Source organism: Ammospiza nelsoni, chromosome 13 (assembly GCF_027579445.1).
Source record: "Ammospiza nelsoni isolate bAmmNel1 chromosome 13, bAmmNel1.pri, whole genome shotgun sequence".
Lineage (NCBI taxonomy): Eukaryota > Metazoa > Chordata > Aves > Passeriformes > Passerellidae > Ammospiza > Ammospiza nelsoni.
The window spans coordinates 8006367-8076131 of NC_080645.1; the positions used below are offsets into that span (position 1 = coordinate 8006367).

Consider the following 69765-nt stretch of genomic DNA (forward strand, 5'->3'; position numbering starts at 1 on the left):
GGAAGGGAACACAGTGGCCCACCTCCCTGCTGCGGCAGGGCCATCCCAGAGCACATGGCACAGAGTTGGGTCCAGGATTGTTGTGGAATGTCCCCAGTGAGGAAGACCCCACACCCTCCGTGAGCAGCCTGTTCAGTGCTCGGTCACTGCACAGGAAAGTTCTTCCTCGTCAGTTCCTGTCTGTTTCTCTTTTTCCATTGCTGAGAGCATAGTCCGTGCTCTGACACCTCCCTTTGGACACTGACAGGGATGAGGTCACTCCTCTAGACTGAGCAGGCCCGATTCCCTCAGCCTTTCCTTCTAAGAGAGATGTTCCAGTTCCTAAATAGAGAATACAGTGAGATTATCGACAGGATCGGATGTGCAGCAGAACTGCCTTGAGCTGCTCTCACTCCACAGCTCCTATAATTAAAAAGCACACGAACGTCTGTCCCGGAGCAAAGCTGTCCCTGCATGTGCTCAGGAGGCCGTTCCCGAGGGGCAGAGCTGCGGCTTCCCCGGATCCGTGAGAGGAGCTGCGGGCTCTGCCGAGCTGCGGCTGCCGCCAGATGGAGCCGCCGGGCAGCGGGACCGGGGCACGGAGAGCCCGAACCAGCGGCGGGATCCAGCCCGAGCCCGCCGAGCGAGAGCTGGGCTGACACACGGGCATGGGTGAGTGCTCACCCAGGGGAGGAACAGGCTGACTCCATCGGATCCTGGCTGGGAACGGCGGACACAATCGTACCTTAACCCAGAGGATGCAAGAACCAGACTCCCGTTAACCAGATTCCTGTAAAGAACCAGATTCCCATTAACCAGATTTCCTCAAAGAACCAGATTCCTGGTAACCAGATTGCCGTTAACCAGATTCCCTCAGTAACCAGATTCCCATAAAGAACCAGGTTCCCGTTAACCAGATACCCATGAAGAACCAGATTCCCGTTAACCAGATTCCCTCAAATAACCAAAGTCTCTCAATCAGAATGCAGGGTCCCAGTTGCTGGCAGCTTTAGTTTTGGAGAAATCCAGCAAGGTTTGCAAATTTCTCGCCTGGCACTCCACTGTGTACCAGGGCAGGTAGCGGCAAACAGAGGCCATTTTTCATGGGAAAAAGAAGGCATTTCTTCAGGGTCTGGGTATCAGCACAGATGTGGTGTTTGGGGCTCTAAGGATGTGCAGGGTCCTACTTGCTGGCAGCTTTCAGTTTCGGAGAAATCCAGCAAAGAAATTGGAGAAATCCAAGCAAATTTCTTGCTTGGCACCACACGGTCTGCCAGTGTAAGTGGCTGCAAACAGAGGTAATTTTCCATAGTAAAAAGAAGTCATTTCCCCAGGGTTAACCGCATTCCTGTAAAGAACCAGATTTCCTCAAATAACCAGATTCCCATTAACCAGATTCCCTCAAAGAACCAGATTCCTGCTGACTGCAGCTGAGTCAGCGATTGCATAAGGCTGTAGTACGATTACAGCAGCATGTACAGCATTAAAAGATACGTAGCTACACAGTTACCTTACATCTTGATTTTAGTAATTTCCACCATACTAAAAACCAGACCTAGTAAATAACCACTGATGTAGCCCTAATGACCTGTGTGTATTTTTAACTGGAGTAGTGAAGTAATGATTCCGTTTGGCATAGTGATAAAAATTCCCTCCTTTGAGGGTTGGCAGACTTCATTGCTTTTAATTTTCCCCCTTGGAAAGTGGCTTGCAGCTGGAATTTGGGGTATAACTTTTTAAAATGTACATGGCATTTAGGTTCTTTGCTCATTTTAGGAATTACATTTGTGTTTTACGTCCAAATCATAAAAATCAAGAGCATCAGTAGACCTGTAACATTTTGAGTTGTTACACAGAGAGTTATTTTATGTGATCATATAAAGCATGGGGAGGTTAAGAAGTCCCCAGTGAAGCTGCAGGAAAGGGACAAAAATTGTGAGTTATATTTCTCCTTCATTTTCTCATGCTGCTGATTTCTGAATAAGGAACTGAGGGGAGATGGTTTATCTTAAATCAGAAATGAAATCATAATGAAGGCTTAGTTTACAAAGCCAAAAACCTCTGTTATTAAACCATTCTTGAGGAAATGGCAGCATTTTTAACATTTGGCAGTAACTTTTCCAAGACTGTACTGGTATTAGGAGCCAGTGTGGTATTTCAGGAGCCTTATGTGACACAGCTGTTTTCATGCTTGTTTGATTGCTCCTGGTGCTCTATCAGACTGGCACACTGCATTTTACTGAGCTGGTGGCTGAGATAAACCTGGATGACAAGCATGCAAAAACATTCTGAGACTAAATTCTCAGAGTAGGGCCAGACAGAGTTCTGTGGCAGGCAGCCCCTTTCCTCTTCCTTTATCTCAGCTCAGATGGGACTGGGATGTTTTGTTCCACAAGCATGTTCGTACAATCATAGCATCATAGAATGGTTTGGCTTAGAAGGAGACCTTGAGGAATATCTTGTTCCACCGCCCTGCCAGGGCAGGGACACCTTCCACACTCCCAGACTGCTCCAACCCCATCCAGGCTGGCCTTGGACGCTTCCAGGATGGGGCAACCACAATGCCTGTCCTTCCCTATTCCAATGCCTCACCACAACCCAAGAATTTTTCCTAATGAAAGCACTGAGAGGGAGGTGTCTTTACAAACAAACTGTGGTGTGGGCCTGCTGGTAGATTAAGCCAGATACTGATAGGTGAAAGAAGCAATGAGGGGAACCAAAAATTCCAGAACTCCACTAATTGATACAGACTGCTGCTCACCCAAGACCATGCTAAATTCTGGGACTTACAGAGAAAGAGCAGGATACACACTAGAAGAGGCTCTGTGTTAGGTGATTTGGGAAGTCTGTACCTCTCAAGTACTTCAGCCAGTGGGGACAGAGAGGAGGAAATGGGGCTGAGAAATCAGGATAAAAAGAAGGCTGCATACTCTAGCAATTTGAGAGACCCCATGGGAAATGCTCCATGGCCTCTCCCTTTATTCAAATAAAGCTACAGAGCTTTACTTACTCTTCTGTCTCCTTTTTGGACATAAGCCTTTGGCACCATGAATTAATTTCCTGGCACTAATCTCTATCAGTGTGAATCCACTCCCCCTTGTCCTGTCACTACAGGCTCTACTGAACAGCCTTGCCGTAGTTCCCTGGAGGCCCTGGAAGGCCGCAGTGCGGTCACCCCAAAGCTCCTCTTCCCCAGGCTGAACAACCCCAGCTCTCCCAGCCTTCCCTCGCAGGCGGGCGCTCCATCGCTCTGACCGCCCTGCTGCCTGCTCCGGGCCCGGCACGGCGAGTGGTGCCCCGCACACAGCCCGTGGCCGGCCGGGCCGCGCTCCCAGCCCGGGGCGGGCGGAGGCGGCGGAGCAGGCGGGGAGGGCCCGAGGCCGCGGCGGAGCGCGCGGGAGCTGCTGCCCAGGCCCGGCGTTCCGCGGGCGGCAGAGCTGAGCGCAGGGCCGGGCCGGACCCGGCGTTCCGCGGGCGGCAGAGCTGAGCGCAGGGCCGGGCCGGACCCGGCGTTCCGCGGGCGGCAGAGCTGAGCGCAGGGCCGGGCCGGACCCGGCGTTCCGCGGCCGGCAGAGCTGAGCGCAGGGCCGGGCCGGACCCGGCGTTCCGCGGGCGGCAGAGCTGAGGGCAGGGCCGGGCCAGGCCGGGCGCTCCGCGGGCGGCAGAGCTGAGACTGGGCCGAGCCGGACACGGGGCTCCGCGGCCGGCAGAGCTGAGGGCAGAGCGGGGGCTCCGCGGCCCGCAGCGCTGAGGGTGGGCCGGGCCGGGCGCTCCGCGGGGCCCCTCCTCCGGCGCCACCGCTGTTTCCCGGCCGGCCGGCGGAGAGCCGGGCGCCGCCGGCGCAGGTAGGCGGGGGAGAGAGGGGAGGCGGGAGGGAAGGAAGGATGCAAGCAAGGAGTGGCGTGGCGTGGCGTGGCGGAGCGCGGCGCTGGCTCTGTCCGTGAGGGCCCCGTGCCCTGGGCAGCGCCATCGGCCCGCGGGGTTCGCAGGTGCGGCCGCCGGGGCCGCGCTGCCCGGGGAGGGAACGCCGGGGGAGCCGCCCCAGCGCCTGCGGCCGGGCCCGGAGCTGGACCTGGACCTGGGGCCATGGTTCGGTGCGGCGCTAATGCCCCCAAAGACCTTCAGGCCCCACTGAAGTCCCCTTGCGCTGCACAGAATCCCCGAGTCATTATGGTGGGAAGGGAGCTCTGAGATCAGCCAGCCCAAGCAGGGCCGCCCCGAGCAGGTGACACAGGAACGCGTCTAGGTGGGTTTTGAATGAACATGTCATTCCTCATTTCTCCAAGTCACATTGCGGCTGGAGCAATGCTTCAGCCACAGTAAACCTGAAACTGACAGGGAAATAAAGAAATAGCTATAGTGTAATTAAATTTTGGTTATTTCAAAGGATTTATAATTACATTTTATGCTCAGCCTATTTGAGTCATAACATTTTTAATAAATTTTAAAGCATTCAGAACATGTTGATTAATTTTAATGAGATGAAGTTCTATGTTTTTGCAGTGAGTCAGGGAAAACATCTTTAATTTTCAGGCTTCATTCAGATTTTGAAGATATCACTGCTGTGTGCTGTGCTAAATACCTCTATGGTGTAACAGCTCTATTATTTCTGTTTCTGAGTGTCAGCTCTTTCCTCTTTCTTAACTGAAAGTCACATTATTGGCTTCAGTATCAGCTGGCTGATGAAAGCAACCTGTAACTTTTTTGAGTACAGCCTTCAAAATGGAGAAACTGGCTAGGAAATGTGGGGAAAGAATAGCTCTTAGTTTATTAATTAGAAGGGCAATGAATGAGGTCTACAAAAATTCAAGGTCAGAAGGAGTTATGGCCATTCTTTCACAGAGGCTTTGTAATTCAGCAGACTAGGTAAGCTGGGTATTCTAAGTGCCTAGACAGGTTAGGTGCCAAATTTCCTTTTATCTCAGAGGAATGAGATCATTCCCACTGAATACTTAGCTGCATTTTTAGGCATCTAAGAACCTTGTAAAATCAGCTTCTAGGTCCCTACAAGTAGTTTGCTCATCTAATGAGTGAATTTGTTACCTCTTGTGTTAAATAAACCTGTTAAGTGCTTTGATTATATTACATGCTTTGATAAATACACAGGAGGAAAGCAATGTTCTTAAGGCCTCAGTTCTTACAAAAATATATTAAAATGCTCTTTTGTGCATTCCAATTGAATTCAGGTTGTCTAGCAAATACAAGAGTTTCTTACCATCTCCTCATATAATTGAAACTAAAAGAAATCTGAGTAAATATATAAATCTGAGTCAGTAACATACTATTACAGTAAATATTTGTAGATATAGTGAATCCTTGCGGTTGGGAAAGAAGAGCACCAAGTGCTGAGGTGAGAATGGCAGTAAGCATATTTTAACTGTTATGCCACCAAGCAGGAGTAAACCTGTTCTTAGCAAAATAAAATTGTAAATGCAGAGCAGGTTCAAAATGGGTATATTTACTGGCTGCTCATGACAGTCAGTCATGATTTCTATCAGACAGGCCACCTGCTTTGCAGATTCCAAGTGCTAGACCAGGCTGTAAAGGCAGGATTTTCAGAAAGTGATGGTTTAGCAGCCAGGTGCTGCTCGTGCTCACAGGATGTGTGTGGAACAGTGATGAGATTGTCCTCCTTGGCAGATGGACTCAGTGTCTTGAGTCCCTGTCTGTCCACCAGCTCTTATTGAAATTATTGATGGACTTCTGGCCTGTTCAGTCAATCAGGTGATGTTCCTGCACCCTGAAGTTGTGTTATTTAGTCTGTCTCAGTGTCTGAGTACCTTGTGTTTGGATTTTCTCTAGTGCTGTTCTCATATTTGTTATGAAACATTGCAGTTCATAGAGAGCTGTTGCTGTACAGTTGAGACAGAAGGAATTGTCACCTCACATTCTTGTTCATCACCATCTGGTGTCCACCATGATGCAGACAGGCACAGGTAAGAGCACTCATCTCTGGATCTTCCCAGTGGGTTTGGGATGTGCTGTGTGGGTGGGATTTGTGCTGTGTACATGGCAGAGATGTTCCCTCAGCTCCCTCCATGAGAAGCTGCAAGGAGCAGTGAGCACAGCTCCATGGTGGGGCAGGCTGGGTGCTGCTGGGAATGTCTGCTCTGTGGGCATTTGGGGAGAGGCTCATTTTTCTCTCAGTGCAGGGACAGAAGGGCTTCTGCTTGTCTGAAGTTATCATTTGGTGAAGGGGGAAGTGGGCTGATGAGATGGGAATGTTAGCCTGGGAGCAGCTGAAATGAGGTTCACACCACTGGGTTCACTGGGAACCCTCTTCAATTCTTTGTGTTAGCAGCACTTTCAGTGAGTTGGGGATGATGTTGTTGTTTCAATTCTTTCTGTGGCAATTTACTTCTCAAGAAAACCTGCTGGCTGTAGGTTCAAAGTTGAGATGTTGGAACATGATCTCTTTGGACAGGGAGAGCAGGAGCATTGCTCACTTTGTTCTCCTGAGTGAGCAAGGGAGCATCAAGTGAAGTACAGAATCTAAAACTGGGGAGGAGTGTTTGGGGAGAACACAAAGACACAAGGAGAGCAGCCATCAAGCTGCAGTAGAACAAAAACATTGCACAACAGAGGTTGGTTTGTCAGCAATTTCATGTTCTTGAACTCTTGGGTTTGTTTTTTTCTTGAGGTGCTGAAGATTCTCAGTTCCACGTGATGTCAGTAGGAGCTGTGGGGACTTGGCACGTCTGAAAGCTGCACACAGTTTTGTGGATGTTGACATTTCTATCCCTTCATTAGACCAAAGCCAGTGGTTTACAATCCTGGTGTTTGCTAATGTCAGGGTGAATTCAGTAGGGAACAATTGGTTGCTAGAAACAAATTGCACATTAGGTTACTTCTCAGTTACACCACCAGAGTTTGTCAATGTTTTTGGCTATCATGTGATTGTACCTCTAACACACAAAGTGTACAGCTCCTTCTGTGCTGTTCTGGGGTAGGATCCTTGCTCCTTTGTGGCACCAGAGGCATTCTGCACCATGCCTATCTTCCTCTCCTGCTTGGTTGTGATTCTGATCTTTGCAAGATGCAACTTTGAGCTCCACATTCTTGCAGGTGGCTTCTCACAGATGTCACCACTGTGTGAGGTGTTAGAGGTTTGTAGCTGCAGAGCTTTGTAAGCCTTTTGTTTGATTTCCTAAACGAGCTGGCTAGCTGCTGACAGTTATTGAAATTGGTTTTTGGTAGGGGCTGCTTATCCTAATAGCAGGTTAAACACTTTTGTGGTGCCTCTGTGATGCAACTTGTTAGTGTATTGTCAAAATATCCTTTAATGGCTGGGGTGTGTGGTGGAATAAATACCTGCTCACTGAAAATTGCCTGATTGATCATCTTGATTCTTAATTGAATTTTTTCAAAGAATTCATAATTCTGTGTGCCAAATGTAGGAATCTGGGATTACTTTACATGTTAGGACATGGATTATGTTTCAGTGGCTCCCACTAGTGCTTTGTATGTACAGTTAAAAGAAAAGTCCTTTTATGTGCTGTACCTCAGGTACTGTGTTCACTAGTGTTCTCTGCAGGACTTAAGTTATAGTGAATATGACAAGGGATCATAGAAACACTTGTAAGATTTTGGAGAAAATGAGTTGTCCTTGTGAAGTCATTGAGAGTTTTGAGTGTGATGCTCACATCCAGAATTAAGCAGGACCCACTCTGCTATGCCAAGGACCTTGTTCAGTCAAGCCAAAAGAGCCCAAATAAATGTTAATTTTGTGAGGGAAAATTGCCTGTTGGAGAGTTGTGATGGGACTGAAATGATCAGTAATTTAGTATGGGAAACCTACTTTCAGTTTCTAGAGTGCCAGTAAGTTTCCACTTTATAATTGAGGGTGATGGATGAGTTCCAAATTTGCCTTGCCACAAATTCATAGACCATAGGCAGCAGTGTGATGACCACTTGCCTTATGGCCTGGCTATGTTTTAACTTTAGATCAACTCCTCTTTAAGATAGTTATTAAGGAGTGTTTTATTTATCCAGAGAAATGAAGGGTAGCTGGTCACCTTTGCCATGTCACTGTGAGGACACCTTGCAGTATTGTCCTGTGAAGGATGGCAGTGCAGTGACTTTGGGCAGCAGCTTCAACCCAGTGATGGAACCTGGTGCTTCAGCTGTGGGCATGTCTGCTCACAAAACATCACTGCACATCTGGTACAATCAGATTGCTTTGGGAAATTGTAGCACTCCCTCAGTTTGAGGGGGCAAAGCTGATTATCTTAGCATCAGGGAGAGCCCTGGGTTCTCAACTCTCCAAGGTGTGTTGTCCCAGCTGTGCTGCAGAGCCTTCATCCTGGAGGGCTTTGTGTGAGACATGGACTGAATTTAGGCCAGAGAGGAGATGCAAATTGTTTTCAGCACTTTGGGTTAGTCTGGGACATGGCACAGAGGTGAAGCACAAGCACAAATCAGTGTCTGAGAGGAGGGAGTGAATCCTGCAGCACTTCAGCTTGCTGGGGGCTGCTGTGAATGGCACTCTGAGTGGAAAGGTGCTCACCTTTGGTTAGAAAGGTGAAAACAAAGACTTAAATGTCTCTCTTTCCAGGCCTGGCAGTGGCTGCTGTTCCAGTAGTGTATTTTGGGGATTTTCCCCACTTTGTTAGGACAGACAGAGTAGCCATTTGTTCATTCCTCGGAGCTTGAGCCCTATGGAATGAGATAATCTGTAACTCTGGGGGCAGAGCGTGTGGCTCTGCTGTCACTGCCCAGCACACTCTGCCACTCTGACCACTGCTGGGTCAGCAGCCTGCCAAGAACCCAAAAGCAGCAGTGGTGAAATGATGAACTTGGATGTTTCCTTGAGACTGGCATAGAGATGAATGAAGCTGTGAGAGAATTCAAGTGTTTGATGAATTTCCTGCTGTGCCTCTTTGCAGCTATGGAGCACGTGTGGTCCCTTCCCAAAAGCCAGACCTTTCTTCAGGGTCAGCAGTGCCTGGATCCTGCAGTGCCATGGATGATTTGCACTCAGCCATTTTAGTGCAGAAGAAAGCTTTCTCTGTTGCAGCAGCTGTTTTTTAATATGAAAAATTATATGATACCACTGTACATTAACTTTGCACTGAGGAGATGTGTTCAGGGAAGACTCTGAAACAGGTTGGCCTGGGCTGAGAAAGTATTGCACACACACTGGGATAAGAGGTCTTCTAGTTTCTGAAAAAACCCCAAATGTTCATCTGTTCTGTAGTGCTGACATTACATGTACAAGGAGAAATCTGCAACTTGTGTAGATATAATTTTATTTTTAATCCCACAGAATGCATTTTTGTTTACTTTTAATTATCCCTGGAAGCCCTTTCCTCAGCTGGTGTGCAGAGTGGGACGGATTTCTGAAGTGAGCAGCAGCAGCAGCAAGTGACTGAGGGGGAGAAGTTCTGGTCTCAGAGTGCTTGTTCTCAGGGACAGGTCTCTGTGCCTTGCTGAGGACATGGGACAGCATTTCACAAGCTGGGGCCCTGTGTCTCTGCTTGCTCCTTTGTGAGACACTGCTGGCATCTGTGCTCTGAGTCCTGACTGCCTTCTCCATCCAGCCCTGCCTTTCTGCTGGCCTGGCTCCAGAGCAGCTGAGCACTTCATGTCCCAGCACCAGGTCTGTCCTCCAGCACTTCTCAGGCACTTCTTGGTTGCTACAGACAGTCTCCTGCCTTCAGAAATCAGCATGCAAGTGTTTAAACACGTAACCAAACAGGCAGAAGAACTGATACGTGAAAATAATTGACAGATTTGTGGTAAAAATTAGGATAATGAGAAGATACCTGACAGATGAGTCAGTTATAATCTGCTAGTTGTGGTAGAGTGAAGCTTTGTCTTTTCCCAGAGCTATGTGTGATGCTGAACACACATGGGAATTGCTCAGGGCAGCAGCAATGTACTGAAGAATTAGATTCTGGAGAATCTCTCAATTTCTTATAAACCCATTTGTTTTCTGATCTAACATGAGATCTCGTTGGCATTTTCGGTAACCTTCAGCACGTGCTGCACGGGTTGCTTTTCTGAGAATCAATAGAGAAAGCAATTAGTATTTCCTGTGTTTGTCTTTGACCTAGGGGCTTATCTTCCCCCAAGTTCATCTAGCAGCCAGGTTTAGTCTCAGCTGCAGTGACCAACAGGTAACACCAACATCTCTTGCAGGGTTTGGGGACGCCGGGATGCCGCTGCGCGTGGATGATGTGATGGCGCTGCTCAGCCACGTTGCCACGGTGAAGGGCATGAAAGCTGCAGTGGCCAACTCTGGCCGGGGAGCCATGCTCACTGGGGCATCTGCCTTTGTGGGGGGCATGCTGGGAGGCCCTCCTGGAATTGCTGTGGGTGAGTGTGCTTTTCTTAGGAACAAGAGTGTGGTTAAATCTTAGACATCAATGTCCTAGTGGCTTTTGCATTAAGTGCCCCTAAATCAGTTATTGATGTTCCCATAAAACTCCCTTGAAGATGAATTCAGCCATTGGAGGCTTTCAAGTATTTCTGTGCTATCATGGGAGAAATTGCTAACTGAGTAAAAGCTGCAAATTCAGAGCTTTTGTCTAATGAAAAGCTGCATCCCTGTGAGTGCCTAGATGACGTTTTAGGAACAGTCTCTGGGGTGGCAGTTTTTGTGGCAGGGTCAGTTCTGCCGCCTCTCCATTGGGAGGGTTGTCTCTCTCCCTCTCTCTGTCCTTCCTGCCTTCATTCCATCTGTCTATCCTTCCCAGGCTGTGTGTGCTCCAGGCAGTGCTGCCCTGTGGATTGCTGTGCTGCACTCACACTGCTGCAGGAGGGGAGCCCTGCAGGGCTGCTGGGCTGCTTTCTCAGCAGCCACAGGCATCATCCATCCCTCTGCAGTTATCCTGATAGCCTGGGACCTTCCACTTACCCCAGCATGTCTTGTCCACATGGTAGATGAAAGCCTGGATGTGTCTGGTGGGCCTGGTCTCTGAGCACCTGCAGGGGTGGGTTTCAGGTGTGTTGGACACTGCAGTGTGTGACTCTTAAAGACCCAGAAAGCTCTGACCACTCTGGGAGTATCTAGTAAGAGACTCTGACACTGCTGAGGAGTTGTTGCTCTGGTGTTTTCCTTGGGCAGGGTTTTATTGTGCACTGGAGCTTACCCTAGGAGAGTGTCCCAGGGAGTGCTTTGATTATGGTTTCTAAGCTTGAAGCTATCAGTGTTGATTCTATAAAGGGTTTCTTTATGGTTGCTGTGGATGTAAAGAGCTTTTAAAATCCTTTTTGATGCTTTGAAAACTGTGTATAAACTTGGTTAAAGCAGACACAGATAACTTTATCTTGATTTCTAATCGTGGTGGGAGCATTGTTGGTGAAGGCTGAGGATGGAATTGCAGGCTTTCACATTAACTGCTAAAGACTGATGATTCACTGTGTTTCCTAGGAGGAGCACTGGGTGGATTGCTTGGATGGATGACTTCTGGACAGTTCAAGTCAGTCCCTCAGGTTTTAATGGAATTGCCTGCTGCTGAGAAGCAGAAGCTCTGTGCTGAAGCCATGGCTGTTGTCAGGAACTTAGACTGGACTGATGCTGCTCAGCTGATTGCTCTTGTAATGTCAAATTCTGCTCTCACAGAAAAGGTATTAGGAGTGCTGACCACTTACCTTGCCCATGAGTTAAAAGCACAAATAACATATGCAGAATAATCCTCTCCAGAGCAGGATTTTTATGCTGGAATGTATTTTACTCCCATAGCTGTGAATCTTCAACAATTGCTAGTTATCAGTACTTATTATAAATATATGCTGATCTAAGTTTGGGATGTTAGGTTTTGGTGTTTGGAGGTTTTTAAATTTTTATCATTATTGTTATAATTTCTGATTTGTATGGATTTGTAAGGATAGTATTAGATTACTGCATTATCTTGACACAGACTTGCTATGTAATTTTGGATTGCTCTGCACCAGGACTAATTCAAATTGCTGAAGGGAATCATGCTGCTCTTAGGCTAATGTGTCACTTGTGAAAATTTTCAAAGTCAGTTTGTTTTATTTAGGAGACTTGATTCTGTTTAAGTGCTTTAATTTTTTTCCCTGTGAATGACACACAAGGTGCCAAAGTAGCTGGGGCACTGAAGAATTTTACCTGTTGTTTGTTTCAGCCCTGCAAAGGAAAGTTTTATAAGGAAGTACATTACTGTGAATTCAAAAGACTCAGTCCATATTTTGTCACGTTTTTATTGTAATTCTTGAGTTATGCTTTATGTAAGAAATGAAATAAATACTTAAACAAGATTTCAAGTAACAGGAAAACAATCTGTGAACACTTTCAATTCAGTTTTCGCCAGGCTCCTGTGCCCTGGAATGGGAGGGGGGACATGAAAAAAATGGGGAGCTGAATCTGCCAGTTTTGTATGAGCCCCAGGATGAAGGTTGTTGTTTGAGCATTGGTTTCTGGACTGAGTCTGTACAGCTGGTCCTCTGTTTTCATTAAAATCTTAATAAGAAACCTCCTAGTGGTCTGTGTGCTGCTTTAGATGAGAGGAACCCTTGAGGAGCTCGGGCAGGCCTGCAGTGGGCAGCTGGCAGAGGCAGTGCTGCTGGGCTGGGCTGCTGTGCCAGCTGCACTGTCACTGTGAGCACCAAGTGCTGTGCTGCTGAGTGTCCCAGCCAGCTGGTCACTCTGGGTTTCAAGGCACTCATAAGTCAAGTTTGTAGACAGGGAAATGTGCAGGTGTGCCTTCTTTGTATGTAAAGATGTGTGAAACTGTTCTGCCAAGTTCATTTTTTGCCTAAAATAAAGATCTAACTCTGTGTGTGTGTGTGTGATGAGGTTTTCATAAGTTAAGGTTTAAACGGTGAAGCTTTAAACTCAAAGCTGCTGTTGTATGTATCTGATTAATTTACTCCTGCAGGTTCCATTTGCCTTTGATAAATTCAGTGGCATGCAGGGCAGTGATCGTTCTCAGCATTTGATAACACTTTTTCAGTGATGTGAGAAGGAGGTTGAAAAGAATGGTAAGTGGGCACTCCTAACCTTGTCTGAGTTTCTTAACGCCGCGCCTGAAATCAGTGGAGTTTCAGTTTCATTGGCAGATTACACACAGTGCAACTTTTAAAAGATTTTACAAACTATATCCATTTAAAAATACTATTTTTTTATGAACCCAGTTGTTTTACTTGCAATTCTTTGGTTATTTCACAAATTAAATTCACTCTTTCAAAAATGACACACTGCTAGCAGTGTCAGGTGATTGAATGATCCAGTGGGATGGAGTTGGCATCCTCTGCTCAGCTGTTCAAACCCAGAATGAACAGAGCTGACAATTGATTGTGAAGCAGGCCATAGGAAAAATGGGGATTCCAGTTCATCTCTAATAGTGTTTAGTATTTAAACATACCTTTAGAAATTTCAGTGGTTTCAGACATCAATATCATGACCCCCATTTTACAGATATTCATTAATTTGGGCCCCAGTGGAGGTAGTGATTTGATTTTTATCACTTGTACCAGTGTAATAGACATGGATGGAGTTTAGATCATTTTTCTCTGGTCCTCTGCTCTCCTGTGATACTCTAAGAATATTCTTTGCAATGCTATTAATTACACCCTCAGAAATTGTAAACCAATTGGAACCACACTCTTAGCCTTCACTGTGGTATGAAAGGGGCATGGATGTCACATGGATGCCAACAGAACTCAGGCCCCAGTAGTTCAGAGTTCTGTACAGAGCAGTCCTAGCTCATGTCAAACCCCACTGCTGCCCAGCTCCTCAGAAGCTTCATGCCACAGAGGAGCATGCTCTTAGTCATTGCAATAAATTTAACTTCTAGAGGTTTTCAGATGACTGGAGTAGAACCAGAAGAAAGGATTTTACTTCTGTTTGTTCTCTGTATCTTTATTTAACAGTTTGTTCTCTGTATCTTTATTTAACAGATGCTCTTGGAGCTCCTTGGAAGGTGGTAGGTTTTCAGAGTGGTAGCAGTCAGTTTGCAGAGTGGTCTGAAACACATTTCACTGCTGGCACTGGAAGAACAGAAATGAGCTCAATGCTCATCTCATGTGAGTTTGGACTTGAGAGAACGAGGAAATGACCACTCCTGTTGGGCACCCTGATATTTGATTACTGAGGGAAAATGAGCATGGCAGCCACAAATATTTTGTTGTGTTTCAGTGGTTTCTAATAGTTTATATTGCTGAATGCTGCAGGAAGAGCAATTTGCACCTTTAGTGCTCTGACTGCAGCCCCATTGCTGTCATATTGAGGTCACCATGATATTGGTCTGTAGCCTTGAGTGGGAATTTGGGGAAGTTAAAAGCATCCTTCAGGAGATTTGATCATCTGAGGGAGCAGGGCAGCTGCACAAGAGTGCTTTAATATCCATCTGTTGCTGCTCTGTGGTGGAGACAACGTTGTCCACCACTGCAGCCCTTGCTGGTGCTGGAAGCAGCCACAGGCAGGGGATGGCATCTTCTGAAATCCATTCCAGCTGCATAATGCCCAGGCTGAGTGTGAGGCACAGCCACTGCCTGGAAAATGAGGTAACACAGTGCCAGCAGCTTTGGGAAGCAGCTGAAAGAGTCACTATGGGGATATGTACATATTTACATAAAGAAACCATCTGTGATGCTGGTTATTAACCTGGTTTGGTTGTACATGTGACACAATCAAGCTAGGTTTTCACTGGCAGATGGTGCATTTTTTAGTTAAAAATTCTTTTTTTTTTTTTTATTTGGGTTTTTTTAAGCTTTCTGATTTCGAAACAGAAAGCAACACAAAGGGTTCTGTTAGCAATGACAGGGAATGTATATGCTTTTTTAAAAGGCAGTCCTACCTTCAGAGACAGACCAGTAAATGAGATGTGCCATCTAGTGGCAATTAGATTAATTCTTAAACTCAGCCTCTCAGGGCTGCCTCAGTATCTGGATAACACAGTTAGTTAGCTACCTTTCACTATGGAAAGTAAGGTTGCATTCTTTTTTTGCTCTTACTGTGTCAAATACCTAGTTTTAGTGAATTTGTATTAGACTAAAAATATCAATCCAGCTACAGCCTAGACTAAAATTTATATGCATTCCCTGCAGAAGTTGGCTCTTTGGTGATTTTCATATGTAAGCTGTGACAGCACAAATATTTACTGCAGCTGCATGTCACATTTAATTATAGTGAGAAAATACAGAATCAGGCAGAGGAGGGCAGTTCATTTCTTGATTACTGAGGGACAAGTGGATTTTGTGAGCTGAGCAGCAGCTGGTTTGCAAAGGCAGATTGTCCACAGTGGAACTGGCAGCCAGTGAGGAGTTTGTTACCTGCAGGGCTGCATTTCCTTGTGCCCCACAGAGGAGGGTGGTTCTTGGCTCAGCCTGTTCACGTTGTATTTGTCACATCATCTCTCACCTCTTAGGCAGTATGAAAAGTAACAGGGGCTGGCATTCTGTGGGCAGCTTCTCCAAGTCAGCCTCTGTCCTTGCAGGGCTGCAGCACAGTGTGGTGGTGCTCACAGGGCTCCCAGGATGAGGGAAGAGACAGCCATACCTGCTAGAGGGTCTGGCCAGGTTTGCTTGTGCACATGGAGGATGAGTCAAATCCTCACTTCATCTCCTGGTTCTTGATTGTCAATGGTTAGCTAACTTTTTGGACAAATCTTTTCTTTCCTTTAGGATATCTTTTATATCCTACTGCTGCTGCCTTCCTGTGAGCCCCTTGGCCTGTTGGGCTGACAGGAGGACTGGTATTTGTGGTTTGCTGAGACTTCTGTGCCTGTCCTGCTGTCAGTGCAGGGTCTTGTTCAGGAGCTGTCTGTGCTGTGCTCTCCCCAGTATGGGGCCCTGTGGGGCTGGACAGCAGGAGTGAATCCTCCATTTGATGGGATGGCATCCCTCACTATCCAGAGAGGCCTCTCTGTTCATTGTTCTGCTGCTTTTCCATACACACACTTCCAATCACCGATTCCAAAATTAATATTGCTGTTCAAAACTGCACAGATTCATGTGGAGATGAGATTTTCCCATTTTTTTTTTCCTCACAGAGTGGCAGCAGCTCCAGCAGAGCTCCCTGGGGATCAGGGGCAGGCTCAGGGTTGGATCCTGTGTAGCTGCAGTGGTGGGACCTGCTGAGCTCAGTCTTCATCAGCAGTTTGGCAGTGCTGGTGCAGCCAGAGGATGTAAAAGCAATGCATTTCCCCCCAACTAAAAGCTCTTACAGAGAAAGCAGTAGCTTAGGCTGTCACTGCTTGATCAGCTGATGTATAACTCTGGACTAATTGAGTAGCAGCCTTTCAGCTGGGCTGGAAAGCTTTTAAAAAACCAAAGGCCTTTGCATTGAATTGAACTAAAGCTATTAGCCCCTAATTAAAACATGAGGTTTCATCTTTACCTTTCTAGAGATCACAGAAATCTATGTATTTTTCAGGCTGTAAGCCAGAAATCGAACATTTATCATGTAATTGCAGTAAGTGTGGGCTAATACTTCTCATTAAGTGTGATTTATGAATTCCAGAAGAGCCTACGAGGTAAATATATAAAATTATTCTGAAGTCTGCAAAAATGAAGGTATTAATTTCTTTGGATGACTGTTCAGCAGGAAGAATTGAATGTGAGCATTACAGCTTTCTTCACTCAGTACAGACACTGCATTTGGACACGTGCACCTTTGCAGTTCCCTCCCAGCCCCTGCTCTTCTTTCACCCTTCAGCTGGCAGCAGGGAGAGCAGTGTGGCTTTGAGGCAAGCCCATTGTGCTGGGCCTCAGAAGATCTGTCACCTTCTCTGGCTCTTCTGCTTGTTTGCTGGGTGACCCTGAGTAACTTCCCATCTAGATCCTGAATGTGCTTTTTGTTAAACACTTTGTAATCTGTCAGTAGGAAATGATGTGTTACAGAAATGTGATAGCACTGTTCTGCAGCTAACCAATCTCTGCTCCTGCAGTCAGCACATGAGCATCAAAGAAGGAATGTAAGAAATGTTAGCAGAGCTTCACAGCAATCAGGACAAAGGAGAAACTGCTAAGTTTTGAAATGTAGCTACTTTCTTTGTGGCAGGGGAGTGAAAGATTTACACTGATGTTTGACCTTAACTAATTAGACCCTGTACAGGGTGTCTAGCAGGATGCAAATGTTTTGTGTTCCTTATTCCCTGCTCAGCTTCAGTAGGCAGGAGTGAATTAGGGTGAAATTAAATCTGTCCTGAGCTCTGACATGCTGCTTTGGAGTAGAGCACTCTCAGATTACTTTGTACATGTAATCTGAGGACAGAATGAAGGGTTTGTTATTTCGGGATTAGTCAGTGAGATATGATGAATAATCTTGGTAATTTTGGGTCATTCTACAAAGCTTTGAAGCTCTTATTTTTGCCTGGCCTACTGCAGCTCCCTAAGCAGCTCCTTGTGCTGAAATCTTAAGGCAAAATAATTGGAGAATCAGAATCAGCTCCTGAGCATTTACAGAGACCTGAGTGTTGGCAGTGGGAGAGACCATGGAGCCAGTGCAGGTGTGTGTTTAGCCCCACCTGTACCCCCCCCAGGAGACCATGGAGCCAGTGCAGGTGTGTGTTTAGCCCCACCTGTACCCCCCCCAGGAGACCATGGAGCCAGTGCAGGTGTGTTTAGCCTCACCTGTGCCTCCCCAGGTGCTGGCAGTACCTCACAGCTGGAGGAGATCTGCCTCTCCTTATGAAGTGGGTAAAGCCTGTCCTGGGTGTAGGTAAACTCATTCTTCTGATATTGGTGTAGAATCCTAAAATTAGTTTTTGTTCTCACCCAGCTAACTGTCCTGTGAATATTTCCTCTCCATTTCTGCCCTCTCCCTGGCAGACAATTCTGCTTGGTACTGATGGAAGTTTTCTGCAAGAAAGGAGCCCAGGGCAGCTCTGATTTTTGACTGCTGTCTGCATTTACCCAAACCTCTCTGGCTCTACAAATCCTCCTCTCTCAGGATAAAAAATGAGGGGGCCATCTCACCTTTCTACCTTGCTCTTCCAGGTAAATTTTAAGCTTTACATAACCAGTTTTTCAAAATCCTAGGTTAAACACTTGCTCCCTTTTAGAGCAGTGAAGGATACAAAACATGCAGAAGCTGAATGTAATATTCAGGCTTGAGAGAAACGGGGTGCAAGAGCAAATGCTTGGTTGCTCAGCAAAGCAGGGGATAGGGCAAAATGGTCCAGAAAATAGCAGACTGAAGCAGAATCCTTGCTGAGCTATCAGTAGGAATCAGCTGCCTGCTCTGTGCCTGTCTGTGAGCCGCAGTTCCTGCAGCAGACTTTGACCAAACTGCAGTTTATTAATGGCTTGTGCAGGAACAAAGTCTGTAATAAAAGGCTAACTAGGGTGCTGGTGAGGAAGGCTCCTGGATCCGATTTTGCTGGCTTCTATAAAAGGGGCTGGCATGCTTTCCCCAGCCATTCTCTCCAGGAATCTGTGTATAAAAACAGTGTATTCGTATGTGTGTATTTGTTCCACAACCACAGCGAACAGCCTGGCAGCCGCCTGCATGCTTGAGGCTTTCTGCTGTCTGAAGTTTAACTCTGCAGGAGCCTGTGCTGACGCTGAGTCTAATCCTAATTTCAGACTTTCATGTGCTCAAGCCGGCCCCGTGGGACTGGGGCTGCTGACAATGGCAGCAGCACATCCCTGGTGAGTACGGGGTGAGGATCAGCCTTCACACCGTGCCACTGATGAGAAGTGCCAGCGAGGATAATGAGGAGCACTCTTGTAGTGCTTTGCATCTTCCAAGTGCTCTGCTCTCACTAACTAATTAAGCTGCCTCGTGACAAAGGTGTGTTTTTGTTGTGCGTGAAGTAACTGTGCTGTATTGTTATGCAATAGACCGAAATTGGATGGCGTCTGCAGATAGCACTCAGGAAATCAATTAACCAGCTACAGGCTGCTCACACCCCAACAACAGAGCCAGCTTCAGAGCTGCCCTACGTCCTGTCCTCTGGTTGGCCTTGGCTTGTCTTTGGGAACCTCAGATATTCAGGGAAAGCTGCACGTGCCAAGTGTTTGACGATGTGGTTGCAGTGTTTGCAGCAGCTCCATTTCCAGCCACACCATCTCCCAGCCTGCCCAGAGGATGAGTCCCAGTGCTGGTGATTTAAACCCAGGCACTGCTGGGCTCAGCCCAAGAGCCCAGCTCTGTGCTGCAGCTGCTCTGTTCTAGGAACAGGATTGTCCTGGTGTGGAGTTTCACAAAGGAAAACAAGGTCACACTATGCTGTGCTGCCGTGGGGAGGGATCGAGGGGATGCACTGCTTTATCTGCAAGATTTCACAACCTTACTGGGCAGCAAAGGCACCTTCCACAGTCCCCCAGTGCCTGCCAGCAGGTGCAAACATTGCCACCAGCCTGCAGTGAGCAGAACCCTGCGTGTCGGTAAGTGCCACCAGGAGGGTAACCCTGACCTCACAGTGCTGCCCTGATTTCTCTCAGGAAGGGGCTTGAGGTCACTGGACAGATTTCTGACAGTGCTCAGCAGTGAGTCAGAAGGCAACAAGAAAGGTAGGACAGATGGGAAAGGAAACCAAGAAGTAAATGTAGTTAGGTCACTGAACAAACCCAGGTAGCTGCCACATCTTGGATAGTCTGTGCAGCCTGCTTGCAATGCTGCTGGTGTTTGTCCTTTGGGAGCCACAGAGGGCACGGCAGGGCTGGGAGGGATACAGAGAAGGATAACTCTGTATGGGAGGGCACCTGTGTTAAGAGATGGGCTGGTTGAAACTGTTCCACCTGGAAAAGGCACTAATGGGGGAGATTTTGTCACAGCTGTGACTGGCACAGAGCTGAACTGGAGGAACAACACTGTAGAAGGCAGGGTGCACCCCCTGAACTGGCAGAGGTGAGGGAAGTGCTTGTTCACACAATGGCACAGGGAATTGTGGAGCTCATTTGCACAGGATGCTCCAAGTGCCAAAACAGAAATGTGTTCAGCAAGTGATTAGGCAGATTGAGAGTGAGCACTGGCCACACCAACCAGTGCCTCCACAAGTTTCTCAGCAGGCTGACAGGAGACTAAAGCAGCAGCAGAATTGCTCTGTAGGTGCCTCTTCAATGCTGTCCCTCATGATTTTGGGAGAGGTGAACTCTGGCTCTGGGTTAGTCAGACTGCTCTCATGTTCTCCCAGTTCCTGCAGTGCTGTGCCAACATGTGCTGCTGTGAGTAAAACACAACACAGGGACTGCCAAAGCAATCGCACTCTGAAAAAATGTGGCATTTTCTGTGTTGTACAAAAGGGGTTTCCTGTGCTGGGGAAGACCTGCCCATTTGCCTTTGTGTCTTTTATTCTGCTCAGGAGTGGAGCCTTCCTCTCTCACTGCTTTCCCATGTACAAACAAGTGATTAAGCAGAGGACCTGACCTCTCCAGGTCTATCAGTTGCAATCAGTTACTTCATGACCTCAAAATTGCTATATCAACTTAAAATTAAATCAAATGCCTTTATTACTTGCACCATAGAGGAAATATCTTCAAGCTACGAGAACCAACTAGGGGAATTTTAAAGAGGGAAACCTTTATTCACACTCTTTCAAAGTGGAAGTTGTATTAAGATATGATCCTGCTATTGCTTTGTTTTGCAGAATCTCTCTCTCTCTATATATATATATTTCTATATATTAAACAAGCTCCTTCTCTTCCCCTGTCTTGCTGTCACTGCTAAACGTGCAGCCAGGAATTCTCCAGCTCACAGAGGTGCCTGTTGTGCAGGGCTGGTACAGCTGGGAGGGAGGCCCTGCTTGCAGCCTTGTCCCTGTGTAGCTGGGTGAGCTGGCCCCAGGAAAATCCAGCTTCCAGAAGCAAATTCTGGTGGGGAGGATGAGCAGGAGGAGAAAGTTCCAGTGCTCTGAGTGGGAGGCAGAGCTGGCCAGGAGGTGCTGAGCCCCCAGAGAGCTGTAAAAGCCATATCTGTTCTGGAGCAGCCTGTCACAGTCTGTGTCCAGGGTGCTTGGGCAATGCCCAGCTCCTGTGCCAGCTTCCAGCACAGGACCCTTCCCCATTTCCCAAGGGGAGCAGCATTTCCAGTGCTGGGGGCTCCCCCACTCTTCCTGCACTGCCCAGATGGTTCTCCTGAAGGGTAAGGGTGCTGAAATGGGGGAAGCTGTGTGGAGCTCTGACTTGTAAGGTCTCAACCAACAAACACAAAGGGATCCTTTTGGATCCCTGCTGTGCCACAGCCAGGGTTGGGCTTTGGCTGTTGAGTGTCCCTGAGGAGAGGGAGGCAGCAGCTGGTGGGAGGGGTGCTCACTTGCTGCTGCTCCAGAGGGCTCTCCTCAGGCTCCATCCAGGCTGTGCTGAAAGGGCTGCCCCTGCTCCAGGGCTGCACCAGCTGCATTCCAGATCCCATTTTTCTGGAGCTAACACCTCTCCAAATGTGGCATTATAAGTCCTGAAGCAGCCAAGTGTGACAGTCTCCATTTGTCACTGTCCCCAGATGAACAGCTCTCTGACAGTGGATTCTGCAGAGCCTCTCATCATTAGAGCTTTCTCCTTGCACACAGGTGGCTGCAGTGTGACATCCCCAGTGCCTGTGGGACCAGCACAGCCAGAGGGGCTTGCTCAGCCTGCAGAGCTGTGTCTGCCTCCAGCCTGGTGCTGTGAGTGAACAAGTGCAGCCTCACACCCTGCAGATGGATGTGCTGACAGCAGGCACCTCTGCTGAGGTTTGGGGGAGGCAATGCCCTGTGTGAGCCCCAGCAGGAAGCTGTGCTGCAGAGGCACCCATGCAGCAAGGGCAGTGCACAGCAGCACTGCTGCTCTGCTCCCCTGCACACAGCTGTGCCTGGGAGAGTGTCAGGAGAGCAGCTGGATGCTGCCAGCCAGTGGAGCCAGCAGGGCTGCTCACAGGCTCTGCACGTGAGACACTTCTGGACTGTGAACAGCACCTGGCTCCCAGGAGCTGCCCAAACAGGAACCAGGTGTGCTCAAGGACATTTTGGGCAAGATCTGGAGACTCAGGTCAGTTTGTCTGGAACTTGCTGCTGAACACTCATTAAGTCAGAGGCTGTGACACAAGCCAGGAAGCTGTGTCACCCTGTGACCTGGGCGCTGGTGGCTGTGGGTTGTGGGTTGGTTCTGACTCTCACCCCACTATTGGAGCTGTTTGAGCCTGTGAGGGGCACTCCTGACAGCACTCAGGAAATCCTTTCTATATGAAGCCACTAAGGCTCTAATTTTACTTTATGTAATAACTCTTCCTTTAAAAAACATGTGAATTTTTTTTCTTGTTGCTGTTAGAGGGGAAGAGACCTGTCTGGCCTTGAGTTAATGCTTTTTCCTTCTGAAATCCATTTTTTCCAGAGGCTGTCACCAAAACATATTGTGTTTATGATTTTAAAAGAGGAGAGGTTGGCCTTGCTGCCCGGGGCAGCCTGGGCAGCAGGATCACAGGGAGCAGGGTGGCTGCCAGCAGCACATGCTCTGCCCCAGGTGTGTGCAACAGAAGGTGCTGCACGATGGAGCTTTGCTGAAGGAAAACCTTTTCTCTAGCTGCCCTCCTCCTGTTTCTCTCACTTCCCTACAGGAACAGGCTGGGAGCTTGTGTAGCTTGCTCTGGGCTGTCAACCTCAAGGTTTACAGAAAACCTGCTCCTTGCTTCTTTGCATTTCTGGCCCTCACTGGAACTGAGGTCAAATGCCAGCTTTGGTGTTGCTGGGGGTTCACCAGCACTTCACAGCACCTCCTCTCCTCCACCTGCAGCACAGGACCCCAGCAGTGGCTGTTTGGAGGTTTTATGAACTGGGTCACAGGCAGGAGAGGCTCCCCCCTGCATGGCACTGGGGTTGTTGTGCCTGTGAGAGGTACCATAAAGCAGAGCTGGCTGGGTGCTGCCCTGCAGTGCTGTACCCCTGGTGTGCAGCCTGTGCTCCTGTCCTGGGCCCTGGACACCATCTCCAGCACACAGGCCTTGGGCAACGGTTTCCATTTTGTGTCCACCATAGATGGGACAGCAGTACAACATCTTCCTGCCAGCACCATCCTTAAAGGTCCATGGCCTGCAGCAGAAAGGGTGGGAAACAGAAGCCTGTGCTTTTCATTGGAGACACCATTTTGCAGCTCAAGAGCAGCTGGGACCGTGGGTACTCCTCAGTTCCTCCCCCTAATCAAAAACCCAGGCAGAGCGAGGAACATGAGAAACTGCCTTGCAGCAGCAGTGAGTTGGAGGAGGCTGTGAGCTGTGGCAGAGCCAGAAATCCAGCCTGGACAGAAACTGAGTGTCTGAGTAACTGGGAGCAAGCCTTGGAGCAGCTGGCTCACCTCTCCCTCCTGAGCACTCGTGAATGCTGAGTCAGCATGTGCTGGGAGCTGGGGTGTGCCTGAGCTGCGCCTTGGGACAGCAGAACACTCAGCTTTCCTGCAACCTTTTTATCCTTTCAGTTTATCTGCAGAGCAAAGCTCCCCATTACCTTCTCTTTAGCTTTCCTGACTGGCTGCTGCACCAGTGCCATCCTCTTCCTCCCCTTGTGACCAACTCTGGAGAGGATGGTGTGCAATGGGGACACCCTCACCCTGCTGTGCCCTTTGGGCTGTGACACCTTCAGGCAGGGGCTGAGCAAGGAACCTCTTCTGGCACATGACCCCAGAGCTGATGTCTGGGAGCCCTTCAGGAGCAGGCTGTGACCCCACAAAGCCTCCAACCTGCACATGTTCCCAAGGGGAGCACTGCTGCTCTTCCTGGCCACGTGGGGCTGCCAACTGGAGTGGATCTCTGCTAAGGCCTTTATTTAGCTAAAATAGAGCACAAACCATCAGGAAATGCCCTATTAATGCACTGGAGATAGAATCAGGCTGGAAAACTCCAGGCTGGACTGTAACAGCACACAGCCTGTGATTTAAAACCCATGTGTTCAGCAGGCCAGAAGCCAGGAGCCCCAGGCTCTAATCCCAGTGCTGAGTTCCACAACAGAACTTCAGGAAGTGGGGGAGAGGCTTTGTTTAAATTTCCCCATGTTTTCCTGGGCAGGATCCTTTTACCATAGGCATGAAAAGTTTAAGAACTGCTTGGTTTCTTGGGGCTTGCAGTTGGTGGAAGATGTGTCCATTTCCCCAGAAGCCATCAGCAACATGCATCAGAAAAAGGAGCTGGGTTGTTTTTGGTGGTTTGTTCTGATTTTTTTTCCCCTGCTGTAATTAAGAAAAGCTTTTGCTCACCAAGAAGGCATTCTTTAGAGGAGTGCCTGTCCCTCATTAGAGCATAAAAGCAGTTCATAGGTCTTTTGGGGCTGGCAGTAGTAAGACCTTCGAACACATAAGTAAGCTGATCTCTAACTGAACTAAGGCTTAGGTTCCAAACTGCACTGCATTTCTGATTGGATGCACACTCAGCAGCTGGGCTATTTTTGGCTCGTGAGCCACTCTAATGGCTGTTTATTTTTAAGGTCATTTTCTGTTTGCATAGCATGTACACCCTTCTGGTGGGTGGGAGGCATTGTAAAAACAATCACTGCTGTGCAGAGCTAGGAACTAAGTCTGGAGAGGGATGGAAAAAACAGAACTCAGTGTACTTATTGCTATAAAGCCCAAAAACATCTGCTTAGGTCATAAGGTTTGCTGGCCCACTCTGAGCTGTGTCCCCAGCGGAAAAAGACTGTTCCAGTTGATACAGACTACTGCAGGGATTGCAGGAGACCTGGGAAAGCCTGTCAGACAACAACTGGGTATAAACAGAAAGGAAACATCGGATTGATGCCCTTACCTTCAAGGAGTAAACAGAAATCAGAGGAGTCTCCTCACAGCAGAGGAGTCACCACTTGTGCTGGGCTGGCCAGGCCTGGGTCCCAGCTCTTGTTAAGACCCTTGTTCAATAATAACATCCTTTATTGTCCTGCTTTCCTGGCTCCTTCCTGTTGGCAGTATCTTTATTCACACACAGTCAAGTGATACAAATTCACTGGAACAGTAGCAGTTTATAAAAGAGAGGAGTAAGAATAATTATCTTGAACTGAAATTTAAAAAACCACATGGCCACCTGTCAAGCAATGCACTCCTTGTGACAGCTCATGGTAAGGAAACATTTTACAACATTGGCAGTGTATTCCCAGCCATGCTGCTTTTCCAGACCACAAAATACACAATTTAAAAATATACTAAAAGTAATAATGGAGTTTGTAGAAATGCCTGCTGCAAAACAATTGCTGTTGTCTGATTTCCTCTATATTTACTCCCTTGCTACATTATGATAGAATACTTGAATAAACACAGTTTATTTCTAACTGAATTTGAACTTAAAAGTTGATCTCAAGTAAACTGTAAAGTCTTTGGCTCCCATCCTTGAAGTACATGAAGGACCTTAACTTTGGACTTGTGAGGCTGATAAGGCAGGAGGTGAGCCCACAAGTGAGAATCTGATGCCTTGGGCAGCAGCACAGGACGGAAGGGGAAGCTGAAGTGCTGTACTTCACAGGATCTTAATTTGGGCTTTTCCCTGGATTTTTACAGACTTTTATCAAGTCTTCCCTGGGCTCTCCTTTTACCTGATAGGCTGGAGATTTCAAGTTTCTAGTAATCTGGTATAACTGCCTGTGTTTGAGATCTGGGCTCTGCACTCAGTTGAGTGAACTGCAGCACCTCTCTCCCTCCATATTTCACTGCTCAGGGTCATTTTCCCTGTCCTTTTGCCCTCCCCTCCCTCCTCCTGGCATGGCCTCTTTCCATGTGAGAGAGCTGGATGCTCCATGCTTTGCTGAGGCTCACACTGAGCCCCACACAAGCTCCCTGCATTCCAAGTACCATTCTCTGAGTGTTTCCAGCCTTGAGAACACAGGGAATCCAGTGCTGGCCATACCGTGCAGGGATGAGCAGCTATTCCCTCGGGCTGGCATGCCTGCAGTGAGAATCTCAGAATGCTCATGGAAAGGGACATCCAGAGTGGCCCTTGCTGTGACAGAGGAACACATAGTGAGCAGGCCAATGTGTTCAACTCTGGGATTTCATGCTCCTTTTCCTCCCAAGAGCCAATCTCAAACCATTTCAAACAAGAGATGTTTTAGCAGAGATGAAGAATAAGGCACTGAAGGTGAGCTCATTTGGCCAAGACTGATCCACAGGGCACTGCCCCAGTCCTCAGTGCTCTTCACTGAGCTGTTCTCTCTGTGCTCACATTGTATGAGACATTCTCAGAGGGGAAACCTTGTCTCAGCTCTCACAGCACACACAGGGGCCAGGACCCACCTGCCTAGGCACGGCCTTCAGAGAAACCATCGAGAAGGACACGCAATGGAGGCCAGAGGTTGGCCTCCGAGTGTATAAACGCCACCAGCTCCCAGGGAGGTCAGCTGTGGAAAGATGACCAGGATACCTGTGAGGTATAAAACTCTGAGTCAGCTGGCCAGTGCTCAGCCCTGTCATCGTCAGACTTGTCGCTCTCATCGCCGCTGGAGGGCTCGTAGCCCTGCGTGGCAGAGGGGATGGGCTCCGTCTGCCTCCGATCCGCCTCTGCCTCCTTCTTCTTCTCGGCCAGCAGCTGCCTGTAGCACAGGTTGCAGACCCTCAGGGGCTTGGGGGACAGCCTGGGCATCAGGAACCTCTGGCGGGAGCAGTCGGCGCACACGACGAAGCCGCACTTGCGGCAGTGGTGCCTGCGGGTGAGCGTGGAGAACTTGGTGTGCGTGCAGCGCATGCAGATGTCCGTGGCCTTGTCGGGGATCCAGGGCGCCGCGGGCTCCCTGCACGGCTGCCGGCCCGTCTTGCTCAGCAGGTGCTTGATGCACTCCTCCAGGTGGCTGATCCACTCCTTCCTCTCCGTCAGGGACGCTGCCGACACCACAAAGGACTTCTTGGAGGTTTTGATCATCCAGCGGTTCTTCATCTGCAGGGTGTCTGGCAGCGTCTCCAGAGTGACGTCTTCAAGGGGGATGATGTGCTGGGAGTTGTACTTCCTTTTGTTGAGGATGATGCTGCCGTAGACCAGGATGTCGTTGAAGAGGAAAAAGATGCGAGGCTTTGGCTTCTTGCGGCACTCCTTGGTTAAAATCCCTTCTCCCAGGAGCACCCTGCCCGGCAAGGCCAAGGGCTGCCCAGAAGCCCCAAAGCAGCTCTCCACAGCAGCGATGCGCTGGCTGTTGATCTCCGTGTTTGCAAGGTGGTCCATCATGTCCAGCTCCCTCTGCAGAGAGGAAAACACAGAGGGAAGAGGTGAAACTGCAGACACCTGCACCAGGGTGAGGGTGAGTAGCCAGTGGATGCACAGGCGAGATGCTCCTGATGCAATCTGAGGCTACAGGTGATCTCCTGAGCACTCCTGGCTTTAGTTTGTTACCTTTCTAAATAAAATCTTCAGACTTTCTGACCTCATTTTGCAACAGCCCAAGCTATACTTAGAAGGTTCAATTTACAGCAATGCAAGCACTTGAAGGCAGAGCCAGGTCTTCCTGGTTGTGCTTTTTACCAGTCTCCCTGTGTGCCCTTAGAAAAAAAAGCTGCTTGATCTGAACCTGATTTTATGCAGATCCATAGAGAGCAAACCTCCTGTTTCTGACTGCACACCTGCCTTCTCAAGGACTGCTTACAGACACACACCCCCACAGCTCCACTTTGGGCCTGAGCTGAGGCAGGAGCAAAAGAAAACTCTGTGGTATCACCTCTTCCATGCATGACAAAAAAGGTAAAAAAGGAAATTTAAAAAGCCCCCATGATGTGAATAAACCCACAGAAGTTCAGCCTTTCCTCTGTTATCCCAGGAATGACAGTGCTTCCAAATGCAAGACACGTCATTCTGAAACTGTCAGCTTTGCTGAAGGGGAAGTGGAATGCAGCACACTCATCTCTCCCACACCTCTGCACCCTCCTTCTCACTCAGTCTGGGGTTTGACACTGTGCTGTGCTTTGTTCTAGCAGGAAACCCAGGTAAGAGTAACCCTGAAGTGAAAGCAGCTGCTGGCTCCTGGCAGGCTGCGCTAAGGGAGGTGCTCCCTGGCAGTGGATTTTCTCCTTGCCCCTTGCAGGCTGGAGGGTGCTGCCCAAGGCCAGCTGGCCATGGCAATGTGAGTCATTTCCTCCTGCACAGAGGTACCTCAGCCATCACAAGGCAGCTCCAAGATCACAGGGCCACGTGCTGTTACCCTGCTTGCTGCTGCTGGTTGATGGAAGCACTCATGCAGAGCTGCTCTCCACTGCTATCCCTGTGCTCCTTGCCCAGAGTCCCTGCTGCCAAGGAGGCTGGAGGGAAGAGGAGGATGACAACATGCCTGGTCCCATGTGTGTGGGACATTCTACCCTTGCTCCTCACCCCCAGTCACCCCTTTGCTGTGCTGGAAGGGAAACCACAGAGCTGCTGCACACCATGCACCTCTCAGCTGACCCATCTGGCAGCCAGACTGGGCAATTCCTCTGGGTTCCCAGAGCTTCCCTCTCTAGGGTGAAAAGCACAAGGTTTAGCCATGGCAGACCTAACTGGAGTGACCAGCCTGCAGGAACAGCTTTCACTGAGTGCTGAGTGCTCCTAAGAGCTGCCTTCCTCGGGGTGCCCCTCGAGCGGCAGCGGGGATGTGAATCCTCAGGGCCTCAAAGCCCAGGAGTGCACCGGGTGGGGCTGGGCACTGCTGGGCACATCCACTCACTTCACATTCCCTGAGTGCTCTGGCCAGAGGGGAAATCCAGGGCTGCCTGCAGCAGCAGGGGCTGCCAGCACTCCCCAGCCAACCTGCCACGGCACAACGTGCAGCAGCTGGGCCAAGGCTCTGTCCCTTGTCATCAGAGAGCAGAGAGCCTCCATTCCCAGCGTGGCTCCATCAGCCTGAGTGCATCTGTGCAGGGACAGGAGATGTCTCCTGCTGCAATAAGCACCAGGTGTTTTTACCCTCTCCCTCTCAAATACACAAATGAGGCTGAAGAGCACACAGGCAGGGCAAACTGCTGTCCACGAACTCCCTGATTAGGGCTACCCAGACACCCACCTATCCTGGGATGTGATCTCTCCACACATCCCTGGATGAGGAGTTTCTGTGTGAAAGAGCAAGATGAGCACACAAATAATACAGGAAAAACTCAAATTACAGCTTGGGATCCTTGGTGTGCAAAGACTGTGAATGCAATAATATGCTGTCAAGAACTTTGGGCACCAGCCACACCAAATGGGATAAACCAAAGCAGTCCCACCAGTTTCCTTCCCTTGTGCTGCTGGGTTATGGAGCTCTTAGCCTGCCTCTTTTATTTTATGTAGTTTAGAAGCATGGCCCAACCTCTCAAGAACTTATGGTACTTGACATGTCTCTATTTCTAAAGATCTCTGCACACCAGATTCCAGTGGAAACTAAAACATTTTGTCAGATAGAGAGACCCTGCCTGCACAGAGCCAGGAAACCTGAAATCCTTTCCAAAGAGGAGTGTAAGCTGTGCTGCTGTGAAAGCTTTAGCTGTTCCACTGACCTGGGTCCCTCTTGGACTTACTGCATGGAGCAAAAGGAGAAGGGGCTGGACACAATCCTGTAGTGTGAAAAAACCAAAGGTGAGCTCTCATTACACATCAGACTTCTACCTGCAGCTATGTCCCTACTCCTCCACCCTCTGGTTTGCTCCCTAGTTAAAATACCACAAGTTAACCTAAGAAAAGCCAACTCTGTTGTGGGAAAATCTTCTCTGCTAAGACTACAATTGTTGGCTGCTCTAGCTCAGGGTATTTCTTGAAGGAGTTTTTGTGGGATGCAAAAGCAGAATGTTTTCCTCCCATCTCTCTCCACCTCGGGCAGAAGTGACTGGAGAACAGCACATACACATAATAAAAAGTTTAAAAAAATAAAATGGTAGGAGTGGGACTCACAGTGCCTACCTTTAGGCTTGGACAATTCACTCTGTGTTATTCCTGTTCAGGTAGGGGGGGCAGAAACAGCCATCTGGGGGGCTGACTCATCACATCCCACCACAGGCCAGATCCATCCTGTCCCGAGTTCCACACAGAGCTCAGCTTGACCAACCACATAAAACCCAATTTCATGTTAATACTGTGACTCACTGCAAATAATCCACAGTTTGGCTTTGGAATGCAGGCACTTTGTGAATCTGGTAAATAAAGATAGCTGCTGAGTGTTACTATGGTCTCCTTTCCTGGGAGATGAGAGCCTCTCCCTTTGGAACAAAGTGAGAGTATGAAGTCTAATCTATTTTATTCATTTTGGTAAATGTTTTTTTTCCTGTTTGCTTAAGTTTGCTGTGTCAGGTCAGCACAGTCACAGTGCTTATTAGCAAGTGCTACATGTGCCCAGGTACCACATGCAGCAGCAGCAGCTTACCCAGCTGAAATTAAGGTGGCAAGATGTGTTTTTCTGGCATGCTGCTTTTCACAGAAGTTTCTAGCATGGCAAATTCTGGGGTTGTTTTTTCCATCAGGATCTGCTGGGTCTGCATGTGATCAAATACTGTGCAGTGAACATGACTGATGTTCAAAGGAAAAGAACCACAGCTTGGCACTCCCCTCCAGAAGTAAGCACGCCACAACACTTAACAATGCGGGCTTGTTCACTTGTGATTATAAACAGCCATGTTGATGCCTGCCAGGCACAGCATTTCAGCTTCAGCTCACGGGTCAGCAAGTCTGGGGTATGTTTTTCAAGTCTGTATGTACCTAAGGCTTAGGTGTACCGATGCAGAGAGCTGTTCCACCTGATCCTTCCACTCCTGCCATCAGGCAGAGCTGACAGCCCTGGTATCCACTGCATACCTCGCGCATACCACACATGGGATGGTCCATGACACCCAGATCTCACTGCTGAGGGCTGCCAGCAGGGAATGCCCCGAGCCTCATCTCTCTGCAGCTTTTCCTGAATCCCTCTTTCTGCCTTGCCCTGAGAAATCTCTCCTGGAGTTAGGGCTGGCATAAGCTCTTGCTCACCAAGCTGCAAGTAGGATGCAGCTGCCCGAGCAGGCATTTAGAGCAAGAAGAACAAAGTTCCTCTCCTTTTCCTGCCGGAGGGCATTTCAGCTCGCTTCTCCCTCTCTCCCGGCACGCTGTAACTGCTGAGGTAAGGAGGGCAGGCTCTGGTAAGCCCCTTCCTGCCGTGCTTACGAGGAACCCAACTCAGCACATGCACACTTTGGGGCTGGCTGTCACAGGGGGCCTTTAGGAATGTGACAGTCCCGATGGGACACGGACTGACTGAGCTGCCAAGCGTCTCGCCACGGCTGCTCAGCAGGGCCAGAGCAAGGGGACGGCCGGGCAGGCTTTGAGGAGCTCAGGCTGATGTTACCGAACCCGCTGGTGACAGCCTGAGCTCAGCTGTGGCTCTTACAAGTGCCAGCCAGGCTCAGAGGCGCCCAAGCAGCGGAGGAAGGGCAGGAAGGGAGGGAGGAAGGGGGAAAACCACGAAACTCAAGGCAGAGCCTTACCCCGTCCGTGCCCCGCTCCCTGTCCCCGCACTCATCCCGAGGCTCTCCGGACTCGTGACCAAGGACACACACGGGCTGGCTGCCGAGGGGACCGCCAGGGAAGCGACAATTGTCCCTCGCTGTCCCTCGCAGCGCCCGGGAGCTCAGCGCCCCTCTGGGACAGGCGCAGGGCCCACGCGGGGTCCCGCTTACAGCTCCGCAGCGGGACAGCGTCCGGGTTTGGTACGCGGGCAAAGTTGGGACTTGGAGTCCCTCTAAAACCCCAACACACCCTCCCTTCTAAAAACCTCAGCATACCCTCCCCTCTGGAGCCGTGCTCGGGCCGCAAGCTCCGCACACGCGTCAGGGGATCGCGGGACGGGCAGGACACACCGCGGGATCCCCGGGACGGGGAGCGCACACCGCGGGACCCCGGGCCGAAGCCGGCAGTCCGCACGGCCCCCTCACCTCGCCGCTATGTTCGACGGTTGGCGGAGCGGAGCCGCCAGACCGCTCCTGTCCCCCGCTCCGGCCCGGCAGCGGAAAACCCCCGGCTCTCTCCTCCGTCCCACACCGAACCCCCGGCTCTCCCCGCCGCCCCGCGCCGCCCGAACCCAACCCCGCTCGGCCCGTACCTGCCGGCCCCGGTAACGCTCCCGCGGGCCGCGCCGGGCGGCTCCGCTCCGCTCCAGGGCCCGGCCCCGCTGCCGCTCCCCGCCCACCGCCACCGCCGCCAATGGGCGCCCCGGGGCCGGGCTGGGCTGCCGAGGCTGGGACTGCCCCACAGGGCCGTGAGGGGGGCTGCCTGTGCCCCACGGCTGCCTGTGTGCCCCATGGCTGCGTGCGCCCTATGGCTGCGTGTGCCCCACGGCTGTGTGTGCTCCACGCCTGCCTGCGTGCCTCACGGCTGTGTGCCCTATAGCTGTGTATGCCCCATGGCTGTGCCCCACGGCTGAGTGCCCCATGGCTGCCTGTGCTCCATGGCTGTGTGTGTGCCCCATAGCTGTGTGTGCCCTGCTGCCATCCCGCACCCTCCTGCACACTCTCCTCTTGGCCCCACAAGCACAGCTTGCTGGCAGTTTTAAATTTCCAGTTTGATCACCCCCTAATCACGTTATATTCCATCCAGCAGAAGGGTACACATAGATGGCATTGTATAAAGATTGTTTCAGTGATAAAATACCCCCGGCGTTTCACAGTTAAGAAGAAGGATATAAATAGAACTACACATTACACTGGTCCAAAACAGAAACCAGACCTGCTCCCAAGCCTTGGATCACAGCTTCTCACCACTTTTGTGGTTACACTTACAGACCTCTGTGTAGAGAATGCTCTATTAACACCGAATTGGCATTGCAGGAAAATCTTTTGCATTCCTCTCTCCCACCCACTCATGACAGTGCCAGGAGGGTGGTGGGCAGAGGCTGTGAGTGCCCCAGCAGTGCTGAAGGTGCTGCAGGGCACCCGAGCTCTGGCCCTTGCCAGGTGCAGTCACACAACCCCAGGCCTGGGCTGATCTATAATTCAGGTGCTTGCTCACTTTCTGTAATAGCTTTTCTATTTTTAATGGGAAGTGATGGACCTGTCAAGGTATTAGAAATATTTTTTTTCCCAGGTTTTCATTTTCTTTGGTAATAATAATATGGGCTGGGAAGCTCATGGTGCACTTTAGAGCTAAAGTGCTTGGCAATCATGGGAGCTTCTACAAGTCCTTATTTCCTTACACTTTGTGGTTGTGTCAGATGAGCAGATAAATGAGGACACGGACTAAGCTCAGTGCCTAGCAGTGTATGAGGGGGGATTGCGGAGAGGGCCATCAGGTCACTGAGAAACCCCTGAAAACCTGGGAGAAAGCTCAGCACCGAGGGGAGGCTGCGGCTGCTGGGCTGGACAGATTCAGGTTATCACTATATATATAGTGATATATAAGTTTTATATATATATATATATATGTATATATCAGGGCTTTCCAGTCCTTCTCCCTTTTCTGTGGGACTGAATGGTCTGTCAGTGCAAGGAACATGGTCTGCCTTTGCAGACTGGTTCTCACACCTGGGAGCTGGTTTATGTGGAGCTGCTAACTCTGAGGAGATCTGCCCAGCTTAGAAATTAATTCTCTACAGAATGCTGGGGGTTTTTAAACGAGGTCTAACTGTAAATATCTGTAAACTCTAAATAGACAAAGCACTGAACTAAATATGCCAGAATTTGTCTTAGCTGTCAGGCTAATTCAGATCTAACCAGCCACAGATTATTACTCTGAACCTGGTTTTTTCCCTCCTGTATGCTAAAATTATTCTGAATTTGCTCTCATATGCTAATGAAACTATGCTAATAATAGTCTTTATTACTGAGATTTAATATTTTATTTTTCTTGTTGTTTCTCAGCATGCTCACCTGGACAACACATCAGCCAAACACAGCATTGGGCTGGCCAAACCACCTGGGATTTGGAGGTTTTTTTGTTTCTCTTCAGTCAGAAGTGGAGGTGTGCTCAGGCAAGTGTTGCATGAGGCAAGGGAAGCCCCAAAATCCACTTTGTGCTCACAGTCAGTGTTAAGCAGTTGCAATTGAGAGCTGCCTTTCTGTTGGTATTTTGTTTGTTTGTTTTGGAAGCTCTTACACACTTGCTAGAATTCCTCACTGAGATGCAAACTGGGAGTTTCACCAGTAATCTTAAAAGTTATTTGAGAGGCAGGCTTAGGAGCTCTGTTTTTCCTGGCTGTAAACCCAAACATTTGTGGGACCACTTGAAAAAGCTTCAGCCCAAATTACCAGCTTTTAAAGCAACTAGAGCAAGGTGAAGAGACTTTATCTGATTGCCTCTGGCATTTTCTCCAAAGCCACTTGTTTCTCAGTAGCAGAAATATCTTGCCCAATTGGGATGCAATAATTTCAAAGCAAGTAAAGGAAACTGCAGCTGCTCAGCTGAGTCAGCCAAAGGTAAGCTCTGCAGGGGAGAAAATGTTTTTTTATTATCTTCTAGTGGCAAAATTACTACAACAGCCTGCAGGAAAAGATTAGATTATAATAGTAACAAAAACATCTGTTAAATTCTCAGCTCAGTGTATGTTTAGTGCATGTTTGGAAAAGAAGGAAAAACAACCCAGGCATTTGATAAAATTCTTTTGACTAAAACTCAATATTTAGATTCAGTTTGGGATGTTAGGAACCCACTGTGATCATAGGATAGACAGTGATTTTAACTAATTGACTACATGGGGCATTTAATCAGTGGACAAGACAGCCTTTAGCAATGGAGATTTTACTGAATTGAGCTTGGCATACTGTGACCTAATGAAGGAGTAAGGCAACTTGTGTTCATCATCCAGGTTACCTGTAGGGATGAGTGACCTCTGTCCTGAGTGAGGGTGGGGGATGAATGTTTGTCTGGTCTGGCTCCTGGGGGTTCAGCTAATCAGCCTCTTCAGAAATGTGTGACTTGCCATGAATGATTTGTGTCTCTGAGGCACTACCAGCCTCATCTGCCTGCTTCAGAAATGCCTGCTTCCAAGTCTGGCAGTGCAGAAGTCACATCCATGCTCAGCTCTGCCAGTACAGGCTGGAATTCAGGTGCCAGTTCCCAAATTCTCACTGGTCCTCCTGCCTTGAGGCTGCTGCCCAGCAAACCTGTTTGAGAGGCTCCTTGTGCCTCAGGGCATCTCTCAGCCCTGGTGCAGGAAATTACCCGTTTCTTGAGAGCCTGGCTGCAAAATGATTGCCCAAGTGATGAAAGTGTTCCTGAAAGCAACCTTTGCTTGCTGCTCTGCATTTTGCATAAAGCAATGCTCAATCAAAGTGCTTTTGTTTTTTACAGAGGCTCTATGTGTGTGCATCACTTTATCCTCAGGATCTTGAAGGGCAGCATAAATTCTAATAACTGTGAGGGTTTGTGCCCTTCTCACAGGGAGTTCCACTCTTGGAGAGTTATATTTGGTCACAGGGTGCTTGGTCACTGACACAGAGCAGTGGGTGATTTGCTGTTGCCTCCAGCAGCAGCAGGCTCTGGCTCAGAGTGAATCACCCAGGGGCTGAGGAGCATCCCCCAGAGCTCCTGACTCACACCCCATGTGCCTCACCACGGGCCATGTCCCAGCTCACCAATCTCAGTGACCCTCACAAAAGCTCTTTGTGCAAGGATGATAAAACCGCTCACATTTGCAGATTCTAAAGTTACAAGTTTGTCTTGGTGCTAGCTGCACCCTTCCCTGCTCAGACCTCAGCCCTGCTCCCTACTCCATGAGTGCAGTGCTGTAGAGTTGGAACTTCAATAATGATCAGTAATTTCTGAGTGGATTGAGTGCATTGGTGATGAGTCTCCAGGCTGCACCCAAGCACTGCCCAGTGCAGGGACTCCCAAGAGGGGAAGCTCAGAAGTCCGAGCTCTCCTGATTTGCAGGAGGGGTGAGCACACACTGAGGAACGAGCAGGAGCCCTGACATGCTGCAGCCCCTCTCTGAGCAGTGCTTCCCATAGTGGGAACAGGCTGGAGTTGGAATACAAAAGGTGAAGGTGGGAAAAGCTGAAGTAGGAGAATATAAAATGTCAGGACTGTGAGAAGGTGCAGGTGTTCAGTGCAGAGAAGGATGTAATGTTAGAACAAAATGTATGAAATTAATGTGGGAAAAAGAGGGGTGTCCAGAAAAGCTCCTGAATGCATTTTTCAGCATGCTGAGAGAGAGCTGCACCTTCTGAGCCCAGCCTTCCTTGCAGAAGGGACCATTCTGGGCACGTTCTTCTCAGCCCTTTTCCTACTGCTGCTGTTCTGTCTGAACAGTGATCTCCTATTCAGTGTGCCTTTATTGCACAAGATAAATCATGGTGAACAAATAACTGGTGAGCAAGTGTTTCAAAGACTAAACTGAGGTAGATTAGCCATTTCAAATATTGAAACAGGGGAAAAGTGTGGGGAACAGAGTGTGATAATCACTGGCTATTGCAAAAAGATGTAAATGACTGGTTGACTGATTAGTCAAAGACAAATAAAAGAGTGTCATTCCTGAACCCTGCTTTGCCTATGGATATAGCTTCTATTTATGTGAAGAACATGCTTTGGTCTCTTTCCTTTGTAACTGCTACCCAGGCTGAATGTGTGCATTGCTCAGGAAGGAAAAATCTTCTCTTTGTAAGGGACCTTGCCCCACATCAGTGTCTTTTGTGCAGGAAGGCATCTGCTGCCATTGCCTGGGGAAGGTTCATGCACTGAGTGCATGTGCAGAGAGCTCTGTGAAGGGGGAACAAAAAGGGAAATCTTTGTTTCCTTTTGTTATCTTCAAATACAAGGGAACACAGCCATGTGATGTGGTTTTTTTTTCCAAGGTGTTCTGCTGACATCCTGGAAACCAAGAGAGCAAACCTCAGCTTGGCTGAGATCCCCATCCATTGACATGCTGGGTCTTTAGGTACTGAGGTGCTGATCTGAATGAGGAATTGGGGATTTCTCCTGAGGTGGAAGAGGTTTATTGGCTTTTAGAGATTGTGTTGCTGCCTGTGTGGTGCAGGATGTATGAGATGTGACACAGAGGATGTATGAAGGATCACACCTTAATTTGTGAAGTGTAAAAATTGGTGTCTGGTTGAGAAACCAGAGGGATGTTGTATAATCGGAGGTTTGTGGTTGCTGTTGGGGGGCATCTAAAGGAGGAGCTGAGAATTCTGCTCTGTACTTCAGCTCAAGCTCTGCAAAATTGTCCATGTCCAGGTGATGCCATTCTGCATTTTTGGGAGAGTTTTGGAAGAGTTAACATTTTCCTGAGATTTCTCTCCTACTGGAGTACTGAAATGCAGGAGGCTTTGGTTTTCTTTTTCTTTAATTTTTTTTTAAATTTATTTTGTTTTTGCTTTTGTTTTATCTGTTCCCAGAATGGCATAATTCATCTCTAACCTCACCCCTGAAGAGCAGCTGGGGGAAGGCACTGCAGGTTGGCTCTGTACCATTTGGGCTGTTTGATTTCATTAGCTTGGGAGCCCTCACAAATGCCTCAGGCCATGCACCTCCTCGTGGACCCAACCTGGGAGAATCTCTTGTGCTGCTGCATGCATTAGCCTTCATTAATACAATTAGCATAATAGCAATTAGGATTCATTATTCCCAGCAAAAAGATAAAGCTGGTAAATCATATCTGTGAATCGAATTCCTCAGTGCCTTGCCTTGGGATTGCTTCATTTTGGAGTTGTTTGCTGTTTATATCCTTCCATCTTCTAGAAAAAAAAGAGAAAGCCACATAATGGTAAAACTGTTTGGGTCAGAGAAATGCCCCAAGATGATCCTTCAGGCATGCTAAATAGGTGAGGTGATCTATGGGACCCTCACAGCTCACACAGCCACTCAACGGCACAAACTGCAAACTTCATCTTCTTCAAGCACAAAAGCTACTTAGTTTCCCCATGTTGAAGACTTTTTATAATAGCAATAAGACAACTCTAGAGAGAGCCATCTAATATTAACTCCAGGGAGTAATCATCTAATCACAATCTGGGGGTGATTTGAAGCACTCATCTGGACCAAATGCCTCACAACACCCCAGGAGTGGTTTTATTGCATGATAGCAGTACCCCATTGAGCCTTATTGCTTAATTAAAAACAAATTCCCAAGTAATTTTTTTGCCTTTCCATAAAAACACAGTAGTACATAGCATGTATAAAACATCCATTAAATGATGGTAGATGCAAATTTCCATTGTGAGATACAATCCGTTTCTTTACCACTTGGGGTTGAAGTTAAATGTAAAACCATTTCCTATAATCTGTGCACTGCTGTGTTTAGAGAGGGATAAATATGGGAAAGAGAGGTTCATTGTAGGATGCCTTGTTTTTATTAAGTGATATGTTTGGTCCCTTACAAAGGAATTCAAATTCTCATCCATCTTGCAGACACAGCAGTCATCACTGTGGCCTTTTCTGCTTCTTCCTGGAGATTTCCTCAGCTTGCACCATTCCAGGGCAGCTTCAGGGGAATGCTGTCCTTGTGTGGGATTGCCATGGCTCTCAGAGCAGAGAGAGCAGTGCTGCTGCTGTGTTTGGGGTCACGCAGCATAGAACAGGGGGTGCCCATGAGTCCTTGTGGGTTCTGCAGTCTGACAGGGATTAAACCTGGTTGGTGCATGGTTTGTCCCCTTTGTGGTGATAAACCCTGGTTGCTGGCCTCAGGCTGCCCTGGCTGTGGCTGAGATGTCTCCCAGCCCTGCAGTTTCCCTGGGAAAACTTCCACAGCTATGCCAGGGCCCCTGCTCTGCTGGGCACCCAGAGTGTGCTTGGGAAGGGTGTGAAAGTCCTTCCAGTTTGTGGAGAGGAATGCCTGGGCTCCCTGGCACCTCTGCAGAGTGTTTTCATTGCCCCAAGGACTCTGAGTGTTGTTTGCATGGGAAAAGAAGAAGATGAATGTGTCCTTACAAACAAAGCATGAGAATCTGCTTGTAGATAGGGCCAGGGACTTACAGATAGGGAGCGAGGGAGGGAGGGAAGAAACCATCAGTTCTAGAAAATGTTACCAATTGACACAAACTGCTGCTCATCCAAGGCCGTGATAAATTCCTGAACGTACAGAAAAAGAACAAAGGCTTAATACAGTTATGAATAGTGTTTTGTTATAAAGGAAAAATAAAGGGGGTGTGTATTACAGGGGGCATGGAGTAGAGGATTCAGGGAGTCTGTACCTTCAGAATACCTCTGCCAGTGGGGAGAGGAAGAGTGGCCAGGAACTTAGGATAAAGAGGGGGCTGCATCCCCCAAGAATTTGAGAGACCCCATGGGAAATGCCCCATGGCCTCCCTCTTTATTCAAATAAAGTTACAGGACTCCTCTGTCTCCTTTTTGGACACAAACCTCTGGTGCTGCGGGTTTTCCTCCACCCATGTTACAGGCAGAGGAAGCAAATCCAAGTTTTTAAATGTTTATTGAAAATCATACAGGGAGTGATGGAGCCACTGCTCAGAAGTCCTGGCAGCCAAAGCTGTAATTGGACTTTTGGCCACAGCACTGAAGTAAATGGGGGCAAAAGGGTTGATATGACATTTTCCTCAGATTTGTTTCCTGGGTTGCCTTTAATTGAATGGAGACAATCTTGCAAGTACAAATTTTTAAATAGAAGCTGAGAATTAATAGTAGCTATTTCTCTGGTTGTTCCAGGTGCTGGAGCCTTCTCATGGTATCTACAAGCTCAGGACAGAGGATGACGCTTGCCAGTCTCTCCCACTGTGGGCCCCACTCTGTGTTGTGCACATCCTTCTGGTTTTCCCTGTCCCATGGTGGCTCCCCAAGGAGCAATGTGTGAGTATCTGCTGCTGCATTTGGGGTTATGGAAGTTGTGTGCCGTCTCCCGTACTTAGATTTTGTAAAAAATAATGTTGAGGGTTGTTTTTTGTGAACACTTTGATAGAATACTTTGCTGACTGCATTTTTAATGTGCCATTAGAGAGGTGTTAAATGTTGTGATGGAGAATTTGTTATAAAGAGGTTGCAGCATTGTAGTGAGAAAATGGATGAGAGTAAACTGTTGCCTGCTTCTGCTGCCTCAGAGCAGTCTGAAAGAGCAGCTGAAAGAATAATTAAACCTGTGTATTTTCAACAGTTCTGTACTAACCAGGGGCATTGCCAGGTCAGAAAAAGACATAAAAGGATCTGAGAGTGTTCTTGAACAAGAAGCATTTTTACCTGAAAGATCTCTGCTGGCATTATTAGAGATGCCATTATCTTGCTTTGATCTGACTCTCTAGGAGTGGCTGCTCACACAGCTGACCCAGAGCAAGCAGCCAACAAAGGAGAGCCCTAATGGACTTTAATACCTTCAGGGAAGGGTTTCTCTTCCCATCAGATCTGTGTCACTTTACAAAGGCCCTTTCATCTTAATGTGCCTGCTGGGGCTGGCTGCCAGCAGTGCCAGCACAGCCCTGGCTAAAGGCAGAGTGGATGTCTCTGCTCCAGCCCTGTGTCCCTGACCAGCTCAGGGTGCAGCTGAGGGGTCAGCACTGCTCCCTGGCTGCCACTGCTGCTGGATCATGGGCAGGGCTGGTTCTGCTGCAAAACCTACTGCAAAAAACCCCAAACAGATGGTGGGATATGCCCTAATATGCTGTTGGTGGGGTGTTTTTTGTTTGTTTTTTGTTTTTCTTTGTGGTGATTTTTTTTTTGTTTGTTTGTTTTGGTTTGTTTTTGGGGGGGGTTGTGGGTTTGGTTTTTTTTTCTTCCTTGGAAGTAGGTCTTGAAGCAGAACCAGGGGTTTGTTGGGGTGGGCAAAGGCACACCCTGGCCATGTGAAATACCTGCCTTACTCTGACTGCAGCAGAGCACAGACCTAGCCTGTTGTGTCACCTGAGCTTTAGGACACATAATAAAAATCATATCTGTCTTTATTTGGCCTTTTAAGAAGAGGAGTCAGGAATCTTGTGTTGGTGGTTCTGGGATATTTATGACTCCCTTTAAGAGTATATCCTTCCACTGAGGAAATGAAGAGTGTGATATTTTAGCTGTTGGAAATGCCTGGCTTAGTTTGGTTCTGTTTCCCGATTTCATTTCGCCATGGTAGGCAATTCAGAAAATATATTTGCAGCAAGGAAAATGGAGTTGTTATGGAAACATCTGAGCGAGGCAGCTGACAGGGGTAGGGCAGGCAGCAGATTCGCTGTGCACACAGACACTCTGGAACGGCGAGTTCATGTAAGGTAAGGGAGCAGTTTCGAGGCACTGTCTGCTTCCTGGGTGGGTTTTATGGCACAAGAGGGGAAAAAACACTTTAAAACTGTGAGCGTGTGGCTCCATCTTCTGGTACCGAAGCAAAGTGTGTTGCTGCTTTGGATATAGACAGAGGCGAGATTTCTGTATCGTTTTTATATCAGCTTCTACAAAAGCAACAACAAACCCAGCAGCAGCAACAATAATAATAAATGAAAGTACCTGTGCCCTAGAGCCAATACCTGTGCCTAGACTTCCTTCTGGAAATCTACAAGTAGATTTCCTGAAGCTACAAACCATTCTGCTGGGAGAAAACTGCCTTTTGAAACATTCCCTCAGATGTTTAGCCCCAGGTGGAGCTGGTGTTTGCTCAGAGTGCCTGGCGCCCCTGCAGGTGCTGCTCTCCTGCTCCTGGCTGCAGGATGCATTGCTTTGTTCCCCTCTGCAACATCATCTTCGGCAAAGCAGCTCAGGTTCCTGATGCATCCTCCATCCTGTGGAAATGCTAGCTGGGTAGAAGCAGGAATGAATGCTCTTGGAGGCAGGCTGCCAGAAGTCAAAAGAAAATAAAGCTGTTTTATGACTTCAGCAAAGAGTGAATGTTGTTACAGCGCACATTGCGCATGCTTAATTGGGCTTGGTTACTCAATCTGTTCACCTTAGCAACTCATTTTGCTTTAATCAGAAGTGAGGCATTGTTCAAAACCAGGAGGTGTTATCATTTGCTGGGTAAACCTTGGGTTTTCTAAATAATCTTAAAGAATTGCCCCAACTTTGCTGCTTTAGAACAGCACCCAGCACAAGCAATCAGAACAAAAGGTAATTATCTTGTTGAGCTGCTGTCCTAAAGCTATTGTTGCCAATTCATTGCAAACAGGAGGCACTGCTCTGTGCACACAAAATTAAAACTATGGACCATGTGTTTTACTTGTTTTATTCTGTGTACATATGTCAGTATGTTTTTTTCCCCTGGATAGTGAGCCTAGGATAAAATGACCCCAAATTCTTTGTACAAAGCACTAGTTTTCAGTCCAAACTACTCCATGGCTGAACTGTGGCAGTGAAGGTGAGGGAATATAAATGTAATTTTATTACATTTATATGTATTATGTATATACATATTACATAAAATAATGGCCCCATGCTTATGCCACTCTAAGATCACTCCATGAGTGATAAGTTACCTGCATGCAGCATTGATCCATGGGAGGGTTGTGTGGAGACCTGCTTTGAATGAGTGCACTCCTGTATGGCAGGGAAAATAGCAAAAAATTCATTCCTAAAGTAAGAATTAGCCAGGGTTTCCCATCACAGCCTCAGCAGCAAGGCTGTGGATCAAAACTAGAGGTGAAAACAGCCTTTACTTTTCACTGTGGTGCTTTTAAGGCCCCACACTGAGGGAAGCATTTTACATGGCCACAGGCTGTGCTGATAAAATACAATTGCAACCTCCATAGCTGATATTTATTGTTTCTAACCTGTCCCTGAGACTGGGGTACATTGGATTTCCCCTTGGCCCTACCTGAGATTTCTATTGAGGCTGCCTCCAGTTCCTGCAATCTTTTTTCCCTTCTCCCTATATTTCACCTTCAGTTTCATCCTGTTTCATTGGTGAAGCCAAGCTGTAATTTCTATAGTCTGTGTCTCTCTCCATATCCTGTGGATTATTCAAAGGGATCTGCTCACCTTTCTGAAAGATGTCACAAGGGTAGCACCTTTTACTGACACTACCATTAATAAATGCCACAGACCTCTTTTATTAGGAAGTACAAATCCCACCCAGAGTGTGTTTGATAAATCAGATCTTTTGCAGACATCTGGATATTGTATTTGCAAATCCCCAGCCAGCTTGTTTTGTAGTCACTGTTACCATAATTCAGGTTAATGTTGTTGCCACTTTTTACTTGCTAAAACACATGTGGTGCTTTATTGCTTAAGGAAAAAAAAGAAAAGTGGCTGCCTTGGAACAGAAGTTCTTTTAAAACCCTTCCTGAAAGTTTGCTGTTTGGAGAAACAAATGTCAAATCAATTGTCCTGTCTTTGAATTGCCATTCTGAAAATGCAAGCTGTGAAAAGAGATTACTTGGGTTCTGCAGCAGGGAGAGTGTAAGAATCTAGATTGAGAATTATGTACCAATGGAGACCTAAAATAACAAGTGGAACAAGTAAACTTTTAGCTTTTTCTGTAAAGATTTACTTAAAAAATATTAGATCCCAAGCGAGGCAGCTCATGCCAAGTTTGAAATCTGATTTGAATTTTTATAGCTGTTATAATCTCTGATATATCACCCTGGAAATAGGGGCTCGTAACAGAAATGCCAAGTCCCTTGGCTATTGCCTCACAAAAAGAGTTGCTGCAATAGGCTGCAGTTCTGAGACAGGTTTGCAAGGCTGGCTTAGGTCTGCACATCATCATTCCAGTGGGTCTGAGCTGGGCTCTTCACATGAATCTGAGGTTATTGGTGTGGGTGATGAGCTGTGCCAGCTGTGCCAGCTGTGCCAGCTGTGCCAGCTGTGCCAGCAGGGCAGCACAGCCCAGCATGGCCTTGTCCACAGGGAGAGCCTGGCAGCCTGGACATGCTGCTAGGGAAAGGAAAGATAAGTAAAGATTATATTCTGGTTTGCTGTCCTTGTTCTCCTGCATTTCTGCACAGAAGAAATGGAAGTTCCCAAGGAGCCCAAAGGATTCCACATGCCAGTGCTCTTTTCCCTCTCATTATCATACGCTTGCAATCAAACTCTAATTTTTGAAATAAAAAACCTGCAGGATTCTTTATTGGGACTATTAAAGCTTCAATCTTCATTATTTAGGATGGCTACTTACCTTTTACTCAATGAAGCCATAATGCAACTGCTCCTATAAAAACTATGGAAATGGCTACTGTGGCAGTGAGTAGATTTTCCTCCGTGTAAAATAATCTTCTGTGAGTAAGACATAACTATCATTCACATTAATTAGGCAGCCATATAATGGGGTGTTCAATAGCTATTACATCATTTAAATTCTTCAGTGAGCACCTCAGCCACCCAAGAACTATCCAGCTGAACATTTCTGAGTCCATAATTTTGAAATAATCCTGTAGAGGAAGAATATGCATGGCAGAGTGTTGCAGGCAATTTCACTGAGAAAAAAATTAATTTTATTCAGATTTATGGAATTATTTTAACATTTACAAGAAGTGCATAATCCTTTTCTTCCCTCCCTCCCAGAGTAATGGTGCTATAAAGTGGAGTCTGTTTTGGGGCTGCACTGTGTGTACACCAGAGAATGTCCAAGGAGCTTGGAGACAGAGGCCAGTGATGGCAGCTGGACACACAGACACACAACAAGCACATTTCCCTACATATTCTGCTATGAACCTGGGGCCTGGAGCCACAGGGCTCAGCTGGGAAACTCTGACCCACAGAAAAGTGAGTGCAGTCCTGCTTCAGGTTTGGGGTTTGATGTATTTTCCCCTTAAAAATCATATGAGCCCTTAAGCATTTATATTCAGTTCGGGTTATTGAATTAAAAATTTTGAGGTGAAGCCAGAGTCCTTTGATTTGAACATTATAAATAATGGTCTAACTATGTTATGATGTATTTTTGTACCTTTTAAGATTAGTTCCTCAGTAAAATGTACATATGCCATGAGAGTAGGAGCTGTTCAGATGCCTGAACAAGGGAATGGTTATTAGAAGATTGGGCAGTGCCTGGAAGTATATGAAAATAACATGTTTAAAGTCAGTATGGTTTGGCAATATGGGAATAGTTCTTAGCAGAATGAAAGAAAGGAATATCCTAAAAATAGGCTGGGGAGCAGGGCAGGATAGAATGTAAAGTTTAGACTGTGCCTTTTCCTATCAGTTATTTTAGCTAATTGTAAATTCAATTTTTTCTCTTCTCAATGGTTATAATGTACTGTACCTTATCTGACTAATAATAGAAAGCAGCAGAGAGCTCTCTTCACAGGGAGAGCTCTTAATTCATTATTAAATGTTGGGTTCTCTGTAGTTTTCCATAATCCCTATCCAGCAGGCAGAGCCTGCAGAGGTGGTGTCAAAACCCACCTGCAGGTAGTGCCAGGTCCTGTTCTGCAGCCCAGGAGGTTGGTGTTTGCCAGGTGGAACTGCTCCTCTCAGCAGCACATCCTCTGCTTCTCAGATCCTCCATTTTCATGTTTGCTCATTGATTCAATTAAACCAGTACGCTGAGGGGGATTTCTGCTTTACCAAAATCACTCATTTTCAGCCCACAGGGTAGGGACTTAGAACTGGAGTTACCATAGGAGTGACAGACTCAAAGATGGGGAGCATGAGACAAGGGCAGGTCAAACCTCTGGGAAATTCCATGGAATCACTGTTGTATAATTGGATTTGGTCTGTGGGACCATGGGCTGGTGAATCCTGCAGCCCAACAGGCTTGATCAGGTTTTGGGTTGTCCAACAGCAGGAAGAAGGTGAGCATTTGTTATGGGAATGGGCACATAGAACTGTTCTGGTTAGGGGCTCAGGGATTGTCCAAAATCAGGGCTCCCCTGGTTTTGAGAAAATACTGCTGCTGTTTCCTGAAAGCATGGTCTGGGTCAGAATTTTGTGTTCTCTCTTACACTTCTGTAAAACACTGGATGAATTGAATACATAGAGTTAACACGGCTCCCCTGGTTTTGAGAAAATACTGCTGCTGTTTCCTGAAAGCATGGTCTGGGTCAGAATTTTGTGTTCTCTCTTACACTTCTGTAAAACACTGGATGAATTGAATACATAGAGTTAACACCAGCTACTTGCTGCTGTTATTTCAGTGATTTAATATGAGTTTGTCAGTGATGGTTTTATGGGGTTTCCGCTGTATTGCTATCTAACCGTTTTCTAGATGAAATCTCCCTCAAAAAGAATTTTCCATGTGATTTCTTGTATGTGAATTGGCTTCAATTTCAAACATTTCCTACAATGTATCATTTTGAGGTTTCAAACAGAAATTATGGAATTTTTTGTTTTTCTAATCTTACTTAAGTGTTCAAAATTCAGTAACTGAATTGCTTACAATTGTTTTAGTTCATATTAGTTATAAATATACATACACAGTAATAGGGAGCAGAAATGTGTGTAAGGTAGTGAGACATTGTTCATTATTCCCTGGTTAGTGAGAGTTTAGGTGTAAAAATCATTAAACAAAAGTCTGCTGAGTGCAATCCAGAGTTGAACATATGAAGGATGAAGCAGATTAGAGGCAGCTGTGATTAGTTCTCCAATTTCCCAGTATTAAATCCATTAGGTATTTACAGTCTCAGCTAATGAAGAGAAGGGAATGGCTGTGAGTGGGCAGGGGAGGGCTGGTGAGCTGTCATTGTCACCTCTGCCGGGTTCTGAGGAAGTTCCTCGACAAGCACTGGGGAGTTTGATGAGTTCTAGGAAAAGAGAACACAGAGCCTGTGCCAGGTGGGATGAGGCTGATTTGCTGGGTGGTGATCCCAGCTCTGGGTGGTTCAGTGCAGTCATGGATGTTTGGAGCACCTGGAGCCTTTGCAAAATGGCCTCAGCTGAGTTACCAGCTGCAGGAAAGGATCCTGCATGTCTGGGCTGTTCAGCTCTTGTTATTCTGCATTTGTCACCTCTCTGTGCCACTGGCCTGGCATTGCTCTGGGGAGCCCTTTGACATCTCCTGGGCACTCTTCCCTGTAAATACTGAAAGCCTTGCTCTTACCAAGGCACTGCCAGGCAGTGTTTGTTTTTGTGCTTGCTGAAATAGCTTTAAAAATGCAAGTGCCAGTAGCTATGGGAAGCTGTATCGTGTTCATCTATGTGTCCATATGGTAGAACATGTTCTGTCCTTCACAGCACAATGAGACGTGATTGTGCCTAATTCCAATTTGTGTGGCATCCCCATTAATGTCTCTTCCAGCCCTCCATTAAAGGCCCTTAATGTTAATTAACTGGACTATGCCAATAAAGTTCTATTAGCTTCCCCCTATTAATTTAATATTATAGGCATTTAACAGATGTCTTAATTAGATGTTACACTGAAGGCTATGAGCAAAATTAAAACTAGGTCATTGTCGTGAAAGGAAAGTTTTTGCTATGATTTATGGCTTTTGCAGCTTTGTTTGTTTTTCTTTCTGACCTCTTACAGGAAACAGTTTTAATTTTAGAATGTTGAGAGGAGTAATGGGTGGAAGGTAGAATAATAACTTATGTCTAACAACTTTAACACATCCTGTTCTTACTTCACAGATAAAAGTTATCATTGGTGTGAAATTACTATTTTCCCATGTAAAATATCTGTCCCTGGCAAGAACACCGTTTTCTCCATCTCAAGGGCAATACTTGAATTGCAACAAAGATTTTTATTTCTTTACCAACTGCTTCCATTTCCTGATTCCAAAGGATCTGCTCCTGAACCCCAGAATTGCCCACACTGTGAGTTCATTCACCCATTCAGGGATGGTGAAGGTGGTTTGTGTCTGAGGTGCCAGGGAGCTGCAGCAACAGGTCTGGGAAGGAGCTGGGAGCTTTGGGGCCAGGTAAGTGTTGTGTGGCACTGGGGGTGGAGGTGGGGATGAGCTCTGGCTGTCCCCTGCATTGTGTGCCCCCAGTGCAGGTGACAGCTCTGACTGCCCTCCCAACACAGCTGCTCAGCTTTGGGCTGTGATTGTGTCAGGAACACCTGTGTTCTCTTTAAAGAAATGACCCTGGGTGGCTACAAATGCTTCAATGGTGACAGGGAAAATGTTTCCTAGGTATAAGTCTTTCATTTGATAGTGAAATTGATGAAAAGCTCCAGAAAATTACAACTAAAGCCACCATAGAAGCACTTTTGTAACAGAAAAATGTTAAGCAATCTAAATTCAGGGGTCACTTCCACCTCCCAAACACATCAAACCTGCCCAAGCAATGAGGATTGTAATCTAGGCAATCAAAAATGAAGTGTACAGTAAAAAATAAAAAAGGGGCTGAGAACAGACAAAGCACAATAGCTCTGTGGACAGAGGTTAAATATTCATAAAGCAATTCTGTGGGTAATTGAAATACAAGATTGAATGGGGGCTACTTCCACCTGTGAATTCCAAGCTTCAAGTGCTTCCCTGTTAGGGGCTGTGCTGTGTTCCTGCACTGTGCCACGGCAGTGTGTGTTTATTGACACAGACACCTGACCTACCCTGAGAGCTGCAGCTGTCAGTGAGCACTGGGCAGCAGCCAGCCTGCAGGCCTGCATGATTGCACATTATTATACATATACATTAACACTGTACACACCTGGTACCTGCAAGAGTATCCACCCCAGCCAGGGAGATGCTCAAGGTAAAACCTGCCACTGAAACATTTATTTGCATGTGCCTGCAGCAGGCCAAGATGCTGATGTTGGCCCAAGAACAATGATTATAAAGAGCAGTGTCAGCAGCTGCAGGCTCACTAGAAGCATGTAACAGGCAGCTAAAGCCCAATTTATACAGAAGGCAACAATAACATTTATTACAGAGTTAAAAAATATAATTTTCACTGTACAAATTTACACTTATTAACTCAAACAGAAGTCAGGTAGTTGATATCATATAACTTTAATAGAAAACAAAATATTATATACAAATAAAAAACCAGACACAACCAATTTCAACAATTGGTGAGACTGCTTAAAGACAGCAGATACTGCTCATTCTTCAGTAAGAAGAAATGCTTTATAAATATTTCACATGGCTGTTGCTTCTTCCATCTGCCAGAAACCCTGCTCTTTGAGCTGCAGGAAAACAGTTTCACAGACATTTCTGTGAATGCTTCTGAGTTTCCATGAAATCACAGGTCAATAGTTCCTTTCAACTTGAATTTTTTGGCAGATCTCTCACTTGCTCTGAGCAGGAACTTGCTGCCGTAGATGTAGGAAATGAACCCATCCAGCTCCAGGCTGAACACGTTGTTAAGTTTGGGAACAACTGAAATGCAAAAGGACACAAACTGAACAAAGTGTGCCAGTGTAAGTCCCTGTTATGGAAATATCCCATGGAAATATGGAAACATACCAGGGGATGTTATTCACCTGGAGATTTGAGCCTTGACACATTTCAAGGTTTTTATACTTTCTCAAGAGATAAAAAATAACCCAAGCCTCCATGAATTACCAAAGTTATTGGACCATACTGCGGTGTTGCACTTTTTAAAACCTGCTCATTTCTAATGAGATGTGTTTTGGGTAAGATGTTGGGCTGTTGGGTGGTCACTTCTGCCACTCTATGCAAAGAGCCAAAGCACTGATATAAACCAATGCACTCGGAGGCACAAAATGAAGAGTGTGCTCAGGAATTTTTTTATCATTCCTCTTGTGAAAAGAACTGAAAAAGAATGCCTTGTATACCTTTTAACTTGTCCTCTTTAGTGATAATTTTGAAGATGTGTTTAAATTCCTGTAGAATGATTCCTGTTATCCCAACGTAAGAGGGGCACTTTGATTTTGTAACTGAAAGAACACAAGTAGGTATTAGAAATTTTCAGGTGCCCTTTACTTGTTCTTCTCCTGTTGGCTGGTGATTTTAAACATTTTCAAACATAAATATTTAAATATTCTGAAATAATGTCGTTACAGTAATCACTGGAAGAATGTGCAGTTAACCCTTGCAACCAACAACATGATTTTCAAGAGTAGTTGTAAAGTAATTAGAATTTTTAAAGGAGAGAAATACAATCTCAACAATGTGATTCTACAGTTAATGACACTGAAAGGAATTTAAAAATAAGCATCTGAACTTACAGGATCATCTCCTGAATTTCAGATGATGTTCCACAAGCAAACAAACCAAATACCTGTAACAATGGCTCCATGGAGATCAGCTTTGAGCAGCTTGCTCTGAATCATATGGGGTTGCCTTGAAGAAGAGAATGGGATCAAAGAGGAGGGAAAAAATCAAATGAACTGTCAGATTTACAAATGTGACCATGACTACTATAATCATGAGAATTCTGTGATTCTGTGAAATGGTACCAATATGCTTATCAGTTAGCCACAGTGTTTCAAGCAGTAACTCAATAAAACTAGAAGTTTTACTGCATAAACCCCAGACTAAATGTAAAATATGCCCACGTACGCATCGGGTTTGAGGCCATGGCACAGGTCTCTGATGTACTGCTTCCAGAGCTCGTGGAGTGGGAGGAAGATGGCATATCTGCAGTAAAATAAAGACAAAATATTATACAAAATCTAGTTATAAAAAAGTCCATTGGTTGATTGCTGAAGTAGTCTGTATTTCCACAGAGTTAGGTCTGACATTTTTAAGTTACACAAACTTATGTTACCCTGCAAGGTGACCCACTCCAAACAGCTGGTTTACCTCATAAAACAAGCACAAAGCATACTCTTCTCTTCCAACCCTAAACAGTGATGTGTTTTAGAGCATCAGGCTAAGATTCAAGAGATTTCTCCTTTTTTTCCCACTCTTTTATCTTCCTGCTTAGTCTGTTAGCAAAGCAGGGGCTTCATCCAGCATGATAAATTCAAGGAACCTTATGCAGAGTTTTGACTTTCTGGTCACAGTCCAACTTCACAAAGTGAAACCAGAGGGGATTGTGCCTGGCTTTGATTTCTTGTCATATTTAGGTACACAAAATGAGCTCAACAGAAATTAATCTTTCACCTATGCACACCAGAGAATTATTTTCTCATGCTGAAATGCCACAAGTAATGTTTCAGACTGACTTTACACACTGGAGGATTTCTATCCACATCAAAATGCTGCTGTTCTTACAGACTTTTGATGCAGTTCCTCTTTACTACACAAAGAAGACATTTAAAGCCTTACCTCTGCTGCTCAGGTTCAATTTCAAACAGACGCAGCTCTCGCCTCTGCTTGGCAGTAAAACCTTTTGTCTTCTTCCTCTTCTGCTTGGTCTGTTTCTTGTGATAATGCTCCAGAACGACAGCTTTCCGGGTCAGCATGTCCTGGATAGCCTCATCTTTCATTTTGGGCATGCTGCGCTTCAGGAACGCATGCACAAAGGTCTTGGCTTTTTCTGAGTCCTGGGACTAAAGACACGTGAAAGGATGCTCTAAAATAGTATGTGTTAATTAAGTTAGAACTTGCTGCTGACCGATGGTTTCGTCAAGTCGGCAACATCTCCGTGGGAATGGGAGATCTTCCCGCCAGTGCCAGTGGAGGGAGATGTTCCCAGGCGGGGAAGTGCCGAGCGCGGGCACACCCCGGCCTGCTCTCGGACTCACGTTTTGGAGAAAACTCTTGTTTTGCATTTCGTCTGAAACAGCGAGTTCCGAGCGGGATATACAGGGGAACCCGGGGACCCAACCCACCCCCGGCCCGTCGGTGTCTAACGGGGTTTAAGCGGCGTGTAGGAATGGGAATGGCCCGGTAACCCGGCACGGCGTGCTCGGTACCTGCAGGCGCAGCTCCGCGCTCTCCTCGGGCGCCAGCCGGCGGTACAGCTGCCCTGCAAGGCACGGCGGCGCGGGGTTGGCCGGGGCGGGCACTCACCCACCCCCGGCCCCGCATCGCATCCCTGCATCCCTCATCCTCCATCGCCCACTACCGCTCCCCCCCTCATGCCCCACCTTCATCCCTCATCCTCCATCCCTCACCCTCCATCCATCACCCTGCACCGCCTGCCGCCCATCCCTCACCTTCACCGCCCGCCCTCCATCCCTCACCTTCCATGTCCCACCCTCCACGACTCTCCCCTCAGCCCTCACCTCCATCTCTCGCCCTCCACCGCTCCCCCCTCATCCCCCACCTCCATCCCTCACCCTCCATCCCTCACCCTCCATCCCTTACTCTCCATCCCTCACCCTCCATCCCTCACCCTCCATCCCTCACCCTCCATCCCCTCATCCTCCATCCCTCGCCCTCCACTGTTCCCCCCTCATCCCTCAACCTCCATCCCTCGCCCTCCACAGCTCTTCTCTCATCCCCCACCTCCATCCCTCGCCCTCCACCGTTCCCCCCTCATCCCTCACCTCCATCCCTCGCTCTCCACCGCTCTCCCCTCTCCCCCGGCCCTCTGTCTCCCCTCTCTCCCCTGTCCCCTCACCCTCCATGCTGTCGCGGCGCAGCCGGCGCAGGCCGATGACGATCGGGCGCGCATGCGCACAGCGGCGCTCTCGATCTGGCCACAAGTCGGCGCTGCTGCCTGCGGGAGCTGCGAGTTGCCGTGAAGGGAGCTGCTGTTTAATCGGTTTAATTTACTGATAGTTACTACTCTTGTACTAATAAATTATCAGAACTGGGGGACACTGAGCAACAGAGATTTCATTCATTGTCACGGGGTAGTTTCTTTTTAAAAGCCATGTCAATCATACCTCCTGTTACTCAGGCCACATCATTTTCCGTGGTCATCCAGCATGTGTATGGTCACTGACACGGGGAGTGCACAGCTCTGGTGTTGGAGCACTGACATGGCCGTGTCCTTCCCGCAGGAACAGCAGGGTCTGACACTTGTCATGACAACCTGGCCGTCCCAGTCCTCACTTCTCCCTCATCCTGCAGTCACTCTCACCACTGATGCTGGGATTCACATTTCCACATTTCCATCCTGCAGTCTCCTCACCTCCCCTCTCACTTCTGTTGCCCCATTTGCTCTGGAGATCTCCCTCCTCCCCGAGATTTACCCGTGTGGTGCTGGAGGCAGCCACTGCCCAGGCTCCAGGGCCATGGCAGGCACAGCTCCTCTCTGCCCCTGCTAAAGTTCCTCCATTCCCACCTCTCCTGGTAGGAGAGAAGTTCTTTCCATGTCCCATCCTGTCCCACACGGCCTCTCCAGCCCTGGCTGCCGCTGCAGGGAGTGCCTGGCTCTGCTCTCCGTGGTTAGCAGTGTGTCAGTCTGTCCTGGAGATGCACACCCAGCAACGTTAGACCTTGGGTTAAAATCAGCCCTCCTGTTTCTAGCAGTCAAGGGCAAGACATAGGAAGATGCCACTTGTTGTGAGATTTACATGCTCTGTCACATCAGGGCCTCTTTCCTTCTGGGACAGGACAAAATCCAGCTCACTTACCAAACAGAAGTTTCTTGAAACCAGCATGGCCAATTCCTTTTCCTGCCAGCCCAGTCCCAAGTCCTGCAGTTCTCTGCTCAGGCATTATTCCTCTCCAAATACAGAAAAGATTTATATTCTCGTCACATGGCGATATTTGCTTAGAAGATAAGTAAGCAATGCTTGCTAAAGGATATTTGGGGAGGTAGTTACAGGGGCAGCGTATAGGAAACGTTGATTTTGTGGAGTGCTGCTGTGGGGCACAGAGGTACTAAAGGGATGCCTAACAGGGAATGAAATAGTAGATCTCTCTGGTTGTGTGTAAAGGAGAAAGGCCTGGTGTTTGCAGAGAATTAAACATGAACAGCAGCTGGTTTGTATCACAGACCTCCTGGCAGCTAAATATGTTACCACAGCAAGTGGATCTCTTCATTTTACAAAGCATGGACTCCTTGAGTTGTCATTGCTACTATGAGAAGATCAATTTTCATGAATGGAGTACCAGGATAAGCGCTATGGGTCTTTAGGGCCATATGAGTGCTCCTTCACTGGATTTATGCCGCAATTCTTAGGGCACTTCAGGGATTAATAGTCAAATCAGTGTTGGCGGTGCTGGTGTTGTAAATCCAATGATCCAGGCTAAACTGGTGCCTGGGGAAACCAGCCTCTTCCAACAGCTCTACATCTTCATTTCCCAATTTATCTTCAGATGTAATGTCTGAGGGAGCGAGCTCAGAGCGTTAGTGTGTGTCCCAGCAAGAAGGCTCTGCATCAGGAGTCGAGACTCACATCAAATAAACATGAAAAAGAATAGGTGAAGACACTGAGAAACTGCAGAATAGGCAAAGGCAGTTTGTAGATAAGAAAAAGAAGGCTCAGAGAAATGAAGAAAGATGGGTAAGATGTGAATGTAAAGTGATGTGGAAATATGCCAGCAAATAACTATAATGCATATTTTGGGATGTGCAGCACCCTGTCATAGTGTCTTAGAATTTTCAAGCTTCTTACTTCAAGTAAATCCCGTTGGAATAGGTTTGTAGTGATAAAACTCCATAATATATATATTAATACCATGTTATAGGTGCCAACATTGGTGTTTCTTATGCAATTAAATCTATATGGCTTTACTTATTGCTCTTCAGCGACAGTAAGACCCCACTGACAGCTTTGCAAACCCCTTTCATGGACACAATCTAGCTGTGCCCTAGGGGAGGATCTTGCTGTATCTCTTGGGGCTGCTGAACTGCAGGGATGGGCAAGGACCCATGTGCAAGCCAGGCTGGGGAACAGCAGTGTCCTGGGAGAGCTGGGTGCCTGTGGAGCAATTACACAATGAGCTTTATTGTGACAGGCACAGAAAGCTAAAACTTGAGATGTAAAGTGACCAAAGACAGTACCATTAAAGATGTTTGTGTGACACAAGAATAGCAGATCAGGGTTTAAAAAAAAAAAAGAGTAATTATGAACTGAAGCAAGAGATGAGTGTGAAGTTAACTGGTGTGTGCAAAAAGTCACTGGGCTGTAATCACTGTTATACTTTTGCTGACAGTCATGCAGGAAATAAATACTGTAATTCTCTAGAAGGACTGTCTCAGCAAGCATTTGAGCTCTCAAGATCAATATAGTTTATTCCTCTTGGCCAAATTGTATTAGCAGCTGAATCTGGTCCCTGGGGACATCTGTACTGGTGAAAATAATTTCCATTTAAAGCGCTCTGATCTGATTTCCTCTCTCCAGATAATACAATTCCCACCCCCTTCCCATGGCTGTGCTGAAGCAGCATCCATCCAGTCCGTGTCAGCCCTGCCACCATCCCACAGCTGCTGCCTGCACCCAGCCTTGGCATCCTGCTCTGACATCCTCTTGGGCTGGGGGAGCAGTTTTAGGGCCAGGGGCTGACCATGCCCAACACAGCTGATCTCCCCAGCCCTGGCTGTGCAGCCAGGACCTTTCCATGGGGTCAGTACTCAGTGTTCCCTGAGGAAAAGGAAAAACCCGTCTAGGAAAGGGTCATGTCTGGGGTGGTGGGTGGGTGGGCAGGTGAAATCTGCCATCCAGCCCAGTGGGAACATGGAGTGATTGACAAGGGTAACCTGAATCTTCATCTCGTGTCAGTGGAGGTATGCCAGAGGAAGGTTTGCAGTATTTGTGTCTAAGCCCAAACTCTTGCATTAGGGCCTTGGTTGAGTGATTTTAGATTGCTGTGTTTGAGTGATGAGCAGCATCTTCTGAAGCACCATGTATCCCTCAAATGCGTCTTTTCCATATAGCTTTCCATTAATTTTTCTGCTTTATCAGCTCGCCCTTAACTCAAGGCTTGTCATCGTGTTCTGCCCCCGCCCCAAGCTGGCAATCTGTCCTTCCCAGCTGAAGGGTCATTATTTCCTTGCAGTCCTGGCTCCTTCTCATCTCAAACTGCAGCTGCTGCTCCAGGGCACAGACAAAAGGCTGGCTTGTCTGTGCCTGACAGGAACAAGAAAGAGCTGGGAAGCACAGTCCAAATAGATCTCAGTGACAGAGACATCAGAAGCAAATAGTTATCCAAAAATGTTTTCAGAAAATCCTAATGGTTTAATAGGTGGGTTTTAAAAAAATCAAAGTGAAACAAGGCAGGTTTTTGGCAGGCTGTGCCGTGTCTCCACAGCTGCTCACACTAGAGGGCAGCCCGAGACTGTACAGTGCTGTTGGAATTCAGCTCACTGTCTTAGAGTAAAAAATAAATTATAAAAGTTTACAAATTGTGTCCTCTTATGGAAGAAGTGTGCCCATTTGCAGCTTGGTTTAGCATACAGAACTCCAGTTCCTCCACATACCAACCTTTTCTGCATCACAGTGTCAGTGAAAAGAGGATTGTGAAGGAATTAAATTTCACCACAAGTTAAGGCAGCCACTTTTTAAACACCAATAAATTCTTATATCAAAATAAGAAGCCATATCCATCTTAAGATATTTAAAATATGGGCAACCCTAGAATACCTGGAGATTACTACTGCAAGCGACAAGTACCCAGCCTTGGCACTCAGAACAGTGCTAAAATAGCAACACTTTATTCCCAAAAGAGTAACGAGCAGTCAGGAAAGCTGAGGCTTTGGCAGCTGACATTTGCTTTCCCCGAGTGCTGGGATCATGTATGATCCAAACACACATCAGCATGAAAGGCACCACTTCTGCTCCTGAACAGCTTGTATTTACTAATTAATACCAGCATTCAGCATTCATGTATTGTTCCATGACAGTGTCTCACAGTCATTACTTTTGTTATGCTTTGAGTCTCATTTAGAACTTATTGAATGTTTTATTTTAAAACTTAATTAACATTGGATCATGTGTGATAGGGAGGCATGATGCAGAAAAGAGTATTAACAATAGTAAATTAGAAAGTAATAATAGTCATTGGAGTTACAGCAGTTTGACTAGTTTAATGTATTTCATTTGGTTTTGGTTAAACAACATAAAATTAACATAATTCATTACAATTTGAAAATAATACAGGTGTGTTGAAAATAAAAGGTGAAAATGATTTGTGTTTCCCTGAAGCATCTTTTGCTGTGTTTGCCAGCAGGTGCTCGGGGCAGGGGCAGGGGAGGGCACCCTGCAGCCCAGGGGGCTGTGGCTGGGGCTGTGGCACTGTGTGTGACACTGTGACCCACAGGGGAGCAGGAGGCTCCAGCCACGCTGGGCAGTGTCCGCAGCACAGCCCTGCACCTCCTGCCCAGCTCCCAGCCAAACAGCCCCTGTGCCTGGAGTTACAGCTGCTGAGGAACCCCAGGGAGGCTGAGAAGGTTCATTAAGTGAACAGACAGGAATTTCTCGTTTTTCCTCTATAATGAGGCATCCTTCTCAAAAGCATCACTCTCAGCAAAGCCCTGTTCCTGCCAGGCTCTTTGGAAGCAGCGTGCTGAGGCTGTCAGGAGGGAGCCATTCCTTTTAACACAGCAAGTCTGCTTGTGCACCTCCAAGGGATGCAGCTGCTGAATGCACACTGAAGGGCTCCTCTGCAGCACTCAGCTCCAGGTCCTGCTGGTTTGAATGTGTCTGTCACAGCATGCCAGCTCACGAGAGCCCTGCCCAGGGGACCTGTGTGTCTCAGGTGGAGTGACCCAGAGGAAAACAGGTGGGAGCTATTTGTCTGTTGAAACTGGGCTGAATGAGCCCCTTTGGCACAGTCAGCACATGAACTAGCAGTTCATGAGGCAATCTGAGGGGAGAGCTGCGATTCCCAGCTGACAGGGAGTGGTACATACTCACACAGGGTGCTGCTAACCCATGACACTGCTGGGACCATGTTGGTAATGCATGGAGGCAGCCTTACTTTTATAATGTTCCTGGTGATCTACACTGGTGTTTTATCAATTATAGAGACATCAATGACTGTATAAAGTGTGATCCAAACCACCAAGGGAAATTCAGCTTAATCCCCCTCACTGGACTGCAGTGGAGGGCAGTGAGCTGTGCTCAGGACTCTTGAAGTTTTCATCCATGGGAGCGTGAAAAGCAGTCACAGCATCTGAGGGCTTGGACTCCCACTGCAGGCAGGGTCCTTATGAGCAGTGGTCAGCTCCTTGCAGAGCTGGTGATGAGGCTTTCAGCTCCCTGTCTGCAATCCCATTTCTTTGGGACTGCTGGAGTGTGCTGGGGCACTGAGGGGGTTAATGCTGCAGCAGTCCTTTGATAATTGAAAAAGAAAAAAGCCCATCCGAAGCTAACCAAACAATCCCCTGTTTGAGGTCAGTGCTCTAGTAAGTGCCTTTTAAAGAAACAATAACCTGGTGCAATAGAAAACATTCTGTCCCTCTCTTCAGTAGAAATCTGATAAAGCACAGAGAGAGGCAGGTGTCCAAGGAGATAAAAGTAATAAATGTGGCTGCAGTTCGGGAGTGAGTTAGGCTGTCAGGCTGGTAATTAAATGAAAGCCCTCTCAGGAAATGCTGGAAGCTAATAGATACACATGGAGATGCCAATTCATTTGCCTCAGCAATATATGTTAATTTTAGCATGAGATTAAGTTATACATTTTGCAGTGGGACAAAATGGCAAGGATGGGAGGGGGAGAGCTTTCATCCTGCCAATGGCAGAGATTATTAAGCACGTTATATTTGTTGAAAACAGAACAGTGTGTGAAAATGGGATAGAGAAAATGTTTAACTCTAAACAGAGTTAACTAATCACAGGCTTATACCTGACCCAAAGCACTCTTGCACACAGCTTCCAGGGGCTCCCTGGCTTTGCCACAGCTCAGTAAGTACAGAGCCCTCGTTAGCAGGTAGCTCGAGCCACTCTGTGTTGCTGTGGTTTAAAGGATTTCTGAGTTAGGAGAGTGTGAAATGAGGAGTGCTGCAGGGGTGGATCCCACTACAGGAAGAACAGAGGTTATTTGGGACTACAGCAAGCTCAAGGATGGATGCTCTGGCAAATGTACAGAGGAGCTGCAGGAAATGATAGATTTGTATGTAAAAGCACACTGATAATCACTGAGAGAGCTGGTAATCACCAAGAGCTGGTAATCTGCAGCAGAGCTGGTGGTCACCACAGGCTTGGGGCAGTGAGCAAGTCACTGGTCAGGATTAGCTGTGTGGCACACCCTGTCCACAGAGCTGCCCAGCTCCTTCTGGTTTGTGGTTGTCCTGCTCTGGAGGAAAGCTAACTCTGAGGCCAGGCAGACACTGAAGCAGGGGAGATGTTCTCCTGCAGTGGGTGCAGTCAGGGGGCTGTGACCCTGCTGTGCCCTCAGGAGGTGGATGTTTGTGTGCTACTGCCCCTCTCTGAGGTCATCTCCGAACCTTGCATCACTTCAGTGCTATCTGTTACAGGCACTGAGCTCTCATGTAGCACCCCTGCAGCTCCCAGTGCACAGCTGGGGACAGGCACCCAGCTCCCAGTGCACAGCTGGGGACAGACACACTGCTCCCAATGCACAGCTGGGGACAGGCACACTGCTCCCAGTGCACAGCTGGGGACAGGCACACTGCTCCCAATGCACAGCTGGGGACAGGCACACTGCTCCCAGTGCACAACTGGGGACAGGCACACTGCTCCCAATGCACAGCTGGGGACAGGCACACTGCTCCCAGTGCACAGCTGGGGACAGGCACACTGCTCCCAGTGCACAACTGGGGACAGGCACACTGCTCCCAGTGCACAGCTGGGGACAGGCACACTGCTCCCAGTGCACAACTGGGGACAGGCACACAGCTCCCAGTGCACAGCTGGGGACAGGCACACTGCTCCCAGTGCACAGCTGGGGACAGACACACAGCTCCCAGTGCACAGCTGGGGACAGGCACACTGCTCCCAGTGCACAGCTGGGGACAGGCACCCAGCTCCCAGTGCACAGCTGGGGACTGGCACACTGCTCCCAGTGCACAGCTGGGGACAGGCACACAGCTCCCAATGCACAGCTGGGGACAGGCACACAGCTCCCAGTGCACAGCTGGGGACAGGCACACTGCTCCCAGTGCACAGCTGGGGACAGGCACACTGCTCCCAGTGCACAACTGGGGACAGACACACAGCTCCCAGTGCACAGCTGGGGACAGGCACACTGCTCCCAGTGCACAGCTGGGGACAGGCACACTGCTCCCAATGCACAGCTGGGGACAGGCACACTGCTCCCAGTGCACAACTGGGGACAGACACACAGCTCCCAGTGCACAGCTGGGGACAGACACACAGCTCCCAGTGCACAGCTGGGGACAGGCACACTGCTCCCAATGCACAGCTGGGGACAGGCACACTGCTCCCAGTGCACAGCTGGGGACAGGCACACTGCTCCCAGTGCACAGCTGGGGACAGGCACACTGCTCCCAATGCACAGCTGGGGACAGGCACACTGCTCCCAGTGCACAGCTGGGGACAGGCACCCAGCTCCCAATGCACAGCTGGGGACAGGCACCCAGCTCCCAATGCACAGCTGGGGACAGGCACACTGCTCCCAGTGCATCTCAGGCCCCTGGTGAGTCTGGAGCTGTGCCTGTGCTGGTGTCTGCCAGGACAGCACCAGGTGCTGCTGGGGGCATGAAATGAGGCCCTGATTTACACATCCAAGTGTGGCATTAAGGGCTTCACTATGGATATCTCAGTGCTGAAACACACACTGCAGCACAGCAGGCTTCTTTCTAAAAAAAGCACTCTGATCTGTGAAATTATCAGCATTGAGGCAGCAGAAGCAAAGCAGATTTTCCTTTATTTTCTTCTGCCTTAGAGGAGGAATACTCACTTGCCCTTCAGTATGACTACAGCCCATTTACTAACACTTCTTTTTTCTGAATTTCAGACCTACTTTTTGGAACAGTCACAAGGAAGAAGTGTTTCTTTTCAGAGCCTGGAGCAGCCAGAACAAGGGTAAAGTTTATTTAACAAAAAGAATAGTTCTAGCTGAATACATATTGTAAAACTACAGTATCATTTAAAGAAAAATAGAAATGGTTGTGGGTCAGGGTCAGGGAAGGAAGATAATGACATCTGCTGCAAAGTGCATCCAACAACTGTCTTCAAATTTTAAAGTATTTTTTATTGGATTTTTTTTTCTCTGTGTAATTATGCAAAATAATAGAAATAGAAAAAAATGTGCTAGGTGCTGAAAGCAAGGTGAAGGCTTGCTCAGGGATTGCAAATAGAGGCATTATGAGTGGTGTCTCAAGTGCTGATTTCAGAGGTGTGGGGCTCTTTCTGGGATGGGGGTCTGTGTCCTTCCTGCCCACACAGGTGTCCCCTAAGGGACATCCTCCCTGCATGGCTGGCCAGGGCAGGACCCTGAGGGCCCCACGAGGGCTGGCCCTGGCTGCACACTCCTTGCTTAACAGCCACTGCCCTGCTGTCACCTCAGTCCCTTTTATTCCAGACTGCAGCTGTCAAAATCCACACTCTTCATGAGAAGGAGAGCTGTTGCCCACTTTTGATAATGGTACTTCTGGTTGGCTCTTGCCACTCCTGCTGCCCAGTCTGGCTGCTGGGTCTCCTCTCAGGCACTGCTGTAGTGTCCTTCTGCCCCTGCTCCAAGGGCTCTCAGCGTTTCCATAACACTGGGAGGTGAGCTGGGGACAAACCCAGGAATATCCTGGCAGTCCTACCAGCATCAGCCCTGGGTGTTTGCCTGGGTGAGCTGTGGGAGACATGGAGGAGTCAGGAGAGCTCATGTCATTGCAGGAGGGGCTCCTGTGCCAGGGAGATCATCTTAATGAAACCCTCCCTATCCCCTGAGGACTGACTTACAGGGATCTTAAAGGGACTGTGGGCCATGCTTTAATGTGTCTTTGTCTTGACATTACTGAATCCTACTGAGCCTTCCATAACTCTGCCATTTAAACACAGACATGTGTTGTGTGTTGTCTTCTTCTTATGAATTGAAACGAATTAAAAAAAAAAAAAAAAGAAGGTAGAAATAATAATTTTCCTCATTGTCATGCATTTAAAAACACCAGACTCCACAGCTGAGATGTTTTTGGTGCTCACACAGATACAGAGTCAGTTCTGGGGGTAGGAAACGGGGATGTTCCAGTTTTCAGTGCAGATACATTCCCTGCAACTCAGGTTCTGCTCTGGCTGGGAAGCACCAGGGCATTCCCCATCTCTGGCCAGAGGTGATGAGTGAGCACAGCAGCTGGAGCTGTTCTCCCTCAGTGTGGAGAGGGTGTTTCTGGAGCCTGGTGCTCTCCAGGTGGGCACAGAGCTCCGCTCCAGGTCCTGCTGCTGCCCCAGGCTGTGCTTCCAAACCAGCTGAGCCTCCCACATGGCAGCGTGATTTACTAAACCACTAAGATATTGGGTCAGCCTTGTAAATCATTTTAATTATTTCACTAAACAGGTTGTGGAAATACATCAATAGAAAATATGGCATTTAGGCTTACAGTGCTGTGCATTCATTATGGGAAAGGAGTTATATTAACTGATTTAGGAGCTAATAATAACTGAAAATAACAATTTAATGGAAGCCTTCCAATCCTGCACTTTCAAAGCAGGATACAGCTATATGCAGTCTACTCCTTTTAATCTCAGTCAAGTATACAGAGCAATCTTTTGACTCTCAGAGAAATGTCAGTCAAGTACAAGTACTTGCAGACTTTCAGCATCCCATAAATTACATTATAATAAAACCAAAACAAAGAAACTGTCAACAACCATTTTTGCATACTGGCAGGGTCACACGAACCAGACACATGAAAAATTAGAAAATATATTGCAATCTAACAAAGTGAAAGAGTTGCACAGTAGGGGCTACTTTCCTCTTGCAGTTTGTATTTCTGTGAGACTGTAGTTTGTGCTGCAGAGCTTGAAGGACACTTTAAGATATTGGAGTTTTATCTCAAACATCTGAATAGTAAATATATGCTATATTTCTGTGAATATACACTATATTTGTGATTTATATATGCAAGGAGACAGGGAGGAAAGCAAACTAGAAAAACCTAATCTCACCTGTGCAGCAAAAGCCAGGTCTCACCATTCAGTAGCTGGGATCAGCATTGCCCTGTTACAATTATCTGTACTGAACTCAATTTGGTATGCTGTGTCCTGGTTTTCCTAATGCATGCACGACAGTCACCTGTGCTGTTAAAATATTTCCTCCTGAAATAAGCTGTACATTGTGACTCTTTAATGCCTTATTGGCCATCGAGTGACTGCTGAAGGCAGCAGCAGGACTGTGGGCAGAATTGGAGCTGCAATCAGATAGTGGCCCTGTGTCAGGCTGGTTGGAAAGCCTGCAGCCTCCTGATAGGCACTTGTCACACCAGCTATCTCCACTCTGCTTTGCAGGCACAGTTAAGCTTTTCTTTAAGCCCGCAGGGTAGATAGCTTTGGAATTATGCACTTCATCACACCCCAATTAGCTAGGGATGCATGACAGAACCCGTTATCACTTGGTTTAGGTGGGAAAACACCTTATTTTGCTTCTTGGTTCAGCACGTGAAGAAAAAACCACACCCCCTTTTTCTGCACTGGGAAAAGCTTGTTTTAGAGCAGACTGAAACTTCGAGCTGTGTAAAATCATGCTGTTCCTGCTTATTTACCTGTGTCCTTGAGCTCCACCCAGCTGTTTTGGGAATGCTCAGTGTTGCTGAAATAGAAATGAATGGCTTCAGCATGACTGCAGCACTTGCTGAGCACACTGCCTGTGTAGGCTGTGCCTCAGGTGTGTCTCGTGGTGCTGAGCCCCCAGAGCAGGTGACACTGACATTGTTTCCCAGGTAAATGGTCCCCAGGGGTCCCCTCACCATTTTGCAGTTGCACTCCTGGCTGTAAAAGCAAACTGGACAGATGTTTTTCCCAAGCCAGCAGCCACAGACGAGCACTGACTGAAGGGAAACATGAACATGTGGCATTTTCATGGCCCTGAACGTGAGCAGGGCTTTCTCTGGTGCTACTGTGCTCCTAAAGACCTGCTGTGGCAAGGTTTGAATTACCTGGGGTAATGAGCCTAAACTGGGTTGACTTTTCCATGCACATTTACAAGCAGATTGGCAAACACTTTCTGAACCCAGCAAACCTCTTTTGAGATGGTTTTCTTTACTGAAGTGCTTTAGTCTAGCATAAGTAGTGTAAGACCTTTTGGTCATTAAATAATTAACTCTGGTTCATAACGGGAGTTTGTGCTCTTAAAAAATACAGCAAAAGTTCAACTACTCACATTTGACACTGTGGCAAGCTGGATTTAGTTCCTTATATTCAGTCTTGTCATTAAGTCATGTTACAGCTGCCATTCTGACAGGAGCCTGGTGTGGTTGCTCACTGCTGTGTGCTAAGGGCAGAGGGCAGAGCCCACCTCCCCACCTTCTGTCCCTCCCTGGTGCTGGGGAGCTGCAAGGGGACCACACCCACAGATTCCTCCAGGACTGAAGCACTAATAGGTGCTCCGTTTTGGTCTTCCTGTCTTGTCAAGCCCTGCTTGCTTCTCTGGAGACTGAAATGCCAGGGTTATTAATTATTAAAGGATGTCATAAGGAGTCTGACTGTGTGGTTCTTGGCTAGCTTGGGTGCAAAGTCATTATCAGTGACTTAGACATAAATGGAGGTTCATTCTAACCAGGATTGCAATTAGCACCTTGCTGTGCATTTAACTAACTTGACTTTCATACCACTGTACTATAAAAGTTGAAATTATATCCAGGCACTCTGTAAATAGATTACACTCTTATCATTATTTGTAGCACTGAATGATTGTACTTTTACTGTCTTGCACTAAATTAGCATAAATGAATAACAAACATGAGTGTATTTGGTAAAGACCATAAAGTAACTGATGTTTCCTTAATCAAACTGTAAATTTTCACTGTCTCATTTGATTTTGTTGCCTTTAGCTTCTCTTGTGCACTTTCTCAAGTGCTGCATTCCCCTCAGGGTTCCAGGTATCAGTGACAGACATGTCCAGCTTGGATCATCCCTCAGTACAGTTATCCCTTGGCCTGACTTGGGTTTAGATGTGCACACTGTGCCTTTTTCTGAGGGTTTACTGACATTCCCAAGCAAGTGCAGCTCCAGAGCTCACACACTGCCTGGCTCAGTCAGGGTGAGACACACAGGGTATGGAGGCACTGCTGCCTTCCTGGGGCATTGTAAACTCAGGGTAGCACTGGGGGGTGTTTCAGCAGCATCCAAATTCCTGCCACAGACACAGGATGACTGTTTAGGGAAAACAGGCTTTTAAATCTTGAGGCACTTGAGGGTCCCTTCAGGAAGGGATGGGTGGCTTTTCCTTGTGCTGCCACTGTCCCTGCCTGCTCAGAGCAGTGGGAGCAGCAGTGCCTGTCCTGCCAGAGCAGAGTGTGAGGCTGAGCTGTGCCCTGGGACACTGGGCAGGAGCTTTCCTGAGCTTTCCTGAGCTGCAGGGGCTGTGGCTGGCAGACTGGTGATACAGCCCCTGCCATCCTGCTTTCAGTGCTCTGCAGGGGATCCCAGAAAAGAAGGACAAATGAGGAGTCCTCAGCACCACGCTGGTGGTGCTCCATAGGCTCCAGAGAACTGGCTCTGATTGTCAGAGCACAAACAAAGCCCCAGCCCAGGCTGCCTGCTGACAGGAGAGGGCACGTTAATTCCCAAGGGGGAGTTCAGCTCTCAGATCCTTGGCTGAGATGTGGCCAAGCTGCTCCTGTCTGGGTCACAGCCAGCAGCACATTGCTCTCCTGAGGGAAGGATGAGGCAAAGGCAGGAGGGTGTCAGAGCCCTGGCACCGACCTTGCTCACGCCCAGCCCGAGAGCACACACACTCCCTGAGGGGCTGGTGACACACTGTAAAACTGCAAACACACTTGGTTAATGACACACTGACAGGTATCCATCACTTGGATCAGCTCTGACAACTCTGAAATGCAACAGTCCAGAGCAGTAAGTAAATAAATTACAGCATGGGCATTAAAAAAAGGCTCTGCCATGGGAATTTAGAGCTAAATCTCATGTTTAATGTAGACTGATAATACAGACAGACTCTGTTGGGAAAAAAATAAATTAAAACCTATTATAAAAACACAACAGAAATCAGAAATATGCTACTGATTTTTGCCGAACTGCTGACTTTGACTGCCAGCCTAAATCTCAACACCTGCCTAGGTACTATGTTGATCACCCTAAAACCCAAAATGAGTCACAATACTCACTGGATTGTCAGAGCAACTTCAAAACCTGAAAAATATTTCGTAATGAAGAATTCCTATTTTAGTTTATTAAAATAAATCAATTACTTCAGATTTCCAAGCAAAATTACAAGAAAATCTAAAAACAAGAGTCCATTTATGTGGTCATGTGTTTTTTCAACTGTGTAATACTCCCGAAGACTTAACCTGTTGCTTCCTATTTCAAGGATAATACTAACACAGAGATGAATGAAAGTTTTTGAAAGATCTGGTCATAGAATAGAAATAAAAGTAACATCCCCTTTCTCATCTTCTCCAGAGTAAATCCCAAACATTTCCTGTTAGGAAAGTATGATCTTCAATTGAACTGTAAACATTTTTGAATTATTTATGAAGATCTTGGTAGTTTAGTTTGCATTACACTACAGATGATTTTCCATATGAGATTTAAGAACCAGTTCAATAATACAGGAGAGGAAATCTATACTCAACAAATAGGGAAATCCATTAACTAACTCCACATCACAGTCCTCTTTGATTCAGCTCTTAATGCAACTGAGTTTTACTTGCAATGTCCATAATTGCTATAATTTGAAGGTGGGCAGTCAGCAGAGGAGAAATAGGAGGTTTCAATCATTCATTGCTCGGATCCTTACAAAAAGCCACCTTGGTCAGTGCTAAATTTTGGCTTGTCATTGTTCTAGATCTGAAGCACATATTTTTCCTGACTGGCTTCATTTATAATATTATCCATCTCTACTCAGCAGAGGTTGCTGGCTTCTATAAACTTGGTCTAAACTCAGTGACAACCTCCCATCCTGCCTGTTGCAGCATGGCAGGGTGGTAGAATTGCTGCGCACACACACCACGGAGAGCTCAGCAGAGGGAAGGCAGAAAGGATCTTTGCATGATGTATTCCAGCAAAGGTTTATTCCAAAGCAGGGACAAAGACAAAACCATGGGGTCTGCACAGACTTAGGTACCAGTGACCTGGTGCACAGGGGTGGTGCAAAGGGCAGTAACTGCAGGGACAATGGGGGATGAATATTTGGGATGGGCAGTGTCCACTGGCGAGTGGGAGAAGCAATCTGATGTAGATTGGCAATAGTGCTGCAGAACACCATGGGCTAGGTCCTCTCTTCAGCCTAGCTGGGGAAAACTCTGTGGTATATTCTTCCAAGGCAAGGCCCTGGGGATTTCCCTGGGGTGGAAGGATTCAGAGGATTCCCTGCCCTTCCTCCCTCCTCCCCATCCCATCACACACAGCTGCTGTGCTGGGGCAGGACAGGCTGAGGCAGGGGATCCTTACAGCCTGCCTTGCTGGGATTCTTCAAGCCTTCATCTTGTTCCCGTTGTTTCAAGGCCTGTTAATTTTCCTGTGGAATAAATGCAGCATAAATGCAGCTGCTCCTGCATGAACAAAACCCAAACCTGGTCCCTGTGTGCCCACAGCAAAGCCCCCAGTTGCCCAGCAGCCCCCATTGAAGCACAGGATCTGCATAACTGCACAGAAACACCAGAGAAGCCCAGAAACAGCAGAAAAGAAAGAACCCCCCAACTTCACCCTGCTGTAAGTGGATGTTTTATCATTTAAACCCGTGAGCAGCAGTAATTCCCACACGCTGGTATTGCAGTGCTCCCCAAGCACTGGTTTTCCCTGCCCTGGGGGCTCAGAGCCCCGGGGTGATGCAGGGGTGTCCCCCAGGTGCAGAGCTCAGGGGGCTGCAGGGCAGAGCTGCCCGGGCAGGGCTGGCAGGGCTTTCCCTGCCCAGTGACACCAGCCAGACACGCTCGCTGCGCATTAATATTCTCACAACAACCCCCCTCCAATCAGTCTTTGCTAAAAGCATTAATTAAGACTTTAACATTTCTGATCCCATCAATTTTCTGTTCTCTTCTTATTAAATAGATGTACTAGGGGCGTTTGAATAATAACTGCCCAAAGTTTGGGGATAATGAATAAATGAACTTTGCCAGCCTCTGGCTAAGCATGAAATTTGCTGTGGAGTAACAAATGCAACGGAGGCAGCTCATACATTAACCAACCTAGTTTTGACACACAAGTTTGGGAGCACATTATTTACTTACTTACTAATTCTAAGCAAGACTGGGCTTCAAAATGTTTTATGCAGGAAATGACAAATGACGTGTTCAGACATTCTTTTGCACTCTCCATCACAGCGTGAAGCTGCTCATTCTCCCATCTTCCTTTTCAGTGGATCTGGCCCTCTTGCCATGCACAGCGAGGTTCTCAGCACTGCAGGCTCCATTTTCCTCGGGAACTTTGCCAGAAAAGGAGCACATCACAAACTGGGTAATTTTGTTTTTTATTCGCTAGGTCTTGGCACTTTGAAGGTCACCTGTGTGCTATCAAACTACTTTTATTCCGTGTATTTTTACATGTGCAAGGCTGTAGCAGCAGCTCTGTTACAGTGCTGTAAATCCATTGGTTTTTGTGGAAATCCATTAACTCGCAGTGGATTTATGGCAGCATAACTGTGAGCGAGCCGTGGCTGATGGCGCAGACTGGAAATATTACAAGGAAAAGTGCAAAGTTCTATTGATTTTCTCTCAGGAAAAATGTGTGTTTCCTTATGATTATATTACAGATGACTCAGCTCTGGCCCCCAGCAGCCATCCCTCGTGTTTCCCTGCTTGCTGGCTGTGCGAGGAGCCGGTGCTGTGCCCGGTGCAGGGGGAGCCACAGCAGCCTCCCCCCACAGCTCTGCAGCACAGGCACTCACTCCTAATCGATTCTGACAGCAGACACCACGAGGAATGCTGAGATTTATGAAAGAGCAAGATTTGCCACCAGCCCCTGTCCATTACGGGTACGGCGGAACCTCGCTCTGCCCTTTGTAAATACAATCAGCACAAGTGAGGCAGTTGCCCTTTTCAGGAGAAAGAGCACTCTCAAAGGACAGATGTTTTAGCAAAAGTTCTCAACACCCTCACAAGCAATAAGGCTTCAAATTCTTTACAATTTCTCTTCAAAATGTTTCTCGTTCCTTTAAGTGCTTTTTAAGGACTAAATACTGTACTGAAAGCTGCAGTCTCCTCTTTAGCCACTTATTTTCCCTGCACTACAGGAATATGGGGCCAATTATAGTCTGTGTGTTTTGCAAAGAAAAGCTGGTCTGAATGCAGAAACCATGGCCCCAAAACCGGAAGGACTCATTTTGCACATTTTTAAAGGCAGACATGTAGCGAGGGTGAAGGTAAAGGTAAAGCAAGGCAGTCTCACTTGTTGAAGTTATCCTGTGTGCTGTGAATGAGTTCTCTCTGCCTGTGTACAGATCTTCACTGGAAAGAAAAAAGATGCTTTTTGCTCTTGCTGGAAGAGATTTTTCATCAAATCCTCAGGTTATTGTTTAGTATTTCTGAGATTTTATGGTGAATTGGAATAAAAGAATTGCTATTCCTACTGTGGCATGCTTAATTCTGATCTCAGAAAGGATAAAAAAGTTACTTTTACTTGCAGATTTAATATTTTTTCACCTTTAATATGATTAAAGGCTAAAAGACCTTGGTAATTCTACTCCTGTCATTGCATACAAAACTTGCTGCCACATCCCTTTGCAGGTAACAGGCTACAAAAGGAAGGACACACTCAAGATGATTGATGTATTTCCTCCAAACCACACAGTGTGTAATTTGAGAGACAATGTACTCTGTAAGTGATGGAACAAAAACATCAGAACAAAGCAGATACCTGTTTACTCGGAGACCAATTGGGGTAGGGCTGAAGTTGAAATAGAAGCATAACAAGTCTCAAACAGCCATGCTTCACTGCTTCAAGCATCAGCAGGCAGATTTTCTTCTTCTTGTGGAAAAATTTAAATTCTCTCCTTTAGAAGGAAGTTGAGGCCCTGAGAAATATTATCTGTCCTTGAGAAAACAGCAGCAGCAATGAAGAGCTGGCCAGAGGACCCCAGTCCAAACACAGGCAGGTTTCACTTGTGTGACCAGCCCTTGGTGGAAGGGTTAGAACCCTCCTGACATGGCAGGCTCCATGCACACCTCTGCAGTAACTGTCCTTGAGCAAATTCCCACACAGGGATGCTGGTATTTGTTCAGACATGCTCCAACGTGCAAATCTTTTTCCCACCTACCTTTTCCTTCCAGGTTTAGAAGCTCCTGTGGCACATGGAAGCCAAGGACTGTGTTCTTCAGTGTCTCATGCTCTGCTGCACCTCCAGGCTGGCAACAGAAACTCCCTCCTCGTTCTTCCAAAGAGCAGTTCAGCTTTTTGTGGGAGGATTATGGATTGCTCCCCAGTCCTACAGCTGGCAGATGAAAATTACTGATTTTATCCCCTCTGGATCCCCATGGTGAGTTTGCCCCAGTGCAAGAGGCTTTTACTACCACAGTGTAGTACTCTTACCAAACACAGATCT

General features: G+C 47.4%; 3 protein-coding genes across 6 annotated transcripts; 1 reads left to right on the forward strand and 2 right to left on the reverse strand.

The window, feature by feature from the left end:
- The first annotated feature begins 3617 nt into the window (after positions 1 to 3617).
- C13H19orf12 (chromosome 13 C19orf12 homolog) lies at positions 3618 to 12418 on the forward strand. Of its 2 annotated transcripts, none has more exons than XM_059481728.1 (4): positions 3618 to 3824; positions 5815 to 5915; positions 10120 to 10296; positions 11354 to 12418. In XM_059481728.1, the coding sequence occupies exons 2-4, from the start codon at positions 5897 to 5899 to the stop codon at positions 11614 to 11616; spliced, it is 459 nt and encodes a 152-aa protein (XP_059337711.1). In that variant the 5' UTR covers positions 3618 to 3824; positions 5815 to 5896; the 3' UTR covers positions 11617 to 12418. The 2 variants fall into 2 exon arrangements, with proteins under 2 accessions (XP_059337711.1, XP_059337712.1); XM_059481729.1 differs by lacking the exon at positions 3618 to 3824 and adding an exon at positions 4037 to 4225.
- Positions 12419 to 24693: 12275 nt separating this feature from the next.
- Positions 24694 to 31885, reverse strand: PLEKHF1 (pleckstrin homology and FYVE domain containing 1). 3 transcript variants are annotated; one of them, XM_059481739.1, is made up of 2 exons: positions 31830 to 31885; positions 24694 to 27001 (listed from the first exon to the last, which is right to left on the reverse strand). In XM_059481739.1, exon 2 carries the CDS (start codon positions 26987 to 26989, stop codon positions 26168 to 26170), a length of 822 nt encoding a protein of 273 aa, XP_059337722.1. In that variant the 5' UTR covers positions 26990 to 27001; positions 31830 to 31885; the 3' UTR covers positions 24694 to 26167. The 3 variants fall into 3 exon arrangements, with proteins under 3 accessions (XP_059337722.1, XP_059337724.1, XP_059337723.1); XM_059481741.1 differs by lacking the exon at positions 31830 to 31885 and adding an exon at positions 31663 to 31731; XM_059481740.1 differs by lacking the exon at positions 31830 to 31885 and adding an exon at positions 29263 to 29316.
- Positions 31886 to 48375: 16490 nt separating this feature from the next.
- On the reverse strand, positions 48376 to 51882 carry POP4 (POP4 homolog, ribonuclease P/MRP subunit). Its single transcript, XM_059481547.1, has 7 exons — positions 51866 to 51882; positions 51216 to 51268; positions 50626 to 50849; positions 49915 to 49992; positions 49634 to 49695; positions 49188 to 49289; positions 48376 to 48768 (listed from the first exon to the last, which is right to left on the reverse strand). The coding sequence occupies exons 1-7, from the start codon at positions 51870 to 51872 to the stop codon at positions 48632 to 48634; spliced, it is 663 nt and encodes a 220-aa protein (XP_059337530.1). The 5' UTR covers positions 51873 to 51882; the 3' UTR covers positions 48376 to 48631.
- Between the last annotated feature and the right edge of the window lie 17883 nt (positions 51883 to 69765).

Bases quoted from the DNA above. Each gene is read 5' to 3' on its own strand.
- POP4 (XM_059481547.1), bottom strand. The intron at 50,850-51,215 runs GTACCGAGCACG...ACGTGTCTTTAG, and splicing joins GCGCGGAGCTGCGCCTGCAG to TCCCAGGACTCAGAAAAAGC. The intron at 49,993-50,625 runs GTAAGGCTTTAA...ATTTTACTGCAG, and splicing joins ATTGAACCTGAGCAGCAGAG to ATATGCCATCTTCCTCCCAC.
- C13H19orf12 (XM_059481728.1), top strand. The intron at 10,297-11,353 runs GTGAGTGTGCTT...TGTGTTTCCTAG, and splicing joins CCCTCCTGGAATTGCTGTGG to GAGGAGCACTGGGTGGATTG.
- PLEKHF1 (XM_059481739.1), bottom strand. From the start codon at position 26,989: ATGATGGACCACCTTGCAAACACGGAGATCAACAGCCAGCGCATCGCT.